The following is a 51,951-nucleotide window of genomic DNA, read 5'->3' on the forward strand; positions in this document are numbered from 1 at the left end:
GTCACTATACTTCACTGCACCACCTCACCCACACCAATCTACACTATACTACACTACATTAAACCACAACACAACACAACTGTACTTAACCATACTATGCTATACTGCAATACACAACATAATATATCAAAGGCTGGTTAATTCAATGGAATTAGGCCTCAGAATATACCAATTGACCAATTGGACAATGGGTTTAGCTAATCGCATTGGAATACCATTTTGCAGATAATAAATCACATCTGGTGTTTAAATGAATATGAAATATTAAGATAAGCTCTATGACACATTAAATTATGTTTTACCTATATTGTGGGTCAGAATAAGATGTTGACGGCATCACAGTCCCTATTAATATTCATTCAGTAGATTTTACACTGCGATTTAAAATTTATCGATATATATGATGTATTGGTATAATTCTCAGCAATTCTATGTTAAATGGGGTTCTGTTATGTCAGACTCGTTTGGAGTTTCTAATGGGGTTAGACAGGGGGGTATTTTATCTCCCTTTCTTTTTAACTTGTATGTTGATGATCTGAGTATTGAGCTTGGGAATATTTCAGTTGGACTTAAAATTAACAGTATGTTCATCAACCATATGTTTTATGCTGACGACCTTATTTTGGTTTCTCCTTCTATTAAGGGTTTGAATTTTCTTGTAAAGAAGTGTGAGAATTATGCCAATGAATTTGATATTTTATTCAATTTTAAGAAATCTGTCTGTATGTATAATTTACCATCCCAGTGTGGATATAAAAGAGTTCCCAATGTTTATCTTAATGGCAAGCCACTAAAATTTGTTAGTCAGTATTGTTATTTAGGATATCATTTTACCCAGGACGGAAATGACAGCATTTGTATGAGAAAACAAATACGTGGATTGTTTGCTGGAGCCAACTTTTTATTACGTAGATTTAGTAAATGTTCTCTTCCTGTTAAGTGTACGCTATTTCGTAGTTATTGTTCAAATCTGTATTGTAGTTACCTATGGTCGGATTTTACTGTGGTAGATTTTAATCGCATTCGTGTTGCGTATAACAACGCTCTTAGAATTATATGTAATGTTTCTCGTTCTTTTAATAGTAGTATAACAGAGACTTTCGCCAGACTACATGTTGATGATTTTCAGGTTAAACTTAGAAAAATGTGCTACAGTTTTTCGCAACGTATTTTGTTGAGTAAGAACACTGTTTTAATCAATGTATTATCTAGTGATATTTTTTTTAAATCACGTATATGGCAAATGTGGCGTGGTCGATTTTATTTAAGGCATACTGTGTAATTTGTTAATATTTTTTTTTCTTTCTTACTTTTTATATGGGCTTGTCCTGAAATAAAAGATAATAATAATAATAGTAATATCGACTTCATGTCATCGGGTTTTAATACTGAGTAATACTATTTTACTAAGTTATTCTGTCATTTGGAAATATTAGATTAGGTACCGTGCCCTGTGTGTTATGTGTTCAGTTTCTTGACTGTTTAGGCTTAATACTTATAGTGAAACAGTGAAGTAAACTGTGAAATAACCGAAGAAATTTTCTTAGCAAGACCTAATCTCACAATTTTCTTGTTCACTATACACCATTAAAGAAGGGAACTTGAAAGGTGATAAAACGAAAACAATTTTTTCCGTGTAAATTCTTGACCAATCGAATTACTATTTTTGATAAGTATTTGAAACGCAACTGCCTCTTTATTTTACAAGTGACCTATGTTAACCAAAATGAACAGAAGGAAAAAGTGCTCTATGGCTTTTATTTTTTGTATGTGTTTGTTCACAGAAATCCAATGACAAATGCTTTCGTTTTTGCCAACCTTTTAAGAATGTGTTATGCTTTAATTAAACAAAGTGAGATTTTAGTGATTATTTCAAATTTGAGACGGCGAAAGCCAGTGAAACAGAATTGTTTAGAAACAATGTGAGGAAAAATCAAAATCGACCGGTAACTAATTTTTAGTTATCTATCATCCTTTATCTATTGTTTAATGGTATATGCCAGTGTTGTGACTTAAGGTAGAGATGCAGGTCCGTGGGCATTTGGGAGTGAATTTTTTTTTTTTTTTGCTTTTTATTATCCAAACAGTCTTGGCTATAGACTGTTAAAATTTTGTAGAATTGTGAATAGTGGAATATACTCAAAACATTATTTTAAAATATAGATAACAGGTGCAAACATTATCTCTTTTGAATGCTTAGCAAGATTTAGCAAGGCTGTACATAACTAATAAAAAAGAAACATGGTGAAAAAAAGAAATGACGGGATCTCCATATTATGCACTATATTTAACTTAACAAAACAAATTTAACAAAACGATAATACATTTAAATTTGTAACTGTTACAGCCATTTTAATTATGAGCATTAGCAAACTTCTTACTGAGTGAATTGTTATGCAAATTAGCAATTATCTCAGCTTCTCTTTAGTGCACATCCCAGAACTTTAAAAAAAAATAGCTCCTAGACGCTTTGACCTTTTGTTTTGAAATTTTCACAAATGATTAACAATGTGTTTATCTTCAAAACGCCGTCGGTGCCTTGTTTTTGGTTGAACAGTGTTACAACAATCGTACAGACAACTAGCCTGGGTGTTAATTTATGCATAAACTTGAAGTAGTGAAATTTGAGCTGCTGCCCTGCAAAATTGACAACTGGTAGACAGTTTTCAAGACGGCACTTTCTTCATAGTAGACAGATGTACCCTTAAACCAATTTTGACAGGAAACAGAAGCATGGTTCAGAAGCTAATTTATTTTAAATCACTTTTGACCAAAATCAAACTACAGTGTCCATAAAAAAAATACTAACAACATTTTAAAATTCATACAATAAGCTTTCCGAAAATATATAGTTTTGTGGACAAGGTAGGTCATCTTGGTTTTCTAATTAACTAATTAAAATACATGTCAAGTAAACTGCATCTAATATAATGCATATAATGTATGTACCAAGACTGGACGAAATTTGTTTACACACGATCCAGTTCCGGAATGATATAAATGCTTGATTCGACCATCTTGAATCGGATCGCGTAAAGAATGCACGTACATAAACAATTCCAAGATGTATGATGTCTACGTAATATGTTAATGTGATAAGATAGGGATGTCTGATATACAGGTATGCATGCACGCATGCGCACGCGGCGCTAAATTACTTGAATGGGGACTGACTAACAAGAATCACACATATGAATAATATCAATTGATATTCGAGTTTTAATAAAAAGAATTATGTTGTCATATTGTGTTCTACATTCTATACATCAAATATATACAAAAAGTATTAACATTAAATTAACGTTCTCTAAATTTACACCAAATTATAATGTGGTATGATTCAGAATTGAATTATATGAGTAATTTTGTGATTTCACATAAAATGGATACAACAATTCAACTATAAATATGTGTAGCAATCAGAATATATATCAGGGTTAATAATTGATTATATATTGACCTTAGTTGTTGTTTTTAACTAAACTAATGATAGAACGCCTTCTTTAAACTATGGTTGTCATAAAATAGTTTAGAATATAATGATATAAAAGTCTGATTTATTAAAATCAACAAAAACGACTAAAAACATAAAAAATGAGTCAAACCAATTGACGTTGCTATTAAAGAAAATAGCGATGTTATTTTTGAAAATATAGAAATAACAAATTAAATAACGAAATTTTCATAATTATTTGTCTATGCTGATATATATGTTTAATTGACAATTACCTTTTACAACACTATATATTTGTCATGATTCTGAAAACCCATTCACAAATATTTTTTTAACAGGAAATCATTGCAAAGTAATATCCGTCAATTATTTATACGAAATTGCACGAAGGAGAGATTTCTAAGTCAACAATGGCAGTGCGTCTCGAAAATAATTTAAAAAACAAACACACATTATGCAGATCTTGGGTTCAAAACAGTTGTTGTACCATTCACCGTAGAGTATACTATTTTACGCTGGTTTCATAATCTGGTATCCTCTTCGCTTTCTATAACATACTTTCTAATTTCATTTGTATCTTCAACAATATTATGCACAATACAATCAATATTGTTCAATCTGAATAAACGAAATTAACGAATTAGTGAGGGTCAGTTTCAAACATAATATAATAATTTTTCAAAAAAGTTACATTGTCTACTCCTAGTGATGAAAATATGCACAAATCTTTACGAATATAATTTCTATGAAGCAACCAAATAGACAAAATTATGTTAACAAGTTATCCTGCAAGGTATGATGTACACGTGATATTACAAATAGTGATTGGATTGCCTCCCATAAGAAAAAAATATCAATCACTTTCATATATTTTGGATCATTGCAAGTTGATTTTTAAACATTGACCTTTTCTATGGGTGAGAGAAATGGGCGACAAAAAGGCCAATCAATAGGTATTGGTTGAACACATCATACAACTGCATTATACATATGTCAAAACAATGATATCACCTTTCTTCATTGTACTGTAACATCAGCTGAATGGATTCTGTTGCATTACTAGTTTCCGAAATGCGCCTGCATAATCTTCATAGATAAAACACAGTACAAGTATTTGTTATAATTGTGTTATATGAAGTAATTAATATGTACAGTGTGGTATGACTAAAACTATACACGAGTTCAACCTGAAAAATTACTGACAATAAGTTGATATAAGCGTACATTTGATAAGCATTTGATGAGTGACCTTTCTGTTTCATAATTTCTAGATACTCCTTGGTACATGCCATTTCCTTTTCATTAAGACAACCGTGCTCGTCTTGGGCTATCTTAAGACCTGTAATTGATGCAGTTGTAAATGTACATATAGGCGTGCAATTAGAAAATAACAATTCATTTTACAAAAGAATCTCAAATATGATAAGATTTGATATCCTCCTTCAGATGAAGAATATAAGCAATAGAGGGTCGACCCAGGTTTATATAACAATATGACAATATTCAAGTTGACTCTAGAATGGTCATCATTTGACCCATTTACATTACTGTGGGATGTAACGTGTAGTAGATATATATTCGAGAGCTCAAATGTTATGCAAACTCACGTAGAGAGGTGCCACAGAAGAATTGATTGTCTTTTTCGTTTTTTAGGTCATCATCATCATCTATTACTAGAGAACAAAATAGTTTGTGGTACAAATAGTGATAAAGAAAACGTGTGTACATCAATAGTATTAAAGTTACTGTAATAATTTAGTCGTACTTTGAACAAAACGTAGATAAAGAAAACACTGCTCTTCTAAGTTCTTTACGAGTATCGGTTGCAATAATCCTCTGAACAAACATTGGTACGATATATGCTCTGTCGTATTTACCTATATCTTTGCTTTCAGATGGTGTAAAATTTGTTATAGTAGCATGTTTAAAAACTTCCAGAGAATGTCTGAATCACAAATAAATTTTTACAATGTATTACATATGTTGCTGCCTTAAAGTGGTCTTCAAATGAGACTGTTAATTGTAGAATCGTAAGATTACACAAATACAGACCAGAATTTATGTACTCACGTTTGCAGCAAATATGGCCAACTATTCTCCATATATGGTTAATAATTATTAGCGGTGGAGCAAGGCTTGGTCTATCAATATATTCACTAATTATTTCATATCGATAAAATCGCCAAACTGTTGCAGATATGTCCTGGACAGAATCAATAGTGTAACTAAAAATAAGAGCGACAATTATTGTTAACATATTAGTATTGATATTTCAAAAATAGAAAACGTCTAAAAATATAGGAATTTCGACAGCGAGCTGCGGATATAAAACTGTATGCTTATTTTATGGCAGTTGAATTAATAAACAAAATTGGCAAAATTTACAACCTATAACTCTATGTTATATAGTTCACACCCATAACAGTCGATTACTTTCACTTTTGTACAGTTTTCTTAAAGCGTGAATTTCCACTGAGTTGATGTAACTAAGGTACGCGATCATTCTGTGTGAGGCATGTGCTATTGACGTGCGCAAGGTGATGTAAAAACAGGTACATTATAAACCTTATTACAAACTTGAAAAACACTTTCAAAGTACAGAGCTGCTCTTACATCTTGATGAACACATTTATAGAGATATATTTTGCAGTAATTTATATTTTATTATTTTGCGTGTTTTAATCTCATTCGATATGGGTTTGACAAATCTAACACAATGGGCCATGAATGTTCCCCTCCGGTTTAGCTATTTTTTTGTTTGGTTTACACTTTTTATAGGCCATAAACTTCCATATTCTGACCGATATTTAGTACAATTGAATTAAGCGCCTGTTTATTAATGACTGCCTACTTCAAGAATTTCATTTAGCAGACGATTATGAAGCTATATTGTCCACCGTGGATGGTATTCTTATTATACAAGGTACAGTTGCAAGGCTGGTGAACCAGCTGGCCTAATATAGAATTTTATCCAAGCATCCGGTGACTATCTACTCCAGTATTTTTGTGTCTTTGTCAATAAAATGTGAGAAATTAGTTTTTTAGAAGAGGTTATCTGAAGCGATTATTCCTTTGTTTAAACATCTCACAGTATTTTTAGTGAAATATTCACATCAGTCTTAAATAGACTTCTCAGTTCGTGGCTCAAGTCGGATTTCCGAAAGGCTGTTCTACAATTGATATTACTTTGCAATCTGTGGCGCAGAAATACTTGTGAAAAAGAGAGGGAAATTTGACTGTGCCCTTGTAAATTCCTCAAAGGCATTTGGCACCTTTGCAACTAGTATCATCGTTTTGGGTGTACAGGACGCTTCAAATATTGATTTTGTTCATATTGATATCTTCATGTCTAGATTGAAGATGAATATCATTTATTATTAATTTGCCCAATTGTTTAGGTTATTATGGAAAATTACTATTTTATATTGCCTTCATATAATAAATGTGTGGTATTGATGAAGACGTAGACAGTAACATACTACAATTCATGGAAGTTTATCGTAAACATACGCTGCAACAAGTAACATTATTTGGAATAATAAATGTATTCACAATTATAAAGACCAGTAATGTTTTTCCTCCTTACATCACTTTATTTTGTAAAGGCATATGAGAATATGGCTAGAAACCTAACATGTGTTATGTGCTGATGCATACAAATGGGAGCTGGTGTACCTGACTTTATTGTAATTGTAATTCCTTCATTAGTTAACAGGTCTAAAGAAAAATTAGATAAAGGATCAAATCACGGTGCATTGTATCTACTTATTCCGAACCACTGAACACATTGACCTGTAATCTGAAAATTAGCATCAACTAGTCAACTATATATAATGAGGAAAATAAATGTTGATAAGTTTGGTCACCATCTTGGATTGCTGGCAAAAACAACTACATTTGTTATTTTGTTATCGTTTTATATTTTGCATGTGGCATGTATGACCAATATGAAATAAGTATGGATCAAAGACGGATATTGTCACAATCATGAACATTTGTCAAATTGTCCGAAATGTTTTTTTCAAAATTGTTATCGTGAGTTGATAAAACTGCCAACTTGATGTATTGCATTTATGGTCAGAAGGAAAGCTTAGAAAGAACTCCCGTGTGCTGAGAGTATTGGAGACACATTCAAAATTAATTCAAAATTACTTGCAAAATTACTTGAAAACTAATTATGCAAATCAGGTATTTATATGAACAGATATGAGTGTATATAAGGTAATAAGGTCTGCGCAAGTTCCATTGATTACAACTAAAAATTATGAATTATTCTGTCAATTAGGGAATTAATATGAACAGATTGTAACAGATTACGTCACTGCATAGTCCTAGGTTCATTGAAATTATTAATTATGCAAATTAATATGCACAATTATTTATCCCCAACTAATCCGGTCTCTGCATAGTCCTACACACTCCCACACACTCTCACACCCAGACAGAAATACACAGACAGACACACACATACAGGTCTTACTGTGGCTGTAGCGCCACACGTTGGATTAACTTTTAATATAATTAAATTAACTTTTAATATAGTTGCGATATGAACTCGATTAAAACGCGTTCCCATATACGGTTGTGTTTTAATTGGAGTTTAATTAAACTCAATTACAATGCAATTCAACTTTTTAATTAAATAAAAGTTGAATATCCCGAGACTGAACATAGAAATGTTTGCGAAGCTTAGGTTTAGTAAAGGGGGAAGGTATGGTACAATTATATTGATATTAATATAAACTGTACCATACCTTCCCATTTACTAAACCTAAGCTACGCAAAACGTATTAATAATCGAATTAACTATTAATATAAATTATGTTTTCCGAGGACTATGAAAAGGGTCATCGGAAGGTGTTTATGTCCTCGGAAGTTGGTATAAATTAAAAACAATGTCCAGAGTTGACAACTTCCACACACACACTAACTGTACAGACTCCCCTCGTGGTCACACAGTTCGGTCGTCATCTCGAATTTCTTTTAAAAACTCAAGCATCTTGTAATTAATTGTTTGACCGAATGATCTGTAATGTTGTATGTAGTATCTATTGTCAAAAATTGTTGTGAGGAGAAATTAATTAATTTGACAAGTCACATTGTTTCGCCATCATTTTGATGTTAAATATGTTAGATCTCAATACGTCATCCTTCTTCGTTACAGGAGAACTGGATTATTTTAAAATCTTATTTTCATAAGTTTTGACAAATGATACTAAGTTTGGTATGAAACATCAGAAGACATTTTACTTAATTAATTATATTGCATTCAACCAAAAATAGTATACAATCCTACCACTAACAACACTGATATAAAAATCGACTGGTAGCATCTGTGCAATAAAGCCCCGGCAAAGTTTTGTGTTCCCACATCAGATTAACAGAAAATGACAGAATATCCAAAAATAGAAACTTCTGAACCAAACTGTCAACATTTAGTTTGTTGTTTATATCAAAATACCCACCGATATGGTCAATGCTGCAGCTTCTTTTGAATACATACAGTAAGTACTTATACTCAAATGCTCTAATCTTTCAATGCTATTCATACATTAAAGTATACTTTGGCAAACAGATGTATACTTATCTGAGCTAATCAATCTGTCATTGCAATCTTACAATAGTTTTTTTTTTTATTTTGGTTCTTGGAATGATGCTTTTAGCTTTAATTATGCATTTTGTTATTCATATATAAAGACAATTTTGTACAATTTATATTGAAAGATAACAGTTGAAATAATATTGTTGTATAGACAAAGCAATGTTTCATTTTACTTCACAAAGGTTCATGGTATAATCATCGATTTATATATTATAGCTTACGGTATAAAATATATGTCAACATCAAGAAATCCAAGTATACATACTGTTATCAGGTAAAATAATCTTGCAGAGTAACCATGTATAATTCTGAATACATTTTGGGCTTCTCTTACTCAATGTGCAATTCTATTTTTATTTTTTTTCTAACCTTATTTGTTATTCACCGACAATAATTAACTTTTTTACAGGAAGTTGTCAATACTATTCACTTCCTATGTACACTGTGACTAAAGTTTGTTGCATGTTCATGCTAATAATAAGTTGATCTCACCTGAAAATTGCAATCAGAAGATTAATCAGCAATATGCTGGAAATCAACATGTAAATAGCTGTAAGTACTGGAGCAACCCATCGATGTCCTTCAACACTTGGACATTGGTTTAAATACCTTGGATCTTCATGGCAAGTGTCATTATCTATCAGACCTACAATTCAAAGTACCAGACAGCATTAATTGAGAGGGAATGTATCAATCAAGTAAGCATTTACAAGAAGGAAATGATCAATTACTCACCTTCTATCTCCTCAAGAAACAATTCGCCATAAAGCTGCCAGTATGGTTTGTACAGCGATTTAAAGATAATGCGTATGTCAGGTTCCATGTTAGGGTACAAAATAGCCTCAATTGCTACCCCAAAGCTTATGGCAAACACAGCCAATATTATCACAAAATAAAATAGGTCTTTCATCTTTAACAAAAACAAACAAACAAACATAAATAAACAAACAAACAAGCCAAACAAACAAATAAATAAATAAATAAATAAATAAATAAATAAATAAATAAATAAATAAATAAATAAATAAATAAATAAATAAATAAATGTCTACCCACGAATATAGAAAATATATTTTGATGGTTTGATTTTCCTACCTGTAAGTGTTTGACATATAAGTAGTATAGTCTGTATTAGAGTATGTAGTATACATTTGATGGTCAATACATACATACACTACGGTAATTGTATGTTAGTATACACACATTTTAGTTAGCCATATAACTTAAAATTGGATATAATTTGATTTCTATGATTTGCGACTAAAACTCATTCTGTAGAAAATCAAAAATATAATATGATTTATATACAACATTTTTAATAGATAGTATCTCAGTTTTATGTATATTGCGCGACGTGGCTTTTAATATGGTCTATCTTTGTTTGTGAGTGGAAATCATACTTACCATTTTGAAGATCATAATAATCTTGGGACCAATTTGTTTATTGATTATAAAATATTGTAGAGAGCGGATATAAAATGTTATCAGAGAAATACAATAACATATTCTTGCAACGGCAAACTGGTCAACAGACAGTGAGAATCTGAGTATGATAACTAATATGAACCACAAGTACATGACAAGGTCAAAACGGTTCCAATTATCAGACGCCCACAATTTAACCCGATCCATTCGTCTCAACGATCCCACAAACATCTGTGAAATAAATGTATGTTAGATGAAACAGTAGTTCAGGTAATGGCGACTTTAACGTAATTATTTGACTAATCAGATTGACCTTCTAGGGAGGTATAAGAAGTCAAGTTGTAGTTTAATCAACCATGACCTTGGACTTCTAAAATAAACATTAATATGCGAATATCAATTCCTATTTCTTACACATGATTTTGTGTTATTTAATACATATAATAAAAACTGTATCATTGCTATTCGTATTACAACATAAGATAAAAATAAATTGTGACTTGCAAAAGAAAATAACTTCCTATTCCTATTGTATTACTAAATATTCATATTGAATTCCTTTAGTGTACGTATAAAAATAATATTTTTGTAATGCTCAATGATATGTTGGTTTGCCAGATTTGATAGGGTAACTACAATGTTGTTGGTACTTGTTAAATTAGATTGTGTGTCTACATTGTTAACATTGCATGCAAGAATAATATTTACATTGTTAAAATTGCCTATAAGAATACTACTATATTCTATTTTAGGTTGTTTTAGGTTGTCAACAATTGCATTACTCCTTATTTCATTGTGCATAAGAAACACCAATTAACTGATTGGTAGTCCGACTTCATTTAATCTCAAATGATTGCTTTCAGTTTTACATGACATACTATCTTCATATAATAAGTGTGTGACATACTATCGTATTATACTGTCTTATGAAATCTAGAAGAGTGTTTTTTCACATTTTAAAACTGTACTTTATCGGGCCAATTACAGTCCAAATTGTACAACAACCGAAATGAAAACGTTGAAAATCCGTTTTTTTTAATGAACCAAATTGTACACAACCATGTATTTCAACGGCGTTGGCGTTGGTGTAGTCTGTAAAAGGTCAGGTAGATCATCGTTTGCAATGCTAATTTTTGTGTTTACGATGTTCTATTCACCGTGGATACGCTTCGTCTTCACGCGGAATAATTGAAGTTTGTATTCAATTTAAACTGTGTATTTTTGTGTGCATTCAATGTACACATACAAACTGTTTTATAAATATCCATGTTCAAGGGCCATAATCATGATCATTATAGTAGATGCCAGTTTACTCTTTTTTACTAGTTTTATCGAATTGTCAATATACTGGTATAATATAATAGCAATAACCCCCGCCGAAGTCGGGTATACCACTCAATTTTGCACCATTCACTCCATATATGCACTCGCCTGCGGCTCGTGAATTGTCGTTAACTGTGCAATACCTTGTGGTATACCCGACTTCGGCGGGGGTTATTGCTTAAATACATTATATCGTTGGTTCAGCCACAGTCCCTCCACACCCGGTTAGGAAACGCTCCGAGTTCTATTGTCACAATGCGTGTTTTGCGTTCGTAAAATTAGCTTATCGGTAATCCCCATACTGTCAACATTAACATAAAATTAGCATATAGTATGACACATTTTCATTTCTGAGCAGGCGTACACAACTTTATTTTCATGTTTCACTGCTGTGAATGTTTCAACATTCTGACTTCCGGGTATTTTATTTTAACGAAATGCGGGGAAAACACGAAGATTGATAATGATTTGGATGACTTAATGGAAGAAGGACCTCAGTATTTAGATGCAGAATATATGCATGAAGAGGATGCGAACAAACACAGACTACATCGTTACCACCACCACCGTCGTTGTGTATGGCTTCAAGTTGGCACCTGGCCACAAACAAGACTGAATTTTTAACTGGAAAAAACGAATGAAAAAATAAGAGAACAGCAATTGAAATAATAATTGCCATTTTTTTGGATATCTAACCCCCAAATAGTACTGTTAACTATATGATAGTTTAAGCCGAAATATGCATATACGAAGGTCGATACAATCGGATATTCTCAGCATAACGGCGACAATAGTAGGTATCGCCATCTTGAAAACAAAAATTCCCCCAAGCGAAACACGCACTGTACACAAGACTCGGGCGATTCACACCTTAGAACAATAGCGTTTCCTAACCGGGTGTTGAGGGACTGTGGTTCAGTACAGTGTGTGATCGGCATCCCATGGGTAGGTTTACTCCCTCAACGGGCCCAATGGCTTATTGAACATGTGTCTTTGAGAAACCGACACCCACGTTGTGCCTCACATTCCCAGGTTCTCGTATTTGCATAATGCTGCCTACAACAGAGAAGAAAGAAGATCTATCCCGTTTAGTATATTGCGATAACACACTGGGCTATTTACCAAAGTCGTGTAAAAGGAATATTATTTAACAGTATTTGTGACAGTTAAACGTAAAGTTATCAAGCTTAATAATGTTGCAGAACGATAACGCATTCGAGAAATGTCACGTTTGATGGTCGGGAAACTATTTAGCACATATCATTATAAGTAAAAGTGAATAGGCCACAAAATAGGATGGAAATAGACTGGCCCTGCCCCAGTAATTTTCATTTTTTTATGTTATGTTGTTTTTCGTTTTAATCTTGATGCAACGTAAAATTATCTGTACTGGGCTATTATCAGTATATTTAGGATAACATTTCCGGTTCGAATATGGGACCTGTCAATATACTACATTATACTAGTATATAATCGTTGAATGAGCGTGCGCACGGCGCCAATTACTTGAACACGCAACATAATAGTTTTCATCGTGAACACTGTCGTTTACAAAACGTATCTCAAAATAAACTAGCAATTATTGTTCAATATTAGCTTTCATGTTGCATTGTATCTATGACATTTCTAAATAACAGTAAAATAGTTATGTATTTTAGAGACCCAGGGGAGCTCGTTTAGTATACACTCAAATATGCACAGGTGTGTGGTAATCACCATATAAAATCAATGTTGAGGTTCCGCCAATACAATAATAGTGAAGAAAATGAATCTATTGATTAGATCACATGGAATTAGCGCATGTCTACTGCTGCGTCATCTAGCTTACTAAGCCGAGTATTGTTAAAAACAGTGCATGTTTAATTTCTTCGGTTACTAAACATACGACAGATACATGGAAGGCACGTACGCGCAATACTCGATTTTATATAACTATTAGTATTTAATACTGAAAAGAGTAAAATCAATAAATGTATCGCTACATATATGCACAGTATGTCCACTGACAGTGGCGACCTGTGTGAGCATTGTTTTTTTCCAATAAATATGCTGTAAACAGTTGATAATAATCATTGTGGCTATGATAGTACCGTAAACATTGCATATGTGGATGTTTTAAAGAAGTGCTTCCAGGTAAAACAATTTGGAAAAAATATATATGTGTCTCATACGTTAGAATTTTGTAAAACATATATAGTCTGTTGTATTGGGTTGAAACATCGTTGTTGATTTTGCTGTCTGAGGTGTTTCAAAGTTTGAAATTTTTTGAATTATTTGAATTTTAATAAAGTCGCAACATCATAAAAAAAAATATTTCCTGGAGGTTAATTACGTCACCTTCTACGATTGTCCAGTTAGTACAATGGCTTATATACCATATTATTCACTTACCAGTTTCCAGTTATTTTCACTTAATAATTTATTTTGTTTGCGAATTAGAGTAAGCGAATAAAGATTACAAATAAAGTGAAGAGCAAAATTGAAACTTATATCAATAATGAAACTTTTACTCACTTGTCTGAGTTCTTCCACAATTAATGTTCCAACCCAGAAGATAACGACATACTCTATAGTACTGGGAGAATTAGGCTCAGTTGCTGGTCTTAAGTCAGTCAAAACGAACCAGGTAAACAATCCCAACAGAATAATGTAGGATACCTACAATTAAATTAAGTTGTCAATATTGGTTAATTTTCTGCTAAACTTCTAGGGGAGAGAGAGAGAGAGAGAGAGAGAAGAGAGAAAGAGAGAGAGAAGAGAGAGAGAAGAGAGAGAGAGAGAGTACTTACACAATTGTATCCAAACTTTGTTACTGGCGACATAAAAAAACCGATCATTTTAAATGGGAAAACACATATTAACCATAATTTTCCCTCACTTCTAATATATGTCTCCCCGTCTTCCATCTCGAATAAAAACGTCATTCCAGCACATATGAAAGGTATGAATAATGCAATACAAAACTACAATGAAATAAAATATAAATATCATATGATAATATTACGACCTTTTTGAAGAACTCAAGTTGTTATTACATTATGGTGATGAAATGTAACGTGTCTAAAATGCAATTTAATGATTTTACATTAAACACAATTAAAATGCAAATCTGTATAGGATTTTTATTCAATCACTGAGTATTTAAATGGTATTATTTTGTGATTCTTAAATTTAATTAAACGCGTGTTTCAGATATCGACATACATAATCCAAAAAAGTCCAGTCAGAGGCTACCGCGTAGCAGTTTGGTCATCGTATCACAATGCATGTTATGTTGCCCTTCTGTAATACCTAGTACAATCACACCTAAGTAGTTTTAGGAGTGGGGGTATAATGTCAGCATGACGATATTCTGGCAGAAGCCATTAGAAGATGGATAAATGCTAGAAACATCAAAGCCCTATTGAAACATAATGACTCTTCCTATCTTACTAATCAGTACGTTCATTTGATCAATCGTGTCTTTTTGATATCAACACCGTTGAATTTTGTTGTAAAATCAGAGCCCTACTAGCACCGTTTACTTAAATCAGGCACGCATCAGTACAACATAAATTAGCTGTAAATGTGATGGAACTTATGCAGTAGGTCATAAACCTGCATTGATCTTTGACACCGTGGATGATATATGTGGATTTACGGGTGACACTCTTCAAGGCCGCCAGCTATGCACTCGTGTTATTGGAATATTCCCACTTAGAAGCGGATGGGGGTCATTTGCCCCTTTGGCTCTTTTTTAATTAATGCTTAACTACTTACGTGGTTCGAACAATGTTCGCTCATGCCATCTTTGAAACTCGAAAGCTAAATTTATATTTCAAATTAAATAGAAATATGACTTCGTAAAGCAACTAAAACTACTATTTTTAACATTTATTTTTGGCTTCACTTTTACTTTTAAATTATACGTCGATTACAAACACACCCACGCTCGTAAAATATTATCATTTTTAAATTTCCATAGATACTCAGACAATGCACTTACTTGAACCCACTGCCATGTAGTTTCAATGTGGAGGTGTCCATTCCACGCTTTCTGTAATCTCATTTGACAACATTCGTGCTCCATGAATTTCATGTGCCATCCAGCATTTGCAATAGATAAACAGGTTGTATCATTCCAGTCTGGTAGTTTACGAGCAATTGTCAATCCTGCTTCTTCTGGGTCTTTTATGTAATATATATCTAACACACTACGTGCCATTTTTTCAAACATTCTGTAAAAAACAACCCTCAAAAATGTTGTCCACCAAAATGAATTTTCACTGAATTAGCTTTCATTAAAGCTCTCACATGTCGTTGCATTTTTTGTGTTATAATGAATATGTTGTCTCATCAAGGTAAAAAAAACGTTATTGTTTTTGTTTTGGAAAATTTCTGCTGCTTAGTGCAATAATTCTATGTTATTTTAAGGTGGTCATTCTGCATTGAACCCAGGGTAACCAATAGCAGTGAAATCAACATTTTCGTATGGGAATGTTTTGAAATATTCACATATCACAACAGCTCCTTCAACCGTTCTTGTGCCACTGCATTAAGACGGTTTTATTTCAACTATGTTCAATTCTGAACAATACAACAATAGATAGTCCCACACCATAAACCGTGCATTTCCTTGGTGCTCTTGAAATTACAATTACCGGGTATACGTAAAATAACGTAATAATTCCTAAAATAACGTCCATTATGCCACATGCGTCAGCCCGAAATGATATGACGAGCGAGCGACATAACCGTGCGGTATTGCACATTCACACACAATATGGAATGACTCTTGAAAGATGGCATAGATGTTTGAAAGCAAACTTCATAGCCCAAATGGATGCAAATATTCATTATCCTGCTCTGATTGGTTCACTTTATACATTAAGGTGATTGCATCGGAAAGATGTACTCGATTGTTTTTCTATTTATTTACGTCTAAAGAGAGAAAACACATGAATATAATTAATATCCAGCTCACCGCGCATTTCGAACTAAATTCTCTTCCAAATCCAGCATATATTTGTCCCCAGCATATTTTGCCAGTCCTTTCAGGATACTGCCACCATATAATGCTGCACCTAGAAAAAGGAAAAATGTGTAAAATTACATAATTATGTACCCTCCTTGGTCATCTATAATATATATATATAGATATATAATGCGAATTTAATTTATATTCCCATTAGTGTTTAATCAAGGCTCATGTATGGTGAATGAGACTCATCATCACTGCATAATATCATGTTTTTCACTGTGCTCAACCGCAAGTACATCGTGAAATTAGTATTTGCCAATAAATATATCCATTATCTAAGATAAATTCCATGTTACCGTGCTACAATACATACACGTTCAAGTATAATATTTAAAATGACAAACTGTCCATTTTAATCAATATATAGCTTTTTGAGTGCCGGGTGTTTTTCTAATCGTTCAGTTTCTGCTTCTGAATGCCTGGACCCAAGTATTAAGAAACTTCTTCGTCAAACTAATACATAAACCAGCTAGACAGTTGTATGTTTCATTTGATATTTACAATAGTAGTAATTAAAGCAATCAAGGGCTATTCATAATTGCGATAAATTTACGCTCAGGTGACAGGTTATTATTAAAATACCTTCAAACTAGGAAATGACGCTCAACGTTTTGCATTATTATTACACTTGCTCTTCGCAACCACAAAATGCAACTCACCTATGTTCCCGTTCTTTATTTGTTCCCAAATCAAATTTGCCATGTCTTGTCTATTCATTAACACAGCCCAGGTAAATAAGTGCATTTCTACTGTATACTTGCCATATTTCTTGTTCTGATACAGAACTTGGTTTCCACCCAGCATCATGTTTTTTATAATACGCCGAACGTATTTAAATTTTACATGTTTATTAATATCATCAGTATTGAAAACCAGAGCCTAACAAACATAAAAGATATGTTAATAGCTTCTAAATTGAAATACAACAGGTTACTGAATAGTTTATTGCATATGCCAATTGTAGGATTGGTTACCATGAACAGGTGCTTTGTAAAGTAATGATATATGCATGTAAATAAGAAATACGTGTCTTTAGACTAGACTCGTAAAGTACATGCAACACATACATTAGTAGAAGTCACTACAGTTTCAACGCTGCTACAATTCTCACCTTGTACATAGCATGGAATATATTATTAGTGTCAAAACGGTGAAGGGATGAAGACGGCATCTTTAAGAAATAATTAAAGATCATTATTTTCACAGAGGTAACTGCAAGTGTAAAGCATTGACAAGTGGATATATATATAACTTGACAAGTTTGCCAGGAAATCGAAATTATAAATCATTGAAGTGTTTCATTATCTGAATGGTTATCATAATATTCCAAAATCATAATAAATCCCTTCAAATTTTATAAACATTGTTTGAATATGGTGATTACGTAATTAGTTTTATAACTTGTGTTCTTGTGTGTGTGTGCTTGATTGCTAGCTGTAAAACTGTACACGTGACAACATAAAATTAGTCTCCCTCTTCAATACACACTATATGCCTGGATTGATATTAGATCAAAAACTGAAAATCAATTAAAAAGCCAAATGATTAGGTTCTCATTCAATGATTGATTTTTAAGCATTAAGTAGTGTTGCAGATTAATGAAACATGTCTTTAATTTATAGATCGAAGTTAGACCATATAATTAAATCAGTACAAAACACATTGCATATTACACTTGTGTTGTTTCCTGTATAATCAGAACACTTTCTTTAAAATGTATAGAGCGACTAATTTAATGTTGCCTTTGCGTCAACACGAACTGTTAGCTGTCTTTAGCGTGCACCCAAAACGTAATTTGATCATAACCAGCATTGCATGCCGGTAGTCATTAGTGAAAAAAATAGCACAATTAATAAACGGCGAAACATTAATTAGCGTTACTAGCAAATGTTAGTTAGTCAAATCATTTAATTTCACATTCAGATATGATGATGTACTTTCAATGAACAATCATAAATTTAGCGATTATCTTCCAATACAATATCCAGCTGTATAACACTCACCTTGTTTGGCAAGTATAATTAATTAAATTATAACTGTTACTAAAATCAAAATGAAATGTAAACTCTGATTTCATACAATATATATGAGGTGCGTATCTTATGTTAATTCACAAAAACCCACCGATCTGATATCAGCAAGAGTGTAGTTAAGTACAATATAGATACAAAAGGGCCTCTGAAAATATTTGTTGAGGATGGCAACCTATCACTGAACGATTTCATTCGTAACAACAGCAGAGATGGTGGAAATAAATATGTTATTGTCAATATCAGTTAGAATAAATTACATTCACGAAAACAGATTAAAAGTGACCAGTCTATTCACATATTTCTTTTTAATATATGAAATATATGCAATATGTTGTAGAAGTCAATGCAAACATATTGCACCACATGTACTTACTTTCACATATAATGCTACTAATTGTCGCTCTGATAAAAACTTGTTCAAGTCAAACTTATTATCGTTCAATAGCTGTTTCACAATTTCTACATGATTTGAAACAAAAGCCGAATGTATCTGTGATTAAGAAACAAAAACAACACTAATTAGCGCAAAATGGGTTGGTATATATTCTTTAATTTTTACTTTGCTACATTAGTAATTGTCATGCATTATAAACTATTATTTACATCATTATGTTTTGCTTGGCTATTCTGGTCAGTCGTTTTTCAGTGCAAAAAAGATCTCTTATCGTTGTGTAGGGATTGGTAAGATGTTGAAAAAAATATCATTGCCTGCAATTTGGAGACGATTGTCTTCTCTGATGGGTTAATATGTTGGTGTTTAATGAACATTCATTAACTTAAGTTGAACTTATTTACACATCTAAAATTCAGGCATTTAACAATTTTCTGAAATCATTTGTTTTGCAGATCTAGAATATAACATGTAGTTTAGATAATAGTCCTGTTTGGTATTTTATGATGCCGCTGTATATTTACTTACTTTGTAATACAAGCATGACTTTTTAAACTCATTCAAATCAAATTGGTCTGTTAAGCACTGTTCTACATTTTTCACATCATTTGTGAGGAGAGAGGTCTTCAGGTTTGCGCATATCTACAACAAAAGGAGTAATCCAACACAACACATCAACATAGCTTATTCAATGGCACTCTGATAACTAACAGAAACGAACATATTATGGTTGATACCTCAAAACACTATAACTAACAATTACACAATTATTTCGAATGAATATGTTCATTAACTGAAAATCTTGGAAATGCTCAATATTAGTTTTTCTGGATGATAAACAGCAATACGTCGTTCAAAAATAAGCTTTTAGAATGATATATCTTTTTGTAAAAATCTGAATATGCAGTTTTGATTTGCCTGACTCTTGAAAGTGTGTGTACTTACGTCATCTTCAAATTCTTCCAATTTGTCTATACCGAACCCTTTAATTAACAGCTGTTTTAAACAGTTAACGTCATCCGATAACACAATTGAATACAGCTATGATGAAAGGTATCACGGCAATCGATACAACGGAATAAAAAAAAACAGATAAATTTAGTTCACATTACTCTTTTTAACCAAGGGCGTGGACTTTTACGGAGAGAAACAGTAACACCTACCCAATCTACAATATTCCTGGAACTGTAATGAAACTGTACATAGCACCAACAGCTATTTCAGTTTCAGATACAAGTGTGGTTTTGTTTCATTTACAACACTGGGAGAGTTTCTCCCTTTTAACATCATTAGCGTCATTACTTTGGTAATTTTTACCTGTCACAATCCGGATATTTTACAAAATTATTAATTTGAAATCATGATCTGTTAAATCAACAGGGTAAACCTATGTTATAACTAGCTGTCAGAAGGAGAAATGATTTACCCAAAATACTTCTACATGCTATGAAATTACGAGACAGTTTTTATTTTTTATAGGGAAGGATAAAATACACGAGGTATAAAACAAGCATATCATCACCTGTAGTAGTACCTTTCTGTATAATTGAAGATATCACAATTAAATGAACAAACACCCAAGGTACATATACACAAAGTATTAAATCAGGCTTGTAGTTTTTAAGAAGTAGTCGAAAACAGCAGAGCTAAAAAAATAAAATTTTGCCCTTTTTATTTACACAAAAATCATACAACAGAGACTATTATACTTGTTTGACAACCTGGTATTTGAATCATAGATATATAATGATGATGTGAGTCGACCCCATGACGAGGTAACTTGAATAAAGAGCCCTTGTGCTTATAAAATAAACTCTACTCAAGTCATGCTATTTATGTGATTATATATTTCAATGATGAATAAAGATAATACACGACCTACTTTGTCTGCTTCTGCATTTTGCTAGTTCTCTATCACACAAAATGATGATTGTAATTTTGCCATCACACCTTTATAGCAATATCCCACTCTCTCTTCGAAACGACAAGAATTCATGTAAATGTGTGCCGTTTCACATTATGAACTTACTTTATGATACAATGTTTTTTGGCGCAGCTCCTTAAACTTGTTTAAATCAAACTGGTCTGATAACAAGAGTTTAGCAGCCTCTATATTATTTGTGACCAAGTATATATGAAGCTGTGAAACAAACAAATCATACATGAATCAATCTCTTCAGCAATATATATATATCTCAAGCAGGCAGAGTGACAGTGGGTAATTTAAAGGATTTCATGGTGCGGATGAGTTCGCTGTAGTGGTTGTGAACAAGGGCAAAGCCGATCACCAGGTGCAGGTGCATCAGCTAAGCATTGGTAAATTGACTTTGGTGGGCATGGGCGACATGTTACGTGCAACACCACGTTTGATTATGGTTGAATGTTCTTTTTATGACAGTCAGGCAAGACTACAATATCGAATTTGTCAACAAGGAGGATCAGGAGGAAATAATGGTTTTGCACGAAGAGATCAGATGATGGTGTGTCATGTCATGGTAAACAGAGCTGCAATACCTGTTTCTATTAGCATTTGGAAACACATATTGTTACTTTAGAACACCAATGACATGCATATGCATCATGCAAGAGCGTGGCTAATTATATACATTTCCGTCTGGTATGTGTGCAGATGTCGTGCTTATTACAAGATTCTGGTGAATAAGTCATTATCAAACAGACATACTACAGAAGGCTAAATGTGTGAACCACCTCGGATACATGGTCAGCAAGTGTGTGGTCGATCTATGCATGAGAGACAACAGAAAGACAGAGAAAAATTTAGTCATGTTACAGGGGCACAGTATTGTTACAGTCACAGTCTTGTTGCAGTTACAGTGCCAATGGTCTTTAGTGAGGACTCCTTTATAATGCTTTTCACTATTGCATTGAGTTCCTAGTTGGGGCATGTGTTCTGGACAAAAGTTTACTATGTATTTAGCATTTCCCCACTTGCAAGTGTTAGAACTTTATTTTTTGACTTATTTTTAGTTTTTTATATTTCTGCATAAATGCCGCTCTGCTGAGAGAGAAATGGTAGCCTTGAATCGGATGTAACGCGAGTAGTGTCTGATCTACACCATTTATATAAATTTTTGAACATGTCTATTCTATACTTGCAGACGGTACTGCACTGTATTGCGAAGAGGGCATCTCGTGAAGTTACTTATAAGGTTAGCTTTAAAGAGTGAGCGAGCTAAATGTGCTTGAGACCGAGTGGGGGCTAAACTATCAAATATTTGATAATGGACTTCTATGAGTAAAATTTAAATATTCGGCAAGAGATGATAACCGAGCATAGTTTGACAGTTTGTGGCATTTTGTTATATATATTTCATTATTAGACTAATTTATACACTTTGATCATACACATTTTCATTTGCCATTAAAACTAATATTTTCTGAGTGAGAAATTAACTCCAAAGTTGTTGTATATCTTTTTTCTAACACACAATTGGGGCGGGGACAACATATTAATTTGAAAATACAATTTCATTTGTTTTATTATATCATTTGTACATACCGTTTGGATATATCCTTCTGGCAGGTCAGTGGACTGTGCAGGAGCGTTAGTATTTTCTGTCCGTTTAATTATGTCATTCGAATCAGCTTTTGTCTATGATTATCATGAAAAGTGTTTATTAGAGTTAGAACCAAAGAAACAAAGTAAATGCTTGAATCTTATTTCTCATTTGACAAATATCTAATTCTCAAATGAAGACATTTATTGTAACAACACTGCAATGTAATACTTTCACTTACATGATGAAAATGAAAATGTCAGGGCTCTATTATAAAATTGCATTGCTGTGATAACTATATTTGCATGTATTTAAAATAATCAGTTAAGCACACAGTCAGGTATGAAATAAATTCAACTTTAGATGCTTACTAGTCATGTACATTTACTGGACGTCAAAACATTGGTCACAGACAATTTCATGTCCAGCAACTTCCTCCCTTCAGTAATGTGCACGTTTCTGTGCATGTTTCCTAGTTTTGAGAGATTGATTGATGTAATATATAAACTTAACAGTCACATCGATTGACTGCTCAAACCCTGTTATTCACATGTAGGTCTTGTTTTGGGTGAATATTTATGTTTTAGGAGGGATTTTACCAACTATTCGAGGTAAATTGAGAACGATCTTGGTCTAATTGGTAAGAAGTAATTTAGAAAAGGTCATGGGTGAGATAGAGCAAGCAAATAATTTTCGTAACTGTACCTAGCTGCAGTGTATTTACGGTGATTGAACACGAACACTTACTTTCTGATGGATTGTTTCAGAGCCAAACACATTTTTGTACAGTTCCTCGAAGGTGGGTACATCATCTGTGTCCAAATCTGAATATGACTGTGAATAAAACATTACGGCAACAGGTACCATTAAATTGAATAAAATAATTATACATTATTTCCTGATATTTTTCAGCTACATACGGGCAATATCACTATTCCCCGAAAACGGTTTGTCTGCTAAACTAAGAAAAATAAAAGGGAATACAATTAATTTGTTACCATTGATAATATTGTGCTATACACAGACTTAAGTACATAATATACTGAATATATAATTTGGTTGTAGTATGAAAGTACATTATCTGTACATACTTTTTGAGAACATTCTTGTACATGCAGGTCAGTGGACGACTCGGAACCATTATTGTTGTCTGTCACTTCACTCATGTCATCCGAGTCCCTATTTATCTGAGAGTATCATTAAAAAGTGTTTGGCAAATTCAAAATAATTATGATTCAATTGTTTTTTTCTAAAATTGAGTAGTTATCACCTACACAAAATAAGTGAATAGTAAATTTTATTTGTCAATGTTTGCTATTCGAACACCATTGTATTGTTGTTATTCAATTTTGTGAATATCCATTGTCCATTTGTATGCTGCTTCTCCTTATTTAACATTTTCATTATTTGTATTTTTCTATGAAACATGGGTTACCATTTGTCGAAGGTGTCATAATAATTAAACATATATAAATATACCATGGGCATCGCATCGTAATTGCAGATACGCTCAATTATACAACATTAAGTACTTACATCTTTGGAGTCTGATTCAGTTCGGGTTGATAGTTCCATATCTGTAATATGAAAAACAAATTTATAACTTACAAACTTGGAAATTAATACGAGATAACGTTAATGTTAAAACTCATCAACAAACATGTTTGGATAAATGTATACTTATACGGGCACACAGGCAAAGTAAATCAGTATGCACAATGTCATCCTACGCTTTAAAATAGGAAAAATAATTTGGAGCATATATAATGCGTCTATAGTGTGTGTCATAAAGAAAGGTTTTAATTTACATTTCTATACACTTTTAATCGCCATTGAAATGTTCCATATGTAATACGGTGAAATATAAAAAAAAACACTATATTGAAACACAAAATAAGATAAACATACTGCGTGAAGAATGATTGTCATGTGTGCCAAAGGTGCTGCGTGAACTGTTCTCGAACGCCTGCCAAAAGTTATGCATTCGTTGTCTTATCTATTTCAACAGGCTCAAATACATCCTAATTTTGAACAAGGTACAAGATGATAGATATAGAGTTTGGAAGCGATATCCCCGAAATTAGACAAGACGCTAAACAAAACGCAAGCACAGTATCAATTACTTGTGTATGCTAAGCGTGTCCAGACAAGTAGGCGAAAGTTAGTCATGAACTATTTCATTTAAGTAAGTCAAGAATGTTATTTACTCAAGTCATATGTGAGGAGATACATTGACAAAACAGTACGAGTACATGTTTAGAACGTCCCAATGCTAGTTTTGAATATGCTTGTCAAAAGTTCCAATTCTCAGAATTGTGATAAACTCATTTAATATCTATGTTTATTTATATGTTTTTTATTCATTGACAAGTTTTCAATCAACTATTGCACACTCATCTCTCTCTATTATATCATCTCTAATACCGATGTTGTATGTCCGACCGTTAATTTGTTTTGACCAAATTCACAAATCAAAACAGTATACAATTTTTGATGTGATTAATGATGTGATTTAATGGTTTATTCATTCCAACTACGAATATAGTGAATTAACAGAAATAGCACATCTCACAACCATTGGTAAATTTAAATTTTTAAACGTTTTAGCTACATGAAAGCCTCACAGCTGCGCCTGGAATTACATGTGTTTGGACGCGACCAACCAAAACGACCGACAGACGACGGCCTAGAACAAGATCGTTCCCATAGATTACCTGGTAGTCGTAAGACAAACATATGGCGGACCAAAGTCTAAGTTGTAACAGTATGTGTTTGTTTAGACTACCAAAAACATTAGCATAGCATCAATCAATTATGAATCTTGATGTTCAAAGATTACTTTGGCTTGAAAATATATTTTCCTAGGATAAAAAGTTATTAGGATTGTAATCTAAAACATCTGAAAAGTCAAATTAGTTCCTATTTTTTACAATTGTAATTTACAACAACGTCATTTTGATCAGAAATGAAGGGTCATCATTACTCGTAAAGCCAGTTTAAATGGAGTCTGGTCTCATTACAAGTCACCTCATCCACATAATCAGAAAACAAAACAATATACATAATAAATAGATCAGTGTTAAAGCGGTGCAAGGTATGTACATACATCTAACTCACTCACCTGGTAGGCAATTACCGCGGGACTTTGCAACCTCCCCAGACATAACAGTGACCGTTTTAGACACAACAAATTTACATACCCGCCTACGTGACTGCTAGTCAAAACATAGGACGCGGTATAACTTTGAGGGGCGGCGTATTTGGACTATTCCATTGCTTTGTAGGTACAACGACAATTGTTGTGTAACACTTGGAAGAAATATAACACGAACATAAAACTTGTAATGAATATTGAAAACATGATAAATGTAAATTCCGTTGATTGGTAGTTTGTTGAAATGTCATTCGACGTATATTATTAATATCAGTGTAGTGGGTGTCGCGTTCTACATTTCTCGTGTAATGGCATGCCCCATTGTCAGCTTGCAAGAACACTCGTAGTCCAGTAAGTCATTCCTTGAAATATTGTACTTTTAGTTTCACCTCCAGACCGTCACCATATACAAGTTTCAAATATTATTCAGATCTGAGATAAAATTCGATAAAATCCACGATTTCTTTTGCAGACTTCAGTCGACGATGACCGCTGTTCCTGTCGGGACGTATCCAGCCATGTATACAACATGGGAATGCCGAACAGAGTCAGCGAACTTCTTTGTATTTAGTCCGGTCAAACTATGGTGGCAGCCATGTTTGTTTTTATTATTAGAGAACACTTACGCATGTAATCATTCTATATTTGGAATATGGTAAGATGAAAATATCCCATAAAATACCGCAAAATTACGGCACGCTGTAACTTATGTCGTTACGGTAACAGTATTTTTATATTAACTGCGATATACAGTGATAGAAGCGTAATGAATTAAAAATCTGCTTTTTATGTTTGTGTTTGTGAGACGATCGGGTGATTTATAGCTATTGGTATATTATAGGTTTGTGAAGTTATAGGTATAGCATCTATTTAATAATAACAATTATTGAAATAATATAACAGGATAACTGAAATTAAGACACACATTGCGAGTCCACCTTCTTTGAAAAACTTAAATACAGTTGGCCGTCCATTAAAATTCAGTTGTTTTTTTGTTTAGGGCACCAATTCACTTTCACATCGCTGCTGTAAGTTACCCCGCCATATTCCAAGTTCAACAACGTATACAGGCATGTAACAGCCTGACTGAAATGACAGAAAATTACACAAACATTGTGACTATACCTACTTTGAAATAATATAAGATAACATATGAAACTTAAATACAGATGACCAAGTAATTAAACTTAGTTTTGAAAGCCAATACACTTATAAACCCTTCATGAATGGTCACTGGTGTTGCCCCCGCCATATTTAAGCCACTTTATACCGGCGTAAAATGCTCCCACCAAGTGTTTTTTAACGTCCACGTAAATATAAAGTACTATTTACATCGGTGCTGAAGTACAAGGGGTGATTAAACTCTGTCATTTTAAACCTCTTCATGTCGGCGTAACGTACTCACACCTATTTTTCTTTAACGCCGACGTATGTTATGTCCGCGTATATAGACACAAAATTGAATATTAACACACAATCCTCTGTGGTGAACTCGATACCTCTTCAAAGATATGTTGTTTACTTTACTTACGTTATAATGATTTTAAATAAACAAATGTACGCATGAATTTGCAACTATGACTGGAGTGGACTGAAGATCTGACGAAACTGTCCAGCTTCAATGACTCACACACCCTCTCTTTAAGTTTTAAATCGGATCTTGGACATCAAAATGGAGTTAGAAGCAATTGCAAATCTCTCAACGCACAGACCCACAACTGCGGATCGGAATGACTTTGCTTTCACTGCCTTTCAGGAGGGGCGACAGGGATAGATGAAATATTGATCTATGTAGAAAGAAATTCCTTATTCCGTATTCAAATGTTTTCTCATTTAGAATAAATAGCATTGCTTGCTGGCAATGTGCACTGTTGTATAGACACTGTTTTCCGTTCTAATTGCGTTTCGTCTTTCCATAAATGAATGTTTTGGCTTTCGATTAATGACCAGTGAAACAACATAAGGAAGACGACTGGCTTTAATTTCACTAAGGCTACACTGATTTAATTTTATGGATGACATCCTCTGAAGACCCCAAAACTAATGCGAGAGGGCGAAAAAAAAAATCTGCTAAAACAACACGACTTCGGAGCTATTATTACGAATTTAACCACAGTGTATCAAAAAAACAACAAGTCTTAATTTGTAGGAGGAACATGCTGATGTACACATCTCGTACTGTATTACTGTCACAGGTATCATCACTTTTGATTTTGAAAAGGCAAGAGGATAAGGCAGATGTTAGCTTTGCCAAAGGCATACACATCAACTCAATAATAAAGAAAAACTTACTGTGTTGTATTGAAAAAAAAATAATTAAAAATGAACAATAAGTTTGTCAACAGCAACCTGGAAATTAACTTCTTTGACATTCAAACTACAGCTTTTAAAGTGACACTTCAGATAGGCTAAGTGTAGACACAAATGCTCTAGAACTACTTCAACTATGTAATAAATTATAAGAGGCTCGATATTGAAAAAAAAACACCAACAGAGAGTCAACAACAATTGGGATGCAGAAAATTATGTACATGTATCTTGATGAAAATGGCTCATATGATCAAAATATTACTGAATGTGTGTGCAAGCAAATTATCTGAATCAGAAAATGAAAAAAAATAATAAGGGGACTTCGGCCAAGAAGCTTCTGCTGCTTTCGTTGCAGTTTTGTCGACTTCAATGCGGACAAAGCAACCGAACTGATTTGTCGCCTGACCGACTTTTAGGCCACCATACACCTGCACTCCTCTCCCATCATTGCAGAAGAAACGCGGGACAGCCACTCTGGACAATATGTTCTCAAAGTTGTCTGGGCGAAACTCGCTTGCCCCTACCGATCTCTCGTATAGCTGTGTAAACGTCTCCCTGGCCAACGTCAATTGCGTACCAGTCTACAACAATCCCTCCGTTTCACCTCTGAACTTTTATGCTCACGTATTTTGGTGGTGTGGTCGCCATGTTGGATCATTTATGGCAAAATGTGCATGTTTTGAGGCAATCTCTTTCCCATAGGTCTTTGCGCTTCACGTAACGCGCATCTAACTGTGGTTTTGAGGTAGTCCAAAACGAGTTTTACGACAAGTCGGCGCTTTGCGACAATATGAGTCGGCAAGTTCCGAACAGAAAACCGATCTGTGGAGACTCGTCAACGGAGATTTTTTTTTTTTTTTTTTTTTTTTTGAGAACAGGCGAAAACTAATGCGCGCGCGGATGTCATCCATACAATTTAATCGGTGTAGCCTAACGTTCACATACTAAACTGTCACATTTTCTACCAGAATATACATAAATCTTAATTTTGGAATTGTACAATGTATCCATATATCATGTCAACTTATATAAATTACGTTTTTTATCGTTGCGTTATTCGATGATGTGTCACTTATATATAGAGTTTGATGACTGGCAACCAACTTATTGCTTATTGCAGACGGAAAAAAATTGAATAACTTTACTGGTGTAACGATGCAGACTGGGTAGGGGAAAGTTACAGATTTGCTGACTTTGATGAGATGCATAAATATATTGGTAGTTCACATCGCCAATTTGTTTGCAAGTTGTTTTTCTCTCTACTCGTAATTACAATTCGAGTTACTGAATGTGGACACTAAACAACAACAAAATCTATGTTGTCCGTAATTCGAATTTCGGTTAACTGTTAGTCAAATTTGGAGTTACTAACTCGAAGTTTGAATAACTGTTAATAAAAGTTCGAAATAGAAAATGTGAAGGGTAAACAAAATAAAACATATATGTTGCCCGTAACTCGAAGTTTGGTTAACTTAGTTATAATTTGGGCGTGTTTTCACAAAAGTGGGCGTGGTTTCAACAATGTGGCTGTGGTCATATCTGTAACTTGATGTTTTCGGAATTCGATATTCGTAACTCGATGTCCGTAACTCGAACAAGAATAAGATTGATGACAAAAACACAAAAGAACGGAAATTGCATATTATGTAGTGAACGACAATACTATTTTTCCCAAAAAGCTATTTTGTTACTGTGACACAAACTATGAATCGCACCTCAATGAAAACTTATTTTTCATGCCTCATATTCGTATTTTATAGATTCCAGAGAACATACCAGGTGCAACACAAACTAATCTGAACAAGTGCGTTCGAAAACACGGACACACAATTGTTAGCATCGTCACTGAGATAGGAGTGAATATGATGTTGGCGGTACGACTAATAGATATATAGATCCGTTGACTCTTTATATGACAACTTTGTGGCATTGTTCCCAGATCTAGTCATGAACTGGAGCAAACGCTTCCGCGCGACCATTGAGAAAAAAAACATAAAAAGGAATTGCTGCAAATGTCGGCGACCAGTGCGGAACAGCGAATGAAGGACATGTTGACATGGGCATATATACTGCCACCCTGGTTGAGTACAAATGTGTTTACGGTCAATCGTTACAGAAAACGCGTGAAAGACACAAGTTATTAATACTGTCTTAATGTTTATTTATTTACCACTTTCAACAAATTGTACGCGAAGACACAACACACAATGTATCACTGAGTACATGATACAGATTCCCAGTCAGTACTTACATGGATGGCGTAGTGCTGTTGTCGATCATCACGTTCATGAAACGCCCACTCTGTTTTGTGTTTTTCAAGATGTTTTAACACAATGGTAACTACTTTTGGAATGGTAATTTCAGGAATTTTGCTACTTTTAATAAGCAAATTATTATGTGCATATACAAAATGGTGTTGTTGTTGTTGTTGTTTAACATCTTGTTCTATGTCTTTATTATATACATAAGCGAATATTATGTCTAATAAAGTTATAGTGTCAGCAAATCTTAGTTGAACACTTTTTTTATTTGTTAGTAACTTGGCCGAAAATCCATTTTCTGGAAGACACCACACTAGCGAGTTGTTTAGATCGACACATTGCGCCGTTTACGTACTAAAAGGTTGCGTTACTCAAGCAATTCATGAGCAATGCGCCGATCAACGCAAGGAACAACTTACAACAATGCTTACACGAGACAACTAACTGTGGCGACAGGACTAGCTACCTGAAAAATCGACATGACTTCTTGTCGCAATTATATCATACACAGACACCATCACATATATTATATGCCCATGAGTTGCTTGTATTTGTCTTCAGTGGAATAAACCCAGCCATGCATTGCTGTTACAATTCTGCTTCAGGAGCACGCTAAACCTAACTTAGGAAGTTTGCTCGGACGCAGTTGTAGCATGTTCTAGTTACCGACCTCGGGTTACGAACGTCGAGTTACGAAAACATCAAGTTACAAAACAAAACACGCTCAAATTTAATAAACCATGCCCAATTTTGCACAACCACGCCAACAATGGAACTCAAATTAATAATTAACATAATTTACGGGCAACGAGTTACGGGCAAAATAAATTGTTGCTTTTGTTAAACGTCTACATTTAGTAACTCGAACTTTCAATAACAGTTAGCCGGACTTCGAATTACGGAAAATATACATCGTCTCCTATGAACCACGTCCGCTAGTGACGAAAAGTATTAGTAAATTAGTGACAAGAAGGTCGTTCAAAGCATGGTCTTTGAAAGACTGTACTACATTTCATATTACAAACGACTGCAGAGTCAACTGAGCATAGTGGTCGGTTTGAACGACATTGCCTTCGCCTAAAATGGCATATTCCCAATATTGACGTCAAAAAAGAGATTTCGTAAATAAAGGGCATGATTTTCAGCAATGGCGTGCCTGTTGCCACTCGGTTCAATTACCGATGTTTTATGTTATTGTCTCTGGTCCATCATCGTCATCTGGATAGTGATACTAGTTGAGGTGGCCTTTCATTCATAATATTTTGGAGCCATAAAGTTCGGCCACAGAGTAGTTCAACTATATCAAATATCATTACGCTTGTATTGGAGATGCATTTCTAGAAACGTAAATATAGAAAATAAATTACAAAATACTCTTATTGAAGAAATAAATATGTATTAACACTTACTGCGATGAAAGATGTGTTTTCTAAATTTATAACATCTTGATGTGTTTCCAAACAGATGAAATAGGTCGTTCTGCATGTGTACGTCGATCTTTACCATAGAATACAAGATCAAAATACCAGTACAATAAGTGTAAATAAATTACAGACGATCGAGAATCAAAATCCTAAGTTATTTTACTGAAGTGTAGAATCAGGTTCCAAGCTATATTCTGCCACTGTCTTCATTTGATACAAAACCATGAAACACATTTTACTCAAGTTTCATCTAACTCTTTATAATATTCAAAGCAGGTGTTATATTGCACCGTTTAATCTAGATAATCACTTATGTATGCTACACACGGTTAATGTTTAACCCCCTAACAACAGCGCATATACTGAAGTTTACTGTATGTCAAAATGGCGTTACAGGAAGCTGCTTTACGGATGCTCACGTTTTTAATGCTACTATTCTTTGTAGTTTAGTGACCATCAATAAAGGGACACTGGCAACGCTAAACCCTTCAGTGATGTCTATAGTATCGGTTCAGTCACTGTTGTTTGAGTAGTTGTGCCAAATAGTCCGAAAGAAATACTTTGACCTTTGACGTGTAAAACAGACAAACGCATTTGGTGTGTCCCCTCAAACTTTGACCTACAGTCTAATGTTAGTTAAAATATCAAGCAATTCACATCATCGTACTCTACCATCTCGTATTGGGGGGAGGGGTATTTTTTTTAAACCGCCATTTCGGAATTGCCAATATTACTATGATTCATTGCCGATCGGTTTACCTTCCAAGGATACGATTGTACTAGATATGCCCTATAATTGTATATTATCCCTGTGTTATTTTATGAACAGTTATTGTTAATATATCACTTTTGTTGAGGTTGTTGGTCAAAGCGATACACAGTCCATTGTTAGTCAGCGGTCCTGGCAAAGTCGTTTTCTCTTTGTTGTCGATAAATTCAAGTATATTATTCATTTAAAAAAGTTGTTCTCTCTAAAATCTGTTAAGTGGTTTAGACACGCCTGTCGTTGTCACAACTTCTTCATGTCTGTGGACTGTTAGACATGGAGCCTGAAGAAATAATACACACAAAGAGTAATGCCATAGCAACAAGTCAACCATGACAGAAAGTTAGGGGAAAATAATTCATGTCAATACACTGAAAATGAAATTCTTCCATTATATATGGAAATTCAATATACATCAGGGTTCGGGCTAATGGAGTATGCTAAAAGTGAAATATCAGGTTGAATGTAAACAGCAACATCTCATTTAACTTCTACCACTAAACCCATAAACTGGTTGTTTGTTTAATTACCAATAGTTTCGGCACTTTCACAACGCGTACAAATAGTCAACTATAAACAATGTGTAGCAACTACAATATAGGTCAACATTAAGGTTTCATTATATATTGACTTCAGTTTTAGTTGAACTAAAGTAATGATAAAACACCTCTTTAAATGGTTGTTCAAAACGGTTTAGAATATAATGATACAAAAAATCTGAGTTAGTATAATCAAGTAAAACAGCAAACAAATACTGAATATAAAACGAGTCAAAACAGTTCACTTGGCTATCAAAGAAAGTAGCGATATTATTTTTTAACAATAGGAATAACAAGCTAAATGATGAATATCATTGATTTACTTTTATAATTAGTTGTGTTTGTTTAAAGGATATTTAAATCACAGTTGCCAGATAATAAACTTATATAGTCGTCATCAATCTGAAATTATGTTTGAGTATAAACATATTTACAAATATTGCTTTTTCCGTTAATTATTTATAAGTCAGTAATAGTCAGCACCCCAAAAATAATTTGAGAAACAAACACACATTACATGCAGATCTCAAGAAAATACATTATTGGTGAAGCCCTACAACATGGGCTACTCCAGTGGATTATCACAATACAATAACTACATTACTATAATGTTATTATAATATATTTTAAATACATTCCTTAGCATTTCTTAGTAAAACAATTCTTGTACCATTCGCCACAGAGTACATTATTTTGCGCTGGGGAATACGATTCACCTTGAGGTCATTGACATTTTCGCTAATTTCTTACATATTTTCGACCATATGACGCACCATACAAACAATATTGTTCAATCTGAATAAATAGTAATTAACGAATTAAGGAAGAACACGTTTTTTAAACAATACAATTCAAAGAATGTTACATTGTCCCTAACCATACTGATAGCCCAAGAAATAAAAACAATAACAACAATACATTTTTTTGCTTGTTTCATTACTAAGCTATAATGTTCCCTTAAACAATAAACCTTTTTTTTTATAAATATCGCTCTCCAGTGACAAGGCCTTTCTACGATGTAATTAGGTGACAGGAATGCCGTTAGAATCGTCCTTCAATGAATAATGCGTATCTGAAAGATTTCGCTAAATTCTAGACATCGTTATTAATCAAACAGTAATCGTCAATTATATTCGGCATTTTATGCCAGAGTCGGCGATATTTATGATCTACCGTGAGTATAAGGAGTACTCATTCCGTACATTTTTAAATACGACGTCATGAAAACAACGTTGGAAAAGAAGGGGCGACTATTAAAATCATTTCACATAAGTCGGTGTATGTACAATCAACCAATAGAAGAATTAAATAAATAAATCTAATCACATATTGATAGTATAATAATCACATCAAAATGTGTACATAACTAACCAATCAATTGTTGTTAATAATCATAATTTAAGAAACACTTGAAGCAATACAAAATATAGTAACATTGTATATTGGTATATCCATATGCTCCAATGTACAATAATCATGTTTTAGTTATCGTACCAAACACATGAATCATTGCATAAGGCTTAGAAAACAATGGCCATGGTAAGCATAACCTATACTCGTACTGTGTCCAATAGGTGTTAGTTTAACACATCATACAACTGCATTATACATATATCAAAAGAGTGACATCACCTTTCACCAGTGGAATGGATTGCTTTAAAAAAGATATATACAAAGCTATTGTTATTGCTAAAGTTGTTGAGAGACGAGCCAAGTTCATACAATAATATAGACTCCTTGAATTTTATTATTTCGCTAAAGGATGTAACTTATAATACACATATTATCGAGAAATCAAATGTTATGTAAACTCACGTAGAGAGGTGGCACGAATCCATTGATCGTTGTTGCTTGTATCATAATCTTTTTTACTTGTTTACGAAATTGTTCATAGCAAAAATACTTCTCTATTAAAAGAAAATTGTACATATCAATCATATTGAAGTAATGTAAACAGATGTAAAACTTGTTACAAATTTAACAGTCATTGTCAAGTTACTAGGCATGTTAAGTTACTAACATAACTAAAGGGTGTAACTTATAATACACATATTGTCGATGTAAAGTCACTAGTCAAATGTTCTTTTTTCTCTTCATCATCTTCTTTTACCCGAATACGAGAATACTTCTCTGTTAAAAGGAAATTGTGTATATCAAACGTATTGAAGTGGCAACAGAGATAACACGTCTTAAAAACAGTCATTGTCAATAAGTTACTAAGGTAGGTGATCAAAATCAAACCAGCGTTTTCCGGCCCGAAATATGTAAATTTATGCAAGAATATTCATGAGCTGACAGTTGAGTACGGAGCCCCCTTTTCTCGAGTGGACTGGAACAAATCGAAAACCCATTGTTTAACTCTAAAACAAGATTAATTGCTGTACAAAAAACTTGATATAAAAAAATTAAAAAAAATATGAACGCTCGTACGTTTGTGCATTTTAAGGATATCTTAGTATAAAGGTTTCTACTGACCTATTTCAAAGCGTCGATTTCATAAAATTGCTAGCTGTAAATATTTGCTATGTCACGTAAAACGTAAAGCATCGGAAGACTTTTATTATACTATTTTGCTCTGATTTGAATAAAATCAATTATTTCCAAATAAAAACGAACTTTAGTGGGTCGCACTGAAATAAAAACTCACACTTTGACGACTAAACTGAACTATGCGTCCCTGGTAAATCTAGGTCAGAAGTTCAAATACCCGTCAACGACTTTCTCAAAGTCACGTAAAAACGAGAACATTTGTCGATTTCAAAACATTGATATCACCACAGTCCCTCTATCCCTGGCCTGGAAACGCTTGGCAGTCTATTGTCTCAGGGCTTGTTGTGGGTAAATTAACTGTTCACACCTTTGACAATTAGCCACGAAGCTGAGCGTACACTAACTTAAGCACAGCAATCACAAAGTGCAAACAGAAAAGAAAATATTACCGCCATCCGAGCGAAAAATATATCCACAAGACCGAAAAGTAAATGTACATATCTATTCACATGGCTTTTTTCAGCTAACTGCTGAGCCCTAGTCTGTTCCATCTGTACAACATCCTGACTGAAATCAATGGAGGGTTCACAACCACTAACTGAAGGCTCTCTTATCTCAACACCTGGAGAACAACCGTCATCCATATAGGGCACACTAGCCTGACTACTAGTAGATGTTTAACCTTCATTACCTGAGGGAACACTAGTCACAATACCCGAAGGACAACAACCTTCACCACCAGAGGGCAGACTAGTCCCATCACTCGAAGGACTACTATGTTTACCACCCGAGGGCGAACTAACCACACCATGCCCTACATCATGAGCTACACCTAGCTTCCAATCAATATCAGGATCCTTGGGCTTCCTAACTCCACTAATATTACCAACAATAACTGGGGTCCTCATACACAATGCCCCGACCTCACCAACATAGTAGGGTGTATCTATATATAGTCTAGCTACTGGGGCTTTCCGACATGTACCATCCATCATCACACAGGTACGACTCTCCTTCTCTACGTACTACAACCGAACTACACCCACTATCACGCAGGACCTCTACCTCAGTACTGCAAATAAAGCCTTGAACAACAGGCATACCACTCACCATCCTATTAGCTGGTGTGACACTAGCAACACTAATAATTGGCAGCTCATGGCCACATTTCAACTCAACTCTATCTCGTCCCTGTAAACATGGATGCCTACTTGCATCTGTGATCTTACACTGTGACAACGGGTAAACCCGCTGACAACGCTTTGAGTAAGTTCAGTAAATCAAAAACAAATGTCGCCAGTAAATAAATTCTCATCGGGGCAATAAAAGGTCTCCCTACTCAATTCCTGGCAGTGCTAAAGAATTGATACTGCAGGATGTTATTCTTAGAGACATGATGTCACCGGCATTGTAAAATACATTAAAAATATATGCTTGAAAACACTATGAACGGAAAAAGTGAATGCCTAAATATGATACGTATACTGTATATAATATAATAAAACAAGCACGATAAACAGATCCACAAACTACAACTAGGTTTAAGATATTCAATAAATGAAAAAAAAACATCGATCATTCTAAAACACATGACGAATAGAACGGGCCAATCGATCAAGGTTGTTAGAAGTGTTCGAAGTTGCGATTCCTGACATAGTACCTCAAATTTAGGTGCGATATTCACGAATAATAATGCCAACATGCTACTATAGAAAGACTTGACGGCTAAAGAATTGTGTTGAGCTTCTAAATTTTTGTAAAATATCAAAATATATGGTCTTTTTCGGTTGTAAAAACTAGAATATGATCGTTTCAATGGAAAGCTCTGCTATCAAGAGATTATGCTTCGCGGAAAGCCACACCCCGGGCTGTCCGAGCCCAGGTGGTAATTCACACCTTAAAAGTTTGACAATAGCCGTTTCCAGACCGGGGATAGAGGGACTGTGATATCAGTAATGCTTCACTGATAGCGAGTTAAATAATTCTCAGTATTTACTGAAATTTCGTTCACATTAATGTCATGAATTAGTTTACGCGTATCTGTTGATCGACTTAATTAGCTCATTACAAGCGAATTGCTGTGTTATGTCTGTCATCGTTTAGGCCTATTTGAAGTTTTGGACGGAACTTGGCTCAGTGATTTGGAACTACTAGTAATTACGAGATAACCGTCGCTATTCTGACTACGATTCCTGATAGTTGGTATCCGTAGTTATTAATGTAGTGAACGATTAATCAAAAGATATGACGTATTCAGTACTTATTGTGATTGGCTGTTTTGTAATTGGTTAATGTTTTGAAAATGAATAAAGAGAGTTTGATTTGGTCTTGGCGAGGACAGCACGATAGACGCAGTGGAGAGTCCAGTCCTGGAGCGAGCCTTGAGGCCGTCCAGTCTTGGGCGAGTCTTGGGTCAGCCTTGCGATAGTCTTGGGGACTTTTCCCCAGGGCGCTGTGTCTTATAGAGTGCTCCACAGACCGACTAAGACGAGAGCTGAAACGTATTTCGTTGTGTGTGTCTTATTTGACTGTAAAGTTTAAGTGACTTCCCCGATCCCGCACCTCAAGGGGACGAGACATAGAGACGAGACGAGATTCCCCCCTGGCAAGTGTGGAGACCCCTAGAGGAGGAAGATTTCCCCCCTGATATTAAACTCACCATTTACAATACAGACTATCAAACATTAACCGGAATAATAACATGTAGATTAACAGTCTTTATTATGCATAACATCGTAATTACACAACTTTGATAAAACGCTGAATCGGCGCATTCTACAAATATTCACAGCTATACTTATAGTAACAATAGGATCATATAATGGGATGTTAATTCATAACATCATGACAACGCAACGATTCATTTTTCTGGAGATACCCGTCAAACCATCGAGGTCCAACTGCCTGAATACAACAGAATTCGATCAAGCTGCCTCGCCCAAGTAGCTGCGACATTACGTTATCAAGTTGTGGCAATTTTGGATTGGTTACATTGAAGCTTAGTGGCCATCGAAGTCGATACAATAATATATAGAGAACACACATTCACCCATTTAGCTCCGTGTCCAAATGATTTCCAAACGACGAATCCTATCATGTGAAACGCATTCGTGCCTTTTTGTTTTTGTCTTTTCCCAGAAATATCATTGTTCATAACGATTATAATGCATTGCAACAGAATATAACCATTTTTTCTATTGGAGACTGCTTAGACTTACGTGTACTCTTTATGAGGTCGGTCTCCAAGGTGCGTTGTAAGTTATGTGAACGTCCCCCAACGCGTGACGTGACGCACAAGTTTGCAGACCCCTCGGCGTTTTCCCGCGTGTTTCCCCAGTTCAATCAAAATTGACGTTTTTGGGACACCTCAATGAAATTCACTGGAGTGTTTTTTTTTTTGGAACCAATAGATGCATCTCTCATGAAATAGTATGCAGAATTTGAAAGGCTTGATTTTACATGAGAGACGTCACTCAAATTCTTCAAACCACACGATTTCGACAAATTTGAAACCAGAACAAGCTCAGTGCACAGACAAATGGTTATCAACGCAGTCGCCAAATTAGAAACACCGCAGTCAAAACTTGGACTGCAAAACTTAGTCCACCCGCTAGTGATGATCATAGTGCCAACAAACAACGAAATCGCGAAAATACATTTCCGTTCCCAACAATCAGCTTACGATCATGGCGAAAGCTACACAGAAACGCTGCACTGAAAACGAATGGGTTTACAGGGGAGCATGAGGAAAACGTCGAATGGGGTCAGTATCATTTCCAGTCGCCATTCGATTGAATGTATAAAAAGCAAAATCGAAATTTTAGAGAAGGAATTAAATGTTGACAAACAAAAGCACGGTGATCTCGCGGAGCGTTAAGACAACGAACCCGGGAGGGAGGTTTGTGAGAAAAAATGCGCTCGATGTCATACGTACGGAAGTCCTGAACGTGACAAGCGCAACTGTCCATTTCTATGCAGCGTGCGTTCCGACAGAACAGCGAAGTGTAGTTTTTGAAAACGCGGAGCAACGAAAAGAAGTTCAATCGGCTAGTGAACAAGTAGGTAAACTTACTATTGAAATAAAAAAAGAACCTCAGTTTGGATGTGAAAAAACTGCTTATGGAACCACTAGTACATCATTCTACTCATGGATATGCACAGTGCTGCTGAATGCAAACCGGAGTAAATACTTAATACGAACGGTAAAATAATAGAGTGTCATGTCATGAGCAAGGCATTTGTGAATATTATTCGTAATTTTAATCGTAAACACAACAGAGCTGACAAATACCGCCCTGGTGCGAAAGTTCCCAACGCAGTCATAGAGATGTTAAGGTAGCGGGACTATTATTTGCCTACTTTTTTCATCTTCTAATTGGGACCAAACGACTACAAATAGACCCAGGAAAGTATATATTTTTGGATTCGCCAGACTTCAAGCTTTTCAAAGGTGTGTTTGTCATGCCCGTATCTGCATTCTACGGTGCGTTACTTAATCAAAAGTAAAAAAATTACTTTTTTGTAAAAAAAATAATTACGCATTTATGCTGGTGATAATAAGTTTTGTTTTCACTTTTCCTAGTTGTTCAATAGTCTGGTAAATTGAATGTGTCTGATCAGTTTTATTCAAGCAACGCGTTTTGAAAAATAGTGTCCTGAATTTTAATTTCTGTTTTAGTCGCATTGACCCCAACTCAAACCACAACACATTGGTAAATAATCCATGAAATAGTTTGTCTGGACACATTCAAGTTCCTCTCATTGTCACCTTAAAGCTGTGAAAATTTGGTGTTAATCCAACGACAATAAGTATACGTTATTTTTTGTTAAAGACCTTGTATTTTGAAAAACATAAACTCCTAGAAAACGTCGATGAAGTCACAACAAAGATTTTCTACCTTGTTTATCTGCACAAGCGATTTGTTTTCCCATCAAGGTCTGTTTTAACATGTGTAGGGGCATCCAAATGTGTAAGGCTATTGGAAACCCCAAAAAATTAAAGGAATGGGATAGCTATAGTTCGATAAAACGGCAGATGAAATCACTAAAATCAATGATTTTTTTCAGTGGCTGTGTGACCTTGTGTCTGACACATTCATATGCAAATGACTAATCTGTGAAATAAACAGGGGCGGAGACAAACCACTCAAATGTTTGGAAACACTCATTGTGTGTCAGATAGCTACTGATAACACATCCTAACATTCATTGCTTTGTATTGAGTTAATCTTTGAAACTTATAGCACACAAATTAAACCTGTGTTGTTGATTTTAGAAAACACTACTGAAGCTGCCTTGCTTCCCTTCAGAAAATCTACATTTTAACCAACTTACATGACATTCTAGGTTACGTTGACTTTGTCATATGAAAGTTTACAGTGCATTTCATCAATTAATAAATAAATGTGAAAATCGGAATTTTCAACACAAATAATAGTCTCGCTACCTTAAAACAACGTAAAGTGGTATTTCCTGAAACCGCACGCCGAGACGCTCGCCCACTCGAACATGTCGGTGTGATGCCATCAATAACAGCTGCTCGACATCCAACTGCCACAGTGACCATCGGTGAATCACCGTCCCTCAACACCGGTGTTGAGGGACGGTGGGTGAATGCAGTAAATTACCAATACCTGCGGTATCTTAGAGCCATGACTTCCCAAACACGTGTATGACAGACATTGCGCCTTCACATATAAACTTTCCATACAGCTATCTCACTGCTCCTTATTATCAACCTGGCACTGACTAGTTTCAATATTCACCAGGATCCGGACATATTGTTGATGCATCACAATTCACTTATCCACAAGTGCCGTTTCCATTGTTGCCTGGCACATCATACCCGATGGGTTCACCAATGCCCAATGTTGCCCACACATCTCCATCACCATAACTTGCAACTGAAATCCAGCCGGGTGACAAAACAAATTACACCGAGTGTTGCACCCCAGTTGCCACCAGTGCCATCCACTGGATACTAGTAAACTGAAGTCTAAACTTCGTTAAAACTAGTTGCGAAACATCTATATATAATAGCGAGTTATTCTTTATATTACATTCACGGGACTTTCGCGTTCATCCCCTCGTTTAGACAATTTTTATTTATTTGTCAAGAATTTTCCACCGGATTTGCAACAGACTGCAGTGTGTGTTTGTCAAGCCACAGACTCCACTGTAGAGCAACTAATTCTGTTGTTCATTTGTATCTAATTTAACAGCATTTAAAGCGCTCTGTGTAGCTAGGGAGCATTGTTGCAATTGGATAAGATACCGATCGAGGTTAGTCGATGAGATAGCTTGATCGAATTATGTTGTATAATTATAAAGGTTTTCGTCGACTTGGCGCACTGGCACTAACATAGGAATTTCAGCTCCCTTCTATTATTTTTTCTCAAACACAGACGTTTGGCAGTTACATTTTCTAGTTGAACCTTCTCATATTCGGACAGAAAATGTTTGGACACATATTATGTAAAATGTTGATGTTATAGTTGATCCATAACAAAATAATTCAACCTTCATATGAAAACCACCTGTCTGTAAGGACGATTTTAATAAAGTTCCTTGGATAGTGGCAGGTTTACTTAGGTTTGATGGTTCTGTTTTCTGAAGCCTAGCTTATCTGCCTTATACGATAATATATGCATGTTAATAATCACATTGTAGGTGTTGGCTGTTCGAAGGCGTGTGTTCCAGAACCTGTTCTTACCTGTTGAAGGAGTGGGCCAACCCCGGGACACAATGTGCCGAGCCCACGGTGAGATGTATAAAACTATATGGTTAGGCACACGTTAGTATGCAAAGGTCCAGTCCCCAACTGTGAATAATACTCTTCTAGAATTCATGTAGAACAGTATAATCAGATAGTATGTCATATAAAACTGAAAGCAATCAATTGAGATTGAATAAAGTCGGGCATATTAAATAGTTTCCCATGCACAATAACATAGTATGTAAAATCAAGAAATTGTTGATAATCGCATGTTCTTAGAAAAAATCAATAATACCGGCTGTATTATATGTATTAAATGCTACAAACATAAAATCATGTGTGTGAAATAGCAACTGATATTCGCCTATTAAAAATACTTTAGAAATTCGATTATGACAGAAGTCCTTGTTCCTTGTTGAGTTAAAAAAACGCTGTCTGGATTTTACGTTTTCACATTCAATCCAAGGTCATGGTTAATCAATGTCCAACTTGATTTTGTATTCTTTCCTAGAGGGTGAATAATTAATCACGTAATTACTTAAAAGACGACATTACTTGTTCTACTGCTTTATCAGACATACATTTCCTTCACAGATGTTTGCGAGACTATTAAGACGAATGGATCGGGTTGTGGTCGTCTAGAAATTGTAGCCATATTTGAACAACCAAGAAAGCAACAAATATCAGGCTGCATCCTGAAAACAACGAGATAGCACATTACAACCAGTCATTACAAACATGAAATTCTCCACCCTTCCCAATACACCCTACAGCATTAATGGTTCCTATACTCATTTGCATCTATGTACAATAAGCTTAGCCAATAGATGCACCTGACTCATCAAACTTTTGACCAACCACTCATTCTAATTCATTACCACTCATTATTGTTGAGTGAGGGCAGATACGTAGTATGGTAGCGACCCCTTAGCTCAGTTTGCAATGTGCAGCTCTTTTGGCAGCCCCCCCTCCAGTCAGCATCCTCATTTATTTGGCCATCGCCTCACCAATATACCTGTGCAGAGTTTCAACTTTTGACTTGTATTCACTGTCAACGAAATCAAATATAACGGCGCAGACTCTGGTACATTTCTATGGTAGCGTGAGTAGTGGTTTAGCAGGCTACCCAGCACAGTGAGAAATGTTTTAGCAAACCACCCAGCACAGTGAGAAGTGTTTTAGCAGACCAACCAGTACTATATGAACACGCATTTGCGTTTTGCATCATTGTCGGAATTTGTGTTTTGACGAGCTTGATGTAAACATATTTTCTCAAAAACCCATACAAGATTCTACTGAGAGATTGTATGTATATTTGGTAAAATCATAAGTCTGATTGGACGTGCTTGTAAACAATGAATCTTGTCAGTGTTGGTGAATATGGCAATGAACATAAAACAAATGGTGGAATATCAAATTGTCAAAGAGGGTGCATTTTAATATACATTGATCGTACAGACCTGCCAAGTTATAGTGGTGAGGCAATGGAAGATGTATTTACATCTAATTCAGCACCTGCACCAATAATAGAGTATGTGCCATTATCACATTATTTTATAGATTACGCATCGTGAAAAAGATGTCGAGATGAGCAATATTTGCAGTATGTTTTATTAGAAGTACAGAGACTATGGCCTTCTTTCCTTGGAGATACAGACGTCTTGCATTTCAGTCATTGCATTTATTAATCATTAATTTTATATGAAGTGGATCATTCTACTTTCTGTGCTTGACTCAACTACATCAAATATCATGTAATAAGTGTGCTTAACATATCGCCCACTGGGGCTGTTTTTTTAGTCCAAGTTCGGACACAGTCCGGACACGGGACTTATGTTTTGACCTTTGTTCGTCCGTGTGTCCGTTCGTGGTCCGGACCTGTATCTTAGACATGCCTGGACAAATCACAATCGAACTTCACACATACATCATACATAATATCATACATATGCACATCAATTTGTTTCACGATTTGATTCAAGATGGCCGAATTGTGGTCATTCTTGTGCTAAAAAATCATCAAAATCAAGCATTTATGGATAGATTTTGTTTAAACTTGGTATTGTGGACCTTATGGCACATCATTTTATTTTTCATATCCAATTAAAAATGGCCGACTGGCGACCATTTTGTTTTAATGAATGCAGTTCTAGTGCCATATATCTGCCATGCTTTGACTGATTATTAATTTTATACCGTATTATACCGTGATAGCGCCCAGAAAATCATGATTTTTTAGGTGTGGGCGCTTACCCTAGCACCCCCTTGGAAAAGAGTGCAAATAAAAAAATTGATTCATCATGTGACAGATTGAGGGGGATATTACGTCTTTGAGGGAAAATCAAATTATGAAATTAGTTGCGTTGTCATTGACTTTCACATGAAGAAACAGAAATGATCACAAAAAATATGCATATTTTACGTACCACCAGTATCTACGAAATTCTCATCATTATCTCCACTGACGAATGTGTTGGATAGTATGCAAACTATCGATGAAAATCACTTTCCACTCCAACTTTGAACTGCAACAGCGTCCTTAGACCGAATGGGTCAAGTCTGTTATTAACCAATCAGAATGCTGTGTTGTTCCGACCCAATTCTTCAAAAATTCCCAAAGACTTTCTGGTAACGCAATGCGGAAGTGAATTATCGATGTGGAAGTATGATTTTTTGGAATTAATTTCAGCGAATAAACGATATGGTTTTTCCAAAAAACTGGTAACTAGATATTTGAGAAACTGAATATTGCATGAAATATTTACTACATTTTACTTGTATTAACAGGTCATTGTCGCACGGTTACCGTGGTCTACACATTCACAACATATTTACAGCTGTCGATATCCACGCTGTATCATATAAAAACGATCACCAAGATTGCCAAATGGCAGCTGTTTTTGTGCTGAAAAAACCCATAAAAAATCAAGCATTTTTGGCATTTTGTTCAAACTTGGTACATACGTTGGACATTATGGGCCCTTGATGCACATCATTTTATTTTTTATATATATTTATAATGGCCGACAAGCAGCCATTTTGTTTTAATGACTGCATTTCTAGTGCCATATCTCTGCCATGCTTTGACTGATTATGTTCAAATTTATTTATCCATTATACATCATGACATAGATATATTGGTGTGACTATCTGATTCAAAATGGTCAAATGGCAGCTGTTTTTGTTTTAAAGTATCATCAAAAATCAAGCATTTCTGGCTTTCCAGAACTGGATCTTGGCATTCTTTGATGAATTTTGTTCAAACTTGGTACATACATTAGAGATTATGCACGTCATTTTATTTTTCTGAGTGCAGATGTGTGGCATGCTACAAGGCTATTAGCCAGGGATTTGCTAGTCAGTCCTTCAACTTTAGGAAAATGTAGATGGTTTTGGATATATTTTGGTAAAATCATCAAACAATAGGAACAAACAGAAAAATGGGAAAAAGTTGCCAGTCCAAAATCAAAGATGCCAGACCGTTTTGGTGGGTGGACTGGTGGCCGGCTAACACCCTGCATGCTACATTTGCTGATCATGGCTAATAAAATTTAAAACACTGCTTCTTTTAATTGTTTTCTACACTAGAAACGAATCACATTCACAATGTATGCATTACACCAATATCCACTAGTGCGAAAACATATAGAAACAAGAGTTGGCAGAGCCATCTCGATGCTAGGAAAATAAGAGATTTAAAGGTGTGTTTTGGAGCAATGGATTGGCGAACAGACAGAAAAGCAATTTCAAAGACTTTGACAACTTGAAGTATACATGATGGTACGTATTATTTATTTATTTTGGAAACTCAATTTTTAACTGAAGGAATTAAACTAAATTAAATAATCATGTTAGAAATTACTACTGTTCAACTCTGGACTAGTCGTTTAATTGTACTTAGCGTGTGTTGCTATGACAATCAACCAATTCGAGAAAAATGTTTCACCTCAATCAATACAGTATTACCCATAATGCACTATTCCCATAAGCGTGGGTATGTGGAAGTTCATAGCCAAGCGTACTGCGGTCAAGAACAAGGTAAGAAATTACGTGACGAGACCATCCCGATTTCCTGGTTCGGGTGCGTTTCATACAAGAAGATCGATACGAACTACACCGCCGAGTGTAGTAGACATAATTCCGATGGCAATAGAAAGTTCGAAGGAAGCTAACACAGTTGATTTGTAACAGACGAAGTACATGTAAATGGAAATCACTCAGTCCTCGTTGAGGCACAAACGTATTTAAATGAGAGGCGATGGCAACTCCACGTTGTGGCAGATTTAATACACACTACTACAGTTTGACTAAAGTTTACAAACACCACGGTCAGTCACACAAAATTAAAGTGCCCCAAATTCAAAAGGGATTTTTAAATGCACCGGGGAACACGAGACGAACAATTGTGCATACTTAGATGTCGACTCCACGCGAAAAGCATCGTGAAAATGGCAATTTAAACTTTCCGGGGCAGATTTACATACTACAGTTCGATAACATGGCCAGTCACATAAAATCCATCAAAAGGGAGCTGCAAGTCGTATAATGCCAAAACAGTACCATGATTTCACAACTTTCGAAATGCGTTTGCTTTTATCGATGGCTAAACTATCAGAAATTTGTAACACATAATTCGAGCGATGGTATAACAAAACAACTCATCATTTGTAAATTCAGTCCATCGAAAAAGTATAAAGAACATTTTTATAAACATTTTTTAATTATATAAATACACTTTGAAAAGAAACAAGATTTATAAACATAAATCTATTTAAATACATTCTCACTACAAATTACACAATACTTATTTTCTAATGGAGTTTCTTCACAGCACAAATTATTGGAATCATGCACACGTGTGAGTACTTCGGTGACACATTTTATAGCTACGTCCAAAAAAGTCCATCATTTATTTGGTAACTGTGACCACATGACATCATTCTGTTAACATCCACACATTTTCATAAAATCTTCATGCACTTTTTGACCTTTCATAAGTAAAATACACTACAATTTACTCCAGAAAAACAATTTTCTTGGTACATTCCTACATTCTTGCATACTAATGAGGGATTCAGACACATTCCAAGCTGAACAATTTTCTTGGACTAACAACAAAGCTGGTCAATTCTTTCCCAGCAACAAGACCATTGCTTCCAGGAACAGAACAAAGAAAGCTACATATGTGGATTGAATATATATCAATGGGCATAGAGAGACCTGGACCTCCATTTTACATCACACCCAGAAAGCCTAAAAGGTAAGTTCTCATGGTTATCTTTCTGAACAAACAATCAACTACATCTGTGTGCAGTCAAAATTTGTGCTAAATTAGTGAATCATGAATTCATGATGTACGTTCTGGTCTGCAGACTTATTTTACGATGTGTTATTCGGAACACTTCTGACGTCGTATTTGATGAGACTTCTATTACTGGGGAAAAATGAGTGATATCTATGTCAAAGGGTGAGTTTTATAATTTTCTGCTTTAGAGTGTGCAGTCTGCAAAACACTTGATTTTATTGTAGTGAAACAGTAAATTACTTAGACAATAAACAACACAATGCATCAAGTTTCAATCATTGAACTCCATAACTCTCAGATTTGATTTTCAGACAAATTACTCAAAATTGAAAGAACTCTCCACTAAGATTTGCTAATAATACTACTCTTACTAGCAAATTGCTCATAAAAATAGTTTTTATGATAAATCTCAGATTTAAATTTTTAGCTTTTCCATCATCAATTCTATTTTCAACTTCTTCTTAAACTACCAGCCCAATAAGCTATTTTCCGCTTCATGCGAGATCTCGCGGGACTGTTAAATTTGCCAAGGAACTGGTTGCTAGTCACGTGGTACAGGTCAAGCTTTGATTCAAAATGGCACTTAATCGCGAGTGTGTCTAGTGCTGTGCATCAAATTTTCAAGTGATTTCTTATATCTGTTTCCAGTTTTCGATCGAATGGCTGACTTCGATAGAATGACGGTGCCACAGCACAAAAGCTTTCTTTGTGAAGTAGGGGTTTATCATCTAATTAAAAAAGAATATTCTTCTTGCCATCTTGCTGTGCATGATTTGGAACTCAAGGAAAAAAAAACGATGTCGCTGCAAGACTTAGCAAACTTGGTTGTAATTTCATCGATCCTTTGAAATTACCTGTTTATTCTAGATTAATGATCTAGAATTCGACTTGTCCAACGTTGTCAACTATTATGCATTAGCACTCTCCATTAGCCACATTAGCATATACCTATATAGCTATATAGATCCGTGCAATGCAACTACTTAAATTCTGAAATTACAATATCACGTAATTATATAGCACAATGCATGATGTAAAGATATAATATCAACTATAAAGCAGAATACCTATATAATGAGGTATTATTAGTGCGTAATAAATCCAAGTATTACAACTTATACAATAACATGTATGTCACAAATGATATCTCAATATGGCAAATAACATAACATACTAGTCATCACACGTTGGATAATGATTGCCATGACCTTAGTGCTAACAGTGTTATTTAATGTGTCATCAATCCGACTATGACCGGAAGAAGCTCAGTTGATAGAGGGACAGTGCTCAGGGTATAACATTGTTCGAAGATTTTAAATTATCTTGCGACAGGCATGTGGTTGACCTGCAGTACATACACGACGATTTCCGAAACAAGTTCACTTGGTTCAGTGACGACCTTATGTTCTGTGATTCGAATATACGGCATTCAACACCTCTTGCAGGCGCCCGGGGGTGGATGCAACTCTGTAGAACCTTTTCTTTCCACAAAGTGCAGTGAACAAATGTACGTGTCCTGGGTGATTTGGTGTCGAACGAAATTGTAAGTCCAAAAGCAGGCACTGATCCATCTATCACACTTTTCAGACTGTGATCTTGGTTTAGGAAATCGTAAAAAAAAACACCATTCATATAATATTTGTGCTGAATGCAAGAAACACTCTTACATTCGCCATAAGCACACAGTTTAACTCCCATTAATTCAAATATCACAGATATTGTTCCGTGATGAGGTCTACAACAGTCAGGGTTGCCACCATATGGAATTGAAAGCTTGACCTGTGTCACGTGACTAAGGTGCATGAATCATGGTCACGCGTGATCTCGCAGCTTGTCGAACATGGCTTATTGCTTTGATACTTGGTATGTAGAGTGCATTAGTTGACCTCCATGAGATTTGTAACAAATCTATGTATGGCAAGAACATTGTGAGAACACTAATGACCATTGAAAATTGTTAATAACTTTGTTTTGAGGAAGTCAAAAATAGCAGAGCTATTTTCTCTATTAGGTCACGTGTTTGTACTATTGTACATCTGATTTCACGAAACCAAATCTAAATTTATTTTCAGATGGCTGATGGGTCAGGACGAGAAACAGGAAACAGATGTTTATTATTGCTCATTAGATGGCGATGGCAATTTTAATTGGATATTTGTTTTTCCCTTTGATTATATTCCACCTGAACCATGATTGTGAAACGAAAGGTAATATTCTACTCAAATAAAGCAATTCAAATAGAATAGTGATAACAGATTGACAATGTAGCTCTGTATCAATATTCATGTTTTAAGTAACCAACATTGATGATGTTGAAGCAACCAACTCGTGGTGTTCTTAACAACATTGATGATGTTGAAGCAACCAATTTGGATTTTTACACCAATACTGATGATGTTGGAACAACCAACTTGGGTTTTCTACACCAACATTGATGATGTTGAAGCAACCAACTTGAGGTGCTCTTAACAACAATGATGATGTTGAAGCAACTAACTTGTGGTGTTCTACACCAACATTGATGATGTTGAAGCAACCAACTTGTGGTGCTCTACACCAACATTGATGATGATGAAGCAACCAACTTCTAGTGTTCTAAAAAACAGTGATGATGTTGAAGCAACCAACTTGTGGTGCTCTACACCCACATTGATGATGTTGAAGCAACCAACTTATGGTGTACTACACCAACATTGATGATGTTGAAGCAACCAACTTGTGGTGCTTCACACCCAGATTGATGATGTTGAAGCAACCAACTTGTAGTGCTCTACACCAACATTGATGATGTTGAAGTAACCAACTTGTTGTGTTCTACACCAACATTGATGATGTTGAAGCAACCAACTTTTGGTGTTCTTAACAACATTAATGATGTTGAAGCAACCAAAATGTGGTGTTCTACACCAACATTGATGATGCTGAAGCAACCAACTTGTAGTGCTCTACACCAACAGTGATGATATTGATGCAACCAACTTGTGGTGCTCTACACCCACATTGATGATGTTGAAGCAACCAACTTCTAGTGTTCTAAACAACATTGATGATGTTGAAGCAGCCAACTTGTGGTGTTCTACACCAACATTAATGATGTTGAAGAAACCAACTTTTTGTGTTCTACACCAAGATTGATGATGTTGAAGCAACAAACTTGGGTTTTCAACACCAACATTGATGATGTTGGAGCAACCAACTTTTTGTGTTCTACACCAACATTGATGATGTTGAAGCAACCAACTTGGGTTTTCTACACCAACATTGATGATGTTGAAGCAACTAACTTGTGGTGTCCTACACCAACATTGATGATGTTGAAACAACCAACTTGTGGTGTTCTACACCAACATTGATGATGTTGAAGCAACCAATTTGGATTTTTACTCCAACATTGATGATGTTGAGGCAACCAACTTCGTTTTCTACACCAACATTGATGATGTTGAAGCAACCAACTTGTGGTGTTCAACACCAACATTGATGATGTTGAAGCAACCAACTTGTGGTATTCCACACCAACATTGATGATGTTGAAGCAACCAACTTGGGTTTTCTACACCAACATTGATGATGTTGAAGCAACCAACTTGCGGTGTTCAACACCAACATTGATGATGTTGAAGCAACCAACTTGCGGTGTTCAACACCGACATTGATGATGTTGAAGCAACCAACTTGTGGTGCTCCACACCCAGATTGATGATGTTGAAGCAACCAACTTGTAGTGCTCTACACCAACATTGATGATGTTGAAGCAACCAACTTGTTGTGTTCTACACCAACATTGATGATGTTGAAGCAACCAACTTTTGGTGTTCTACACCAACATTGATGATGTTGAAGCAACCAACTTGTAGTGCTCTATACCAACAGTGATGATATTGAAGCAACCAACTTGTGGTGCTCTACACCCACATTGATGATGTTGAAGCAACCAACTTGTGGTGTTCTACACCAACATTGATGATGTTGAAGCAACCAACTTGTGGGGTTCCACACCAACATTGGTGATGTTGAAGCAACCAACTTTTGGTGCTCTACACCAACATTGATGATTTTGAAGCAACCAACTTGTGGTGTTCTACACCAACATTGATGATGTTGAAGCAACCAACTTGGGTTTTTACGCCAACATTGATGATGTTGAGGCAACCAACTTGGGCTTTTACGCCAACATTGATGATGTTGAAGCAACCAACTTGTGGTGTTCTACACCAACAT

General features: G+C 34.9%; 1 long non-coding RNA gene across 1 annotated transcript; it reads right to left on the bottom strand.

Annotated features, from left to right (window-relative positions):
• Positions 1-4,012: 4,012 nt before the first annotated feature.
• LOC144342932 (uncharacterized) lies at positions 4,013-4,524 on the bottom strand. The gene is made up of 2 exons (XR_013418855.1): positions 4,466-4,524; positions 4,013-4,072 (listed from the first exon to the last, which is right to left on the bottom strand). It is a non-coding gene; the product is annotated as an uncharacterized LOC144342932 (long non-coding RNA).
• Between the last annotated feature and the right edge of the window lie 47,427 nt (positions 4,525-51,951).

Source organism: Saccoglossus kowalevskii, chromosome 10, assembly GCF_978046115.1.
Source record: "Saccoglossus kowalevskii chromosome 10, keSacKowa6.1, whole genome shotgun sequence".
Taxonomy (NCBI): Eukaryota; Metazoa; Hemichordata; class Enteropneusta; family Harrimaniidae; genus Saccoglossus; species Saccoglossus kowalevskii.